The 72089-nt window shown below is 40.5% G+C and overlaps 2 protein-coding genes and 1 pseudogene across 2 annotated transcripts; 2 read left to right on the top strand and 1 right to left on the bottom strand.

The window, feature by feature from the left end:
- The first annotated feature begins 18479 nt into the window (after positions 1-18479).
- Positions 18480-19825, top strand: LOC141513926 (isocitrate dehydrogenase [NADP] cytoplasmic-like; annotated as a pseudogene).
- A 424-nt stretch (positions 19826-20249) lies between these two features.
- Positions 20250-21267, bottom strand: LOC141513927 (large ribosomal subunit protein eL39). Its single transcript, XM_074224243.1, has one exon. The coding sequence runs from the start codon at positions 21259-21261 to the stop codon at positions 21106-21108; it is 156 nt and encodes a 51-aa protein (XP_074080344.1). The 5' UTR covers positions 21262-21267; the 3' UTR covers positions 20250-21105.
- A 24510-nt stretch (positions 21268-45777) lies between these two features.
- DLX3 (distal-less homeobox 3) lies at positions 45778-50825 on the top strand. The gene is made up of 3 exons (XM_074220598.1): positions 45778-46102; positions 47006-47196; positions 48912-50825. The coding sequence occupies exons 1-3, from the start codon at positions 45778-45780 to the stop codon at positions 49254-49256; spliced, it is 861 nt and encodes a 286-aa protein (XP_074076699.1). The 3' UTR covers positions 49257-50825.
- The last annotated feature ends 21264 nt before the right edge of the window (positions 50826-72089 follow it).

Below are 72089 nucleotides of genomic sequence, written 5' to 3'. Positions count from 1 at the left end.
CACACACGGTACTGGGTAGGGGACAAAACTCAGTTATGAGGGGATTGGTCTCATGCAAAAGGTTGTCCTTGAAGGAAACCAGAGCTAGATATGAAGGAAACATTCCAGGTATGGGGAATGGAGTTGAGAGTGGGGGACAGTCAATTCAAAGGAACAGAGATAAAGAGATGGAATGTCCTAGGTGAAGAGCAGTAAACAGGTCAGTGCGGTTGGCCATGGAGTGAAAGGAAGAAAGTAGTGTGTAATAAGGCTAGAAAGTAGGATGAAGCCAAATTGGGAAGAAATTTTAATGATATACAGGAGTTTTTTAGGAGTTTATGGTTGATTCTATAGGAACTAGGGAGTCAGTGGATTTCGTTGAGTAGAGAAATGAAGGTGGAAGCACTGTCAGGCCTGGGCTGTCTTTAGGGGCTATGTGGGTAAGTTGCCTGGAGTGCCAAAAGAGAGATTCCCTACTCCTGGGACCCATAGGACCTCAAGTCTAGTGCATGGGTCTTGGGCCTATGGGGAATTCCCTGGTGCTGCCCAACCCTTCCTCTTAGGGAGAGCAGGAAATCTTGCTCTCGAAGGTGTAGCTGCCAAGGGCCCTTAGTGGCAGCCTTGGGCCACATTTATGAACCTGAGCAGAGAGAGTGGGATGGAATGAAAAAGGTCCCTGGTTAGAACAAAAGGTTCCTTAGTCAAAACTTGAATCACGTTGCTGTTCTTGTTCTCCTCCAAGGATAACAAGTTCCTTGTTCATGAGACTGCCTAGTTATGTAGCCCTTGTTCTGGGAATGATTCATTAGCTAAGAAAGGGGTGGTACAGTGGTTACGGAAATCTTTGCCTCTGTAGCATGAAGTTCAGAGACCTAGGTCTTACTTACTCTCTCCTTGGAAGAATAAAGGGTGACAATGAGGTTGTCTTTTCTCTGTCTGAGAAGGTGGGGCTGCTGAGAGTCTTAGTCAAGTCTCTGGAAGGTGGTTTATATACTAAAGGGAGGATCTATTTACACACCTGGCTGGTTTGGTTGGATTCTGTCAGGAGGGGAAAATTTCAGGACTCATCACAGAGACTGTATTGGGGGCTCATTGGCACATGCCAACATTAGAGGTTGGGAGGTAGGTTACAATGGTTTTCAGAGGCAAGTGAGGCAGCAACAGTGAAACCTGAATGAAATTGGGGAAAAGAAGAGGAGCAGAGCCTGGAGGAGTCCCATAGGGAGGGTTGAACAATCCTTGAGAGAGGGAGGAGGAGATATTTGAGCATTCACCAAAAGCAGGAGAAAACCAAGCAGTCTAGAGACCATCAGGGACTGCTCTCCTAGCTGGGGATTTGAGTGTGGGGGGGTATAGTTTTTCTAGGGTATTCCCTCTGATCTAAATGGGGATGGGTTAATCCCCCTTGATCCTTAATTCCCTAATCAAAAGTGTGTGTGTGTGTGTGTGTGTGTGTGTGTGTGACAGAGAAAACAATTGAGAGACCATTATAGTAATCCAGGCAAGAAGTAATATGGCCCTGAACGATGACATAGTCTAGGGAACAAAGAGAAGGGATTTAGAGAAATTTTTGAGATGTAACTGAAAAGATTTGGCAACTGAATGAATATTTGGAGAAAGAGTAAAAAATTAAGGATGATACTGAGATTATGAATCTGAGTGATTGAAAGGATGGTGGTGCCTTTGAAGGCAGCTTAGGTGGTACAGTGCTGGCCTAGAGTGAGGAACACTCATTTTAATGAGTTCCAATCTAGCCTTAGACACTTACTAACTGTGTGACCCTAGACAAATCACTTGACCCTATTTGCCTGTTTCCTCATCTGTAAAATGAGTTGAAGAAGGAAAGACAAATCACTACAGTATCTTTGCTGAGAAAACTCCAAATGGAGTCACAAAAAGTCTGAAACTAAAATCCTGAACCTGCCCCTGTATTCATTAGTTCTAGGATTGCTCTAGTTGTCAGCTGACTTCTCTATTACTCCTTAATGTTTTATAATTAGCTCTCTTATATATGCATTTGCATATATAACATATTTTAATGCCATATATTGTCAAATTTGAAGAAGATAACAGCTTAACAAGAAAGTGACAACTCCCAGAACTAGGATGGTATAGGGAAGCTTATTTCCACTTTTCCAAATGTGATCCATGTAAGTATATCTATTTCTCAACTTTATTATCTTTCTAACCCTGTAATTATACGTCTTCAACTAGTAGCCATCCACCTCATTGAGGATAGGGAGAAGTGTCAGAGATTCTGTATACAGCACTGAGAACCTAAAAATGCCAGATGAAGGTTTGATGTTTAAGACGAAGAAAAGGAAAAAAGATGGTGAAGAAAGGGGAAAGAAATGACATATATATTATTTCTAAGATTTGCAAAACATTTTAATAATAATTAACATTTATATAACACTTTACAATTGTAATCTAATCTTATCCTTACAACAATCCTAGGAGGTATCATTATTATCTCCATTTTACAGATGAGGAAACTAAGGTAGACAGTGATTAAGTGAGTTGCCTAGAGTTACACACACAGCTAATAAGTATTCAAGGATGCATTTAAATTCATATCTTCCTTATTTCAGATCCAACATGAGATAGAAAGATAGATAGATAGATGTGTGTATATATCTTCACAAAAAAAACCCCAAAAAGAATTTGTAAGGTGAGCATCATAGATGTCATTAGTTCCATTCTACAGATTAGAAAACAAAGGCTCAGTGACTTTATCATGATCACACAACTATTAAGTATTGGGAATACCTTTTGACTTTAAATACAATTCTCTTTCCACTCCCCAAATAGAGAAGGAAGAAAGGGAAAAGAAAGGGAAAGACAGAGAATCAAGAAGATTAGGAAGATTGGGGAAATTTGAGAAGGAAAAGTCAAAGAAAAAGGAAGAAGAGGCAAAAAAGAGGAGAATAAGAGGTTAGTTAATGATGAATGAAATTTATGAATGTAGGTTTGCAAAGTATTTAACTAACAGGTCCCTGACTTCTACCAGAAGTCCGAAATAAATGAATCCACGAGATGCATAAGATGGAAGGAAAATGTATATGGTTTTACACATAGACAGGTGTGATTCATCTTTTTCTTCTATCTGTCTTGTCTTGTTCTCTCTTCCAACTCTTATCTACACTAATTGGATGGTTCCTCAGAGAGGAGAATACAACTATTCTCAGGATTTTAGATGAGATAGGAAAGGAGAATAATATATCCTTATATTGTATCTCCTGAGTCCCCATGGAATGCTTTCCAATTGTAATTACTGTTATTTATTGATATTAAGTAAATAGTAAAATGACCAAAACATACATAATTTATTAAAGATCAAATCAGCAATAAACAAAAAATATAACTACATTAACTCTTTGCAATATTTTGGCTATGGCCAAAATCAACTCAAACCCTTAAAATATCTTGTCTGTAAACTAAGTATTACTCCATTCAGTTGCTCCACTCAGTTTAACTCCATTACTACATTGTTTCAAGATAGTAAGTAAATGTTCTTCTCTTAAATACTCTTCATAAAAGTTGAAAACCACTTCCTCAGAAAAAAAAATCTTGGCTCTTTCCTCTCTGGGTCTTCTGTAGCTTCTCTTCAGAAATGATGGGAAAATATCACTTTGACTTCCCTCAAACTGACAGTTTCTCTCCACAGCTTATCAAGAAGATCCTTGGAGATTAAAAAGTCAACACCTACTCTTTCCTTGGCTCCATAGGGAAAAGCACATAGAGTACAAATTCTTCATAGGTCCTTGTGAATCACAGATAAACATACTTTCTTCCTGACTCCACAGGGAGAATTACTTCTCAGAAAATCACTTCTCAGTTGTCACAACTGTCAGCATGAACTGTGATTCTTCCAAATTCTATCTGTTACCTTCAAGTTAAGTAATACTGTGCTCTTAAAGAGATAATTGTCTCAATATTCTCTGCAAGATAATTATTCAAAGGAAGGCTTACATTTATCTTTGTCTTTGCCCTTTTATATCAGCAAAATTGATAAAATCTGAAAGGGGCACTTCTCCCTTTTTAACAAATTCCTTTTCTCTTTCTCCCCTCCTCCCCTCCCCTGTCCTCCCCACCTTCTCTTTCTTCTTCTTCTTCTTCTTCTTCTTCTTCTTCTTCTTCTTCTTCTTCTTCTTCCTCTCCTCCTCCTCCTCCTCCTCCTTCTTCTCCTCCTTCTCCTCCTCCTCCTCCTCCTTTCTCATTCTTTGTCTTTGTCTTCATCTTCTTCATCAGAAGACTTCCAGTCAGTCATTCATTCATTTCAGTGTAGGGAGGAAGAGAGAAAAGTTTCTGTCAATTGCTCCATTGACCACATTTGTCCACAGAACAATTTCATGTCTGGCTACCAATACAACAAGCATTTCAAGCTTCTGTCTGAAGTAATGGGAAGTAGTACTTGAGGAATATTGTTAGTACTGGAGTGGGATGAAATTGGCAGCTTGTAAAAAATCTCACCGGAATGTAAGTTCAAGAGTAGGAATGCTTCTCTCTTCTCTTAAGGGAATTATTATAGCCCTGACTCAATTGGGACCTCAGAAGTTAAACCCCTCCCTACTCCTTTCTAAAGCTGAGCTCTTCTCCTCAGGTTCCTTGGAATCATGAGAATGACTGAGAATATCAGTGAGAGAGACTAGGATGAGCATTTTCTTATTCCTTTTCTTTGTATGATAACATGTATGTGGCCACCATGAGGATTGTCTGTTTAATATAAATATTGGGGATTAACCAGATTAAAGGATATTCCCAGATAGAAGGAAGCCAACTAATACTGCCACAATTTTAATATTTTGGAACAATATTCCATTTCCACTTCATTTCTTTGGTTCAATATTGAATTAGTGACATTGTCCACCTTGCCAAGAATTGTAGAAGCTTGGAGTTGTTGGTCAAGAATTTGTTCTCTTGTGGCCAATGGGCATACTTTGAAGCCTTTGGGAAGACATCTTGATGGTACACTGGGTGCATAAACAAAGCTACTTTGCCGGTGGCTTGAGTATATTTGCACCTACTGAACAAATAGTTCCTACTAGGCTATTTAATTTTCTGTGGGCTTAAAGAAATCAGGACAAAAATGAAATGTGTATTGCTATTATTACTGCAACAGTTCTGGAACATCTGGGATAGTCACCAAGTATGTGCAAACCCTGCCCCATTCTCAAACCTTTGTTCTTATATATGGAAAAAACAGAGATTTAAGTGATTTGCCACATAAGACAACAGTTGCCCAAGGATGAAATACAAACCCACTTCTCTTCTGATATTAGAAGGCTTTCCACTACATGATTCAAAAAAAAAAAAGAGGAAGATGAAAAGTCAAAGAAAGAGAACGTTAAGAATGTTGGGGGCAGAATGACTTTAGGAGGAACATGAATCTAGGCTTAGGGAGGGGACAAGATCACTGGAAGGAAGAAGAGATGCCAGACAAGAATGACTATTTTAGAAATAGGATTATTATCAAAAGGTGGTTTCAAATTTAGAAGGAAACTAATGAAGGAGAGAAATGTATAATTGTTTTTCCTTTAGCAGGGGAGAAAGCTAGAAAAGAAGCTCATGTAGAGAATAGAGACTCAGTTCTAACCTATTTTTGAATATTTGACAATGGGACTTCGGAGAAAATTCTTTCCTCCCTTTCCCAGAGGGTATCTGGGGACCTTTAAGGAATATCTGTCCTTGTGTAGGGGAGGGAACAACAGTGGCCTGACACCCACCCATCCTACTTTAGCCAGGGCTTCTGTGATTGAAGGGGAGTCTAGTGGATTTGGAGGAGAAAACTTCTAGGAGGATTAGGATAAATGATTCTTTCCCTAAATCTCTGCCATAATCTCCTATAAAATCCAGAAAGAGAAGGACAGTGAGGAAAGGGTAAAGAAAGAGAAAGCCAAAGGCAGAAAGAAGGAAAGTGTCTCAAAATATCTGAAAAAAGTGGGAGATAAAAAAAGTCTACAGGGAAAGGAAACAGTTTAAGACCTCAGATAGAGGTGGGGGTAGGGAAGTAGACTGGCAAAGGAGTTAGCTCAGTACACAGGATATTGAAGTCAAACTTCATTCCCTCCATTCTCTCCCCCACCCCCCTCTCCCGTCTGTCGGGAATGTCCGGAATGTGATGGGCTGATAAGGTCTGGGACTCCCACTCCACCTGGCACAGAGTGGGAGAAAGGGATAGGGAGAGTCTGTGCTATTTTTTTGATGTGCAGAACAATCCTGTCAGCCAAATAGGACTGGGGATAGAGTGAGAGGGAAAGGGGCAACAACCAACCTGATTAAAGTCTCAGTAGACAGAGGCCTCCCATTGGAGGAGGGGAGTCATTTCAGGGGGCTAAAGGAAGGGCATCTCCACTCTGGGTACATGGGCAAGATGCCAGTGGCTTTAGGCATACCTAGATACCTTGAGGGTGAGCTGGGCAGTGAGTCAAGAGTGAGCAGGGGCCCTGGGGGTGGGATGATGGAAGAATTTTCTAGCCATCCAGGAATATTTGGGAAAAGATACTCCATCTGTGTTGTGGGGGGTTGACTAAGAGTCTCTGGGAGATAGTACCCTTGGATTAATGATGGATCACTACCCCCTCCCCACCACCACCAAAAAGCAGCAAGTCATCACCACTTTACCAAGCCCTGCTTGCAATCTAACCTCGGGGCAGATCTGGAACCTGGTAACAAAAGAATAGTGCTTGGAACAATTCCATGAACACACTCATGACTGAGAAGCAGGTTAGTGAGATGGAAAGAATGTTGGATTTGGAGCGAGTAGGTCCAGGTTCAAATCTTGGTTCCAATAGCTGTATGTTACATAAGAAAAAGCCATCCATTTATTAATTTGATTAATCAAAAGTAAATGAGAAATGGGGACGGCTAGGGGGAGTAGTGGATAAAGCACCTGCCCTGGAGTCAGGAGTACCTGGGTTCAAATCCGGTCTCAGACGCTTAATAATTACCTAGCTGTGTGGCCTTGGGCAAACCACTTAACCCCGTTTGCCTTGCAAAAAACCTAAAAAAAGAAGTAAACGAGAAATGATTTAATTTATCTGAGCCTCGGTTTCCTTATCTGCAAAGCAAGGGTGTTTTACTTAAGGATCGATAAAGTCCCTTTCAGCTCTAAATCTCTCCTGCTATAAGTGAACTTCCTCTTATATGGGCCAGGATACCCATCATTCTGAAGCTCTCTCAGCATACCATGTAGAAAGAATACAACCCACAGAGTCAGTTGACCCAGCTAAGAATCTGACTTTGATTCTTGACTGCCTGGGTGACTAGAAGCAAGTCTCAGTTTCCTCATCTAAAAAAAAAAAATGAAGGATTGAATCAAATGGTCTCCAATGTTCATGGCTGCTCCATATCTGTGATCTAGGATCCCTTGATCTGGTTGTGGGTCATACTTTTGTGAATGCTTTGAGCATGGGCAAGCAAGATTTGAATATTTTGCTCCCTGTGAAGCTTTGGACCTTTCTCCAAATTTCTTTCGTAAATTCTCCAAATTTTCTCTTTGACTGCAAGTCAAATTAGCAACACAAAATAAATACGTATGAGTCATAGAATTTTCTGGCAATGATTCACACATCTCTAGTGTTTATTAAGTATTTCTCTCACACTAACTCTATGAGGCAGGTAGTACAAATATTATGCCTATTTTATAGATGAAAAAACTGAAGCTCAGAGAGATTAGCCAACTTTCCCAAGGTCTCACAAAGAAAAAAAAATCAAAGCAAGATTACATAATAATCTCTTTTCCATTCTTCTTTCTATGATAATACATTACATTTTTAAAAAGTAATATTCAAGAGGCTTGCCAGTCTTCCTAGTTTGTAGTCTATCCTTGGTTCTCACCTTTATGACTGACCTGAATGAAAAATTAAAAAAAAGAATTTTTAGCACATAAATTTGTAGAACTCATTCATTAAAAGGCATTTATTAAGTCCTATTGTGTGCAGAGCACTGTTTTAAGCTCCAAGAATATACAGAGAAAAATTATACAGTTCCTATTCTCAAGAAGCTCGCATTCCAATAAAGGAAACAGCATATGCAGGAAGTTTCTGCTTAAAATTATATGGGAAAGTTTACCTTGCTCTTAGGATGCAGTAACAAGGTAGATGGTAATAAATCTTCTTTAAAGGCTTTTTTCATCATTGAAAACATATTCATTTCTGATGTTGAACCATTTGACAGTTCCAAGGACATTAGTGGCAAGAACTATCTTTTCTGGGCCTTCAGAAACTATAACTGATGAGAAGGTGGGGGATGTAGCATCTGCAGATGCTAGGTCACATCTCTACAAAAATTACTCCCTTGGATGATGGACCAGATACCCTATGAACATAAACCATATTTCTCAGCCTAGGGTATTTTACATGAGACTGGATATGCAAGAGACTCCTGACTGGTGGAAAGAATGCTGACACAAGGAGAATGAAATAATGGTTCTGGAAATCAGGGACATGCTAAGGAGTCATTTCCCCCTACATGTCTGCAAATTTCCACTTCTTTCTTACTTTCCTCCCTGGAATTGTCTCAAAAAATGTCTAGAACCTATTCTGTCCCTCATATAGTCATACAACATTGCATCAATATTCTCTCCACCAATTAAGAATTTCTCTATATCCAGCATTATGCAAAAAGTCTGAAGCTTGAAAACTTAGGTTACATAGAAAAGTCAGAGCTATAACCATTATCTCTGACACTGCTTCTTCCTTAAATCAATCACTTTAGAGATCTCAAAAACGATAAATGAATGGTTTCATGACTTCCACTACCTGCACCCTAGAGAAGACAGGAATTGAGGGAGGGGATCCTGAAAGGATGGCAGGCAAGGGTTGGGAAGTTGATATCACAGCCAAATCAGTGAGGAGGCAGACCTCCTAGACAGTAAAATTCTAAGTCCTACCACAAGACTTCAGAACAATGGGATGAGGAGGAAACTTGTGGTGGGATGGGTCTACAAATATCAGGAGCAATGATATCTTGAATTTGGTTCAAGAACTTGAACTTGAGATATCTCGGAAAGAGAAAGACAAGATTCATCAATGCAGAAGGAAGTATGGTGGGCAGGGATTTCTGTTTCCATGCCCCTTTCCTCTAGGACTTTTGTGAGCTGCTGTTGCTGGACCCTAAGAAAATCAGAGAGACTGTCAAAAGTGAACAATGTGAGCCAGCAAACCAAACACATGCACAGAGTCTCTGATGGTTTCCTTTCCCTCACTGATAGAGCAGCCTACTGCTTTAAATATCCAACCCATCTGGTTTCTATTTTCCTTGCCAAATGAAAGGAAGGAGAAGCTGATTCTTCCTCTATAGTAAGCATACTGCTCAATCAATTTCTTATCCATATGAGTTGTTTTCTCTCAACCCTACTTGTGCTTATTGCTCTTTTGTTTTTAATCACCTTATTATGCTTTGTTTGAGCAAAAATTTGACAGCCATCAATTCTGACTTGTAAAAGAGAATTGGGGAGGGGCAGCTAGATGACACAGTGGATAGAGCACCGGCCCTGGAGTCAGGAGTACCTGAGCTCAAATCCGACCTCAGACACTTAATAATAATTACCTAGCTGTGTGGCCTTGGGCAAGCCACTTAACCCCATTTGCCTTGTAAAAAAATAAAAATAAAAAAAAGAGAATTGGAGAGATGGAAATTACTTTTGTCTTTTTAAGAAAGAGACATGACATCCTTCCCCTTCTATCTCTCAATTCCTTTTTGACTGGAGCTGAGAAAAGTAAGGGACCCTAGGGCCTCTATAGGAGGATACATCAATATAAAACAATCCCATTCCTATTGACTAGTTAGAGAAAACACTGAGGCAAGTTTCATAGTGAAAGTTTCATTTGCAATGAGGGCTATGCAAATTTGGATTTTTGGTGTTGCTGCCACCATCCATTTTGTCCCTATTTCACAAGGATCACATTATTATTGCTCCTCTGGTACCCTGACTCTTACTACACCTGTGGATGAGGGTCCATGCTGGGTTTGACCCTTCAGCCTGTTCTGCCCTTTGACATATTTGAGATTAGCTGGAGGAAATAAACTACAGGAACACCTGAGGTGGGAAGGGGCACAGTGGGAGGAGATACATGTAGGCTGGTGGTTTGAGGTTGGAAAGAAGATTACAGATGGAGGAAAACCTCAGACTTCTAATGGATTATGACACAGTTATGTGGCTATAACCCCAAGGTATCTAATTAAAGCCTCTGGGGAGTAAGGCTATGTGGCTGGAGAGCTTTCAAACCTTGTCTTTTCTTATCAAGTATAGGATTCCCTATGCAAACAGAGGGGAAGATGAGTTCTGCATGGGTTAGTCTAGAAATAATGACTGCTGGGGCAGCTAGGTGGCGCAGTGATAAAGCACCGGCCCTGAAGTCAGGAGTACCTGGGTTCAAATCCGGTCTCAGACATTTAATAATTACCTAGCTGTGTGGCCTAGGGCAAGCCACTTAACCCCTTTTGCCTTGCAAAAAAAAAATAATGACTACTTGCCCAAATAATTTCTACTCAACTCCTGGATGGCTTTTGATTTTACCAGGGAGTTCGTGATACCTCAAACCCAATGACACAGCTATAGGAACTCCTTCAAGTGGGAGTTCCTTTTCTACATCTTCATGCATTCCATACCCCTCCTTATCTCTCTACCCCTACTCCTCACCAGGCTGGAGAGAGATGAAAATGAATACAAAGCAAAATTATCCTTTCATGAGCTATTGGCTTACACTGCCCCTGTGGCATGAGACAGTGGAGGGTCTGGGTGACCAAGTCCTTCCCTTCCAGCTAACACTAGATTTCAGGAAGTATGCCTCCTGGAAAAGGAGTTTTAGTTTAAGAGATGGGGATAAGTGTCAACAGAGGGCTTGTGCCAGCAGCATCACCAGGTGATCAACACTAGCAGAAGTGTAGACCAGCAGAGTCAACAATAATGCCAACAAAAGAATTTAAGCAAGAAAGAAAATGATCATGCCATGGAAGCAATAGGCGCTTGAACCCTTGAGGAGAGGATCAAATTACAAAGTAACTCAGAGAAATTTCTTTTTCTCCAATAAAAAGAAGAAAATAAAATTCCAGATCAGGAACATTTATACATATTTTATATATATATATATATATATATATATATATATATATATATATATACACATATATACATATATATAATATACATATTTAAATATACATTTATATATACCATATATACACATAGATAGATAGATAGATAGATAATTGTACTTCAGTAAAATCAGTTTCATTTATAATCCTATGTATGTTGCATTTAAAAGTATTATTCCAAGAAAGGACTTAAAAACTTCACCAGACTGACAAAAAGGTCCATAATATACACAGAAAAACCTCTTATCTAGGCTTCAGCACAGGTTTGGGCCTATCCAGGAGGCTCAGACCTGACTTGTCTTCCAAGAGGTACAATTTGCATGCCCAGGGTCTTAAAGAAGACAGGAATTGAGTTCAGCCAAAGGTTTAGGTTAGACTTCAAAGAGCACTTTCTGATAGGGAGAAAGAATAGGGAAGAAATCTATATTATCTCCTTTTCTGGAGGTCTTTGGCCAAAGGAGATATTCTCACCTGTCTGGGCTAGAGTGACAAAGGTCTGTCAGATATTCTCACCTGTTTGGGGAGTAGGAATGGTGCTATGGATGGCATGACTTTTCAATCTTAGAACTTTCTGAACACTCAGTTCTATTGACTTTGTACTATCTTGACTGCCCCTCTGATTGGAGGTAAGAAGAAGCAACACAAAAACACTCTCAAGATCTCTCTGAGGAACTTTAGAAGCAATTATGAAACATGAGAGATGCTGGCCAGGACCTCCCAGTATGTCATGGCCACATCAAAGAAAGCACTGTGCTCTATGAGCAAAGAAGAATTGTGGTAACTCAAAAGAAATGGGAAATGTACAAATTTAGAGCCATCCCCACTCCAAATGTTTATATGGACTATTTTTGCTTGACCTGTGGTAGAGTCCTCCAAGCCTGTATTCTAAGTTCAACCACAGTTGGACACACTGTGCCTTGACCCAAATATAGTGGTGTTATTTTGGTCCTCTTTGAGAACAAAGGACAATAACCAAACAAGCAACAAACTTCTCTGATTGCTTCTTTATCAATGCCAGTGAAGAGAGCTGAGTAGGATGCTCTAGAATTCCTTTAGAGACTTAGGTTTTGGTACCACTTACCATTTAGTTGTATGACCATGAGCACATGATTTCTGTGCCTGTTTTACTTTCTATTAAATAGTTTGGTCTAGATTACACTAGAATCCTGAGATTCTTCTTTAAGTCTCCATTTCTCTTTCTCCAGCCCCCTTAGGTATAGATTCCCAAAACTCACTTCTATCATCTGTCTGTTTACTCCTCTTCCTTGGTGATCTACCTATCATCTCCACTTAGATGACTCCAATATTGCTCTCTCTCTCTCTCTCTCTCTCTCTCTCTCTCTCTCTCTCTCTCTCCACATATATATGTCCAATCTTCCTCTTGAATCATAGATCTGTGTTTCCAACTGTCCTCTGGACATCAGGTGGGAATTCCTCAGACATTTCAAATTTAATACATCATTATCTTTCTCCTTACATTGATCATTCCTACCAATTTCCCTATTTCTGCTGGTGACACCAAATCAGTCATCCAGACTTAAAATCTAGGACTCCTTTTTCCCCTTTCCCTTTATCTCAGGCTGTTATTTGTCCTTCCTTCTTGAAGAGGGCCACAGACATCACAAGGTCATCACCTTGACTTGAGCAGGAATTGGATTTGAGCAAGACAGATCCATGCACAGTCATTAGCCTCACTTTCTTCTCTAGAGTCATCAGAGTTCAGTGGCAAGACAAAAATCAAGATGACTGATGATGGCCCAGAATGCAGTGGATGACTTTGGTCTTTTAAAACTATGGTCTTTCCAGATCTCAATTTGTATGAAGCAATGCCCATTCAGTAATTAAGGGATAATTAAGACAAAAAATGACCTAGTTTGCCACCCCAAAAGAATCCTCTGGGAGGGAAAGACCCCCAGAGTTTCTGGCCAGAATATAAAACAATTGCTATTTACACTCACTTTTGAGTGATCAAAATCCAAACAAGAGAACACAAAATCCAAGAAAAGAGAAACTTGGACTGGGACTGATTATTATTCAATGAAAGCCAGTCCTCACTCTAAACATCCAATATGTCACCAAGTCTTATTCATTTTTCTTTACACTTCCTCTATCAGATTCAAACCTTCCTTTCCACTTCCATTGCTAGTCTGATTCAGACTACATAAGTATCATAACTCAAGTGATCTCCTTGCCCCTAATCTTTCCCTTCTACAATCCATGCTTCCTACTTACTATCAGAATAATTTTCTTAATGCATAATCTGATCATATGACTCCTCTGCTCAAGAACTTTCAATAACCCCCTATTGTCTCCCAAATGGAAATCAATTCTTGAGTTTGAAATCTTCTATCATATAGCTTGGTTCTAACCTACCATGTTCAATCTTATCTCCCATTACTCTCCTAACAAAATTTTATAATCTAGACTTGTTATTCCCCTGCACCCACCCTGATCATTCCTATTCCCATGCCTTGTCTTCTGATGCTCCTTTGTCTAAAATTCTTCCCCTCCTCCTTGTTTATTAAATTGCGAACAGTGCTTCTTTTTCTAAGAAGTCTTTTCTGACCATTCTTTTCCACTGGGATCACTCCCTCCTCTAACTTCTGATAACATTTATTATCATCTAGGGAACTGTTATTGGGCATTAAGCACATGCTGAATTAGTTATGTATTTTTAAATGTTTTATGTATTTTGTCTTCATATCACAATCATTTCTGGGAAAAAAACCATCTCCCCAGACTAAACCATCCATTAGAACAAAAAAACCCCAAGTAAACAAAAGCTTTCCAAACAGGACCCCCATCTGGCAAAGTAGACAGCATTCTGCCCTTAGCAGTCTCCTACCTCCAAGTCATAGAAAGGTATAAGCATCATCTGCTCTTCTTTGCTTACTTAATTGTTGAAAGTTTGACTTTCTTATATTGACATTTTATTTCCATTGTGTAGCCACCATGTACTATGTTCTTTGGAGTCTGAATATTTCATTTTGCATCAACTTATAAAATATTCTCATTTTTCTATAAATTCCTCATATTTGTCATTTTTAAGAATACAGTTACATCCCCCATATTCATATGCTATAGTTTTTTTTCAGTCATTGCCCCAATCTATGACACCTACCTTGATTCCAGTTCTTTGCTACCACAAAGCATGCTACTGTGGATACTGCAGATACTTTGTTATATATTGAACTTTGGTTTCTGTCTGACTTGCTTGGGTCCAGTCCAGTACTGGAATCAGTATACACCTATTGACTTTTATTAGACTGCCTACCAAACTGAAAGTCTACAGGACGGTTGTGCTGATCTCATCACTGTATACTTGTGAAACCTGGACAGTCTGACAGCACTATGCCAGGGAACTGAATCACTTCCATTTGAATTATCTTAGGAAGATTCTGAGGCCAGCTAGTTGATGCAGAAGCTAGAGCACCAGCCACGGAGTCAGGAAGATGAGTTCAAATGTGACCTCAGACACTTGATGCTTACTAGCTATGTGACCTTGGCCAAATCACTTAACCCTATTGCCTTGCAAAAACCAAAAAGAAGATTCTGAAGATCATCAGGCAAGATAAAATACTGGACACTGAGGTCCTTTCTTCAGTCAAATTGACAAATATTCAAACTCAAATGCACAGAGTGCAGTTCTAATGAATTGATCACGTTGCTCAAAAGTCTAACAAATACTTGCCTGAAAGACTATTTTTGGAGAACTATGGAAAATGCTCACATGGTTGTCAAAAGAAGTAATGCAAGGACACTCTCAAGGTCTCACTGAAGAACTTTGGAATTAAGTGGATAACATGGGAGATGCTTATAATGGGCTGCCCATAACAGAGTAGGCTCTATGCTCTGAGTGAAACAGAATTGCAGTAGCTCAAAAGAAATGTGAGATGCACAAATTAATATTTGTACTATTTGTGCCCAACCTGTGGCTGGGGATTCCAAGTTTGTATTGGTCTGATCAGCCATAGTTGGACACTCTGTAACTTAAGTCTATCATAGTAATACCATTTTGTTCCTCTTTAAGAATAAAGGATAGGGGCAGCTAGGTGGCACAGTAGATAGAGTACCAGCCCTGGAGTTAGGAGTACCTGAGTTCAAATCCAACCTAGACACCCAGTTGTGTGGCCTTGGGCAAGGCATTTAACCCCATTAGCTTTCAAAAGCTAAAAATAAAAAATAAAAAAGAATAAAGGACAACAATCAAGTGGCTCTTAATATGCTTTTGTATGTTAATATGCTAATAAATGTTTCCCTTGGTTACCTGACTGCAGTACAGGACCAGGGCTATCCCTCAGGATCAGGTCTGAACTCCCCCCCCCCCCAAAAAAAAACCTGGAGCTAACAGCAGACCTAGGTATGAGTCCCCTCAAATCCCAGTCTGGTCTTCTAAGGAGCATATCTTGTATGTTGAGGTATAAAATAAATCAGGCATTAAGTTCACACAAAGAACATCATTCAAAGGAAGGATTCAGGCTGGATCATAAGAATGAGAGGGAAATAAGAAAACTGTATGACATCTCCTTTTTCGGGAGATCTTTGATTTCAGGAGAGATTCTCACTTGTCTGGGATGGATGCATAAATTGGAATTTTACCTACTTTTATTATATAATTCCCAAATGATATCCAAATCCTAGGATCATTTTACAAGTCCACTAACATGTATCAGTACACTAGTCTTTCCATTGGTTGTTCCATAATCGATTGTTTCTGGATGGGGATAATCATATCTGTCAATTTTCAAGGAATAAGTCAAAACCTCAGAGTTGTTTGAATTTACATTTCTTTCACTCTTGGAGATTTAAAACATGTTTTCATAAAGTAATTCATAGTTTACAATGAAAACAATTTTCCAACTGAGTTGTATTATTTTTGGCCTTGAATCCTATCTTTCCAGATAGAGAATGAGCTCCAAGGAGGTGAGGATTACGTTTATGTTCTTTTCATAGCTCACAGCACAGAGCTGTCCCATAGGAGATTCTCGGGACCTACATTGTATGAATGAATAAATCATCTTCTCTTGCCTATGAAAGGCAAGAATGGACAAGTCTGCCATCTGGTGGCTATTGAAGATAAATGCACAAAATGCCTGCTAGAGGAATCCACTACCTCCTCTAATTCAGATTATAGATTACAGAGAGAAAGAACCCTTGGAGGTCATAGTCTGACCATCTCATTTTGCAGAGGAAGAAATGGTTATTTTGGTTTACCAAAAGTCACACAAATAACAATGTTATTATCACAACTTTATCATTATTAGAGGCAGGATTCAAAACTGGATCTTTTGACTATAAATCCAGCCTTCTGTCCACTGCATAAGGTGATGATCATCCTTAGGCTCTTCCCCATCAATCTCTCCTCCTTCCTGCATCAGGATTAGAGAGTCACCCAGACTAACAGGAATTTGAAGAATGGTGAGAATAGAAGCAGAAAGAATATTAAATTTGGAGTCCAGGGACTATATTTAAATATTAGCCCTATGATTTAATGTAAATGTAACCCTGGATAAGTCACTTGCAATAACTAATTTTCCTTTTATGCAAAATGAGAGGAATAGATTAGCTCTACACCTGGCAATGAAATCACAAGTCTGGTCCTCTCCCTCTCTCTTCAAATTATTGATTGTTTCTATAATTTGTTCTTTGATTCATTCATTCTTTAAGATTACATTATTTAGGTACCAATTGATTTTTAAGCTATCTTTCCACTGCCCTTTATTGACTTCTTGCATTATGGTCTGAAAAGGATGCATTTAATATTTCTGCCTTTCTGCCTTTGACTGTGAGGATTTTATGATCTAATACACAGTCAATTTTTGTGTCAGTGCCATGTACTGCTGAGAAAAAGGCATAGTCTTTTCAATCCCCATTGAATTTTCTCCAGAGATCTATCATATCTAAATTTTTCTAAAATTCTATTCACCTCCCCAGGAAAGTCTTGTTTGCAGAATGTTTAAAAGAAAAAAGAAAAATATCAAGCTACTTATAGCTATTCTCATGTTTTAAAAGATGCTTGTTTAATCATATATAAAGAATTTTTGGATTATAATTGCAGGTAACAAAAATAGGAAGAATTGGCTTTATGTCTAAAGACCACCTATGTGATTGATTAATTAAGAAAATAAAATGTTCTATTTTACATTTGAAGTAGATGAAGCAACAGATATAGATAGAGATACTGATTTGCTTACATATATACATTGGGTTAATCCACAAAATTTTATTCTTATGCCTCATCATGATGTAAAGATGATCATGTAAAGATGACCAAGCTTCAGCAAGGTCTGTCATGTTGGAAAGGCTTCAAATATGATCCTGATAACAAAGTCTGCTTTCTGAAGACCGTTTCACCTAATTATGGTGAAGCACATCATCAGAAGGTTGGACAGTTAGTTGATGAAACTGTTTTGGCCATGGAAACCATGAGACAGAGAAAAAATTTAAATGGCCTTTGTTCCAATGTAAACTCAGTAACAGTGGAGAGTGGTGGGAAGTAGGGTAAACAATGCCTGGAAGGACACTACTTTTTAGACTGTCAAGAAATTTTAATTTGACTGTTGGTAAGGTAGCTATATAATTCATTAGATAAAGAGCTGGGTCTGGAGTCAAGAAGTTGGTGGTGGTGGTGTCATCTCAGTCATGTTTCACCCTTTGTGACTCCATTTGGGATTTTCTTGGCAAAGATACTAGAATGATTTGCCATTTCCTTCTCCAGCTCATTTTACAGATGAGGAACTGAGACAAATAGGAATAAGTGACTTGTTCGGGTCACTTGGGACTCCAGGTCTAGCACTCTATCCACTGTACCACCTCAATGCCCTGAATTCAAATTCAAGCTCAGACATTTATTAACTATGTAACCCTGGGTAAGTCACTTAACCTCTCTTTGCCTTAGTCCACTGGAGGAAAAAAAATGGGAAATCACTCCAATATCTTTGCCAAGAAAATCCCTTGAATAAAGTCTTCAAGGTCACAAAGATCATGCAAGACTGAATAACAAATCCTTCCCCAATATAAACATACAAGTCTTGTGCTATTGATGATGTAATGAGTAGATATGTTGCTGGAAAAACTGAATCATATCAAGTTTGACAATATTTCCATAGACAAATCCAGAAGAAAGAATTAAATTTTAGCTAAAGAGGATAACATCACTAATGATGCAATAAGTAGATAAATTGTGGAAAGAACTGAATCATATCCAGCTTGACATTACTGCTATACCAAAAAAAAAAAACAGAAGAAAGAATTAAATTTTAGCTAAATGGAAGGATAAATCACAGGTATACCTTGGAAAGACAGAAAATGTAGTTGGTGGGATAGGTTTTATTATATACCCCAAACTCATTATTTCATGGGGTATTTGGTCTTCTTATAACATTACAGTACAGGCAGCTTCTGTGCACTCCTGGCCCGGCCGCAGATAGATTGAAAGCAACATGTCCAAAAAAATCAATGGAGGTTCTGTGGTGGAAATGCAGGGAGATGAGATGACTCGAGTTATTTGGGAGCTGATTAAGGAAAAACTCATTTTCCCATATGTGAATTTGGATCTACATAGCTACGACTTAGGGATAGAGAATTGTGATGCAACAGATGACCAGGTCACCATTGATGCTGGAGAAGCTATTAAAAAATACAATGTGGGCATTAATTGTGCTACCATCACCCCTGATGAGAAGAGAGTCAAGGAGTTCAAATTGAAGAACATGTGGAAATCTCCAAATGGGACCATCCGAAATATCCTGGGTGGGACCGTCTTCAGGGAAGCAATCATCTGCAAAAATATCCCCAGGCTTGTGAATGGCTGGGTCAAACCAATCATCATAGGCCACCATGCTTATGGGGATCAATACAGAGCAACTGACTTTGTAGTTCCTGGGCCTGGAAAAGTGGAGATAACCTATACACCAAATGAAGGGGGCAAAAAAGTGACATATTTGGTCCATAATTTTGAAGATTGTGGTGGTGTTGCTATGGGAATGTTCAATCTTGACCCGTCAATCAAGAATTTTGCACACAGTTCCTTCCAAATGGCTCTGTCTAAAGGCTGGCCTCTGTACATGAGTACCAAAAACACACTATTCTGAAGAAATATGATGGGCGTTTTAAAGATATCTTTCAGGAAATATATGACAAGCAATACAAATCCCAGTTTGAAGCCAAAAAAGATATGGTATGAGCATAGACTCATTGACGACATGGTAGCCCAAGCCATGAAATCAGAAGGAGGCTTTGTATGAGCCTGTAAGAATTATGATGGTGATGTGCAGTCTGACTCCATTGCACAAGGCTATGGGTCTCTGGGAATGATGACTAGTGTGCTAATCTGCCCAGATGGCAAGACAGTAGAATCAGAGGCTGCCCATGGTACAGTCACACGTCACTATCACACGCACCAGAAAGGTCAAGAGACATCCACTAATACAATTGCCTCTATTTTTGCCTGGACCAGAAGTTTAGCTCACCGAGCTAAACTGGATAACAATACAGAGCTCAGTACATTTGCAACAATTTTGGAAGAAGTCTGTGTTGAGACCATCGAGTCTGGTTTCATGACCAAGGACTTAGCTGCCTGTATTAAAGGTTTGCCCAATGTGATGCGATCTGACTACCTGAATACATTCGAGTTCATGGACAAACTTGAAGAAAACTTGAAGGCCAAACTTGCTCAGGCTAAACTTTAAAAACCACATCTCTGATCACCAAAGAGCCCCATGGGGTAACTGGTTTCTTTGGGTTTTCTGTAGGTTTCTCAAGGTTTAAATGAAATCAATTTTGTAATTTTTCCAGGCTACAAGTTATCTTTTCTATGAGTTTACAACCTTTTTTTTATATGGTTCCTGAAGTTAGTTCCAGTTTGCCCGCCATATATAATGTGACGGGAGACCTTTTTTATATATAGCAACCAAGGAATTACTTTCTTATTGAGTGTTGTTGTTATTATCCTCACTGTCACTTTTCCTTGTCCCCAGAAGTAGATGAACAAAATCAAGAGTAGTTACTATGAAAGGAAAAATGGCAGCCATGGTACCGTGTTGTAAAGTCACTTATAAATTAGACTGAATTTTCCTCCCTTCCCGGCCCTCTTTGTGGACCAGGTCACTGGATGGTTCTGGTGTTAGCAGATGTTGCATCATGTGAACAGTATATTTGAAAAAGTGAATTTCTTTTTTTTTTTTGTAGAAGCCCTTTATTAGCAGAATTGCATCTTCAGAAAATTATGAAGCCATTCACCTGGACCAGGTCTAGTTCCTAACAAAAAAGGTTGGGCTTTCCCAAACACACAAATAACCGACAACTTTTAAGAAAGTTGCCAACACTTAATTTACCACCTCCCAACAAGGAACGAAGACAGCTTATTGTGTGAAATAAGCAGGGGTTCAAACAGGCTACTTCTCTGACTGTGAGTTAGAGAAATGAACACAGTCAGCTGCGCATAATCTGGCTGAGACAGCTTCGGATTAGCAGCACTGGAGGCTTCCGCTGAAGGCTTGCAAATCTTAGATCCCCACAACAACCATGTGAGGTAGATGCTCTCTTCTAACTCCTTAGAACACAAAACAAAACACAGAGAGGTTATTGTGAAGGCTTGTTTGAGGCAGGGCTTGAGCTTGGTTTTTCTTGACAGGAATAACTTGTTGCGGGATGATCTCTGCCTCTTAAGCATAACCTCAAATAGACAAATGCCACACAGAGATGGAGAGAACAGTAATTTAAACTATATAACAATACACAGTTTACCGAACGAATGGATGCAAGAGATGAAGACATTCAAGGGCAAGACAAGTCGAATACTTTGCTGGGGGTTTTCTTTGACGTCTGCACTTTGGCAGACAGGTTTCCAAAATGGGAGGGGCAGCAGTAGTAGTTACTTCTTATTGGGGGCAATGAGGCGATTTAAGTGATAGATGGATGGATGGATGGATGAATGAATGAATGAATGGGTGGATGGATGGGTGCAATGGTAGGGAGGGGGAGGTGGTCTTGGTGTAGAATGTCTTTCATTTCCCTGGCCATTCTTTATAACCCGAGCTTGGTCCTTCTCCAGTGTCTCCTCTTTGAGTTGTATCTGATCTTATTGCCAGTTTTCATCCGAATCCACTGGGGAATAGGACGATTCTGCTTCTGTTTCTTGGCCAGGAACCTCTTGATTCTGAATGTTTTATGAGAGGACATGATGATGAGATGACAGCTGAGCTTCCACCATGATGGCTGGACAGGCAAAAAAGGGAGAAAGACTGAAAAAGTGAATTTCTATATGCATCAGGAATTAAAGTCTGCTGTAAGGAAAGCATGTTAAGCCTTCTTTAGCAGTTGTAAAGAGCTTTGCTGAATGTTTAGATATACTTTTTTTTTTTAATTTACAGGGCCCACATGAGTTAGGATTGTAAAGCAATGGTAACTTGTTGGTTGCCCTCCTTTCCTTATGTGGTACAATGAGTATTATGCTACCAAAAATAGCATATTTCACCCAGGTGCAATAAAACAAGTTGCTTTTTTGGACCGCTGCAGGCCTTTTTATTTCTTTTGTATAACTGTGATGTTTTAGAATTATTGTTAAACACTAATTTCACCCTGGCTTTTGTCTAAACTGTAATGTAATTTTTAATTAAAATTTAAGCCCCTAAAAAAAATTACAGTACTAATGATAAGTATTCACAAAAATACCACCATGAAAATAATTAAAACTTATTCATCGATATTGGTTCTTGAGGATGAATTAGTAGAGAAATTACATGAACAACTTGTTAATACCTTCCAAATCAAATTAATATACATTCTGATACTTGGTGACTTCAGCACAAAGGATATTCCAAAGAAATCAAGAAAATGAAAAGGCTACAAATGGAAGAAAAGTAGAAACATTTTACAAAAACTATTTCAATAATCTCTTTTATTCATCAAGGATCATGGAGTCACCAGATTTGGATCCTAAAATCACTTAAGTAATTTTGGATCCTAAAATCACTAACATTCCTTAGGTAATTATTGAGTAGAAATGGGACCAAAGAGAACAAAGATAAGAAAAACAGATTGATAGAATTAAGTATATATGGGGGTGGGGTCAGTATAGAAAAAAATCCTCACAAAAATAAATAAATTTTAAAGAAATTCATATTGAGAAAGCTTTTTTACTCAAGTTTATTAATGATATCACCACACATTTTCATGAAAACAAAAGAGTGAAACATAATTTTATTTGATTACTCCAATGACACTAGATGTCATTGGATGGATTAGTGAATGTCTGGATGAAATGTTGCAAGGACTAGTTTAAAATGTTGACACTGATGAAGTTTTGTGGTGGTGGTAGTGGTGGTGGTGGTAGTAGTGGTTTTGAGACTGATCTCCCTATCTTTCTTTAGCTGGAAATGGAGTGAAAAAACTGCGGTGGGGGGGGGAATTTCACTACTGATGAGCAGGGTTTTGACTTGCTCCATTTTTGACCTGAAACAAATCATCTCTCCTTAATCATCAGCCTGATGGTCCCCTGCCACATATTAGTGCCTCTGCCTCTTCTTATTAATGTCAGAAGTTATATAGATATTCAAATGGCTTTAGTTCATTGCATATTAATACTTAAATGAAATTTGAACAATTTCAATATCCATATTAAGAAATATTATTGAGGACCTACACTCAGATTTTCAAGTTATTAAAAATATTAATTTTATTATTTTGTTTAATCCTTAAAAGAAAATCTCTGAAAAATTCCATGATGATGGGAAGGACAGAACATAAGGCACTTTTATATTACTGGGAAATACTGTGATGCTCTAGGACCAAAGCATTGGTTCTTGTTTGTTCATTTGCTTAAGTAAATGTAGATTGAAAACAATTTTCTATTACTTTTCTTTTGTAACCTAAGATTCAAATTCATTGGTATGGCAATCTCTCCTCTTTAATGCAGATTGGTGAGTGGGAAAGAAGAAAGACCCTGTGTTCTAACTTCCAGCTTAGATAGAAACAAGATCTTCAATGCCAATGTCTTTTCAGGTCATGTAAGGGAAATGGTCCTCCATCATGTTCCTAATCCCAATTTGCTATAATCAGGTCTTTGGGGAATTTTCCCCCTTAGGTGAAATCTGGAACTCTCTCTCTCCCTCCCTACCCTCCCCCATCTCATTCTCAGTGAGAGCTGAGATCCTTCAATCTGTATTGTTTAGAATATATTCTCAAATATATACTTTCTCTGAATCCTATTTTGCTATCAATTTGTTTAAATTGTTTTCTTTGTTATTTGCTACATATCTTCATAATGGGACAGGTGTCTGGAGAAAGGGACAAATCTTAGATTTAGAGATTGGGGCATTAAGAAACAGCAATTAGAACTTTAGTTTGAACTTTAAAATTACTTCTCTCAGTAGTCTAAGGGAACAAATAAATATAATTCTAGCCCAGTACCCACTCTCTCTGAGAAAAGCAGAGTGACCAACCTCTGGTTCCAACTTCCTGCTTTCCTTTTTAATCAGGATTTAAAATCTCCTTGAAGAAGGGTGGGAGGAGGAGAATCTAAAAATATCTCCTTTGAGTCACATCAAGATAGCCATATTATAAAGAGTTGGACATTGAATATGCCCAGCAATTAGTGAATAGCTTGAACAAGTTGTGATAATTGATGGAGATGAATTACTATTGTCCTATAAAGGGTGGAGACTTCAGAAAAATCTAGGAAGATTTATATGTATTGATGTGAAGTGAAATGAGCAGAACCAGAAGAATATTGTACACTGTAACAGTAATATTGTAGGGGCAGCCAGGTGGTGCAGTGGATAGAGCACCGGTCCTGGAGTCAGGAGGACTTGAGTTCAAATCCAACTCAGACACTTAATAATTATCTAGCTGTGTGACCTTGGGCAAATCACTTGACCCCATTGCCTTAATAAGTTAAAAAAAAACCCTCAGTAATATTGTAACGAAGATCAATGATGAAAGACTTAGCTACTCTGACCAATATTTTTATCCAAGCCAATTTCAAAGGACTCATGAAGAAAAATGCTATCTATTTCCAGAGAGAGAGAGAGAGAACTAATAAACTCTAAGTGAAAACTGAAGCATACTTTTTAAACTTTATTTTTCTTGGGTTTTTTTTTTTTGCAACATGACTAGTATAGAAATACATTCTGCATGACTTCACATGCATAATGAGTATTATATTGCTTGCCTTCTCAATGAGTGGGAAAGGGGCCATAGAGAGGAAGAGAGTATAGAATCTGACATTTTTAAAATTAATGTTAAAAATAAATAAAAAAGACCCCCCCAAAAAGACAGATTAATAATATTTTAAAAATGTATCCACTTCTCTTCTCTTCTTTAAGGATATGATTTCTCTCTCATCACACCCAATTTGGATCAAGGTACAACATGGAAACAAAGTAAAGACTGACAGAGTGCTTTCCATGGCGGGGGAGGGAAGCAAGATTGGGGGGAAAATTGTAAAACTCAAATAATATCTTTAATAAAAATAAATTTAAAAAATAAATAAAAATGTGTCCAGGGCAGCTATGTAGTACAGTGGATAGGACATAAGAGTGAAGGGCTCAGATCAGACCTCAGATATTTACTAATTGTGCAAATCACTTAACCCAAACTGCTTTCCCCACCAAAAGGGTCTCTTCTGCTCTTACATCATCACCTTCATTTTCCAAATTGTTGTTCAATTTCCCACCCTGAGAGCTATTCCTTATGACAAATAAAAAAGACAATTCAGCAAAACTAACCAATATATCAACTAAGTCTATTATTATATGCAATGCTCTACACTTACATCTTTCTTTTCTGCAAAAAAGGGAGGGAGGTGTCTTCTAATATAGCTCCCCTTGGGGTCAAACTTGATCATTATAATTATGCAGCATTCAGTTTTGATTTATAATTGCTTTTGGTTCATTCACATTGTTATAGTTTTTTGTGTATTGTTTATCTGGATCTGTTTACTTTACATTGCATCAGTTCACTAAGTCTTTCCATGCTTCTCTTTCCTTCTCAATTACCATTTCTTACAATGATATAATTTTCGATTGCTTTTATGTTCCTCAACTTGCTTAACCTCTAACCAATCCATAGCCCTATTTTTGACCTAGAGTATTACAAAGGATGTTTAGGTTAAAAGAAGAAATTACCATTTTTTCTTAGCAAAAATACTAAAGTTAAAGCAAATTAACTTTTAACAAAACATTTCCTCTTGAAATATGTATATTTGGTATATGTTTGATACTTTTTTAAATTGAGTGTTCTAAATAAATCAATATAAGACCCTCTAATTCATGCTTGGATACAGAAATATTCATCTACCGTCTAGGTGATCTTTCTTTTAAATCTTTCTTTCCCTTAAAATTAGACTATAATTAGAGTGTAAATTTATTGAGAACAGAGATTGTCATTTATTTTTACACTTAGCATAGCACTTAGAACACAGTAAATGTTTAATAAATGCTTTATCATTCATTCAAACAAAATAATTGTAATTATGAAAAATAGTTACAGAAAATAAATTTACAAAATAACATTTCTGATATATTCCTTCATTTAAAAGTATTTATTCTGCAAATTAATACAAAGGAAAGTAAGGATTAGCTTCTTGACCACTTAACTGATGTACAGAGAAATTTTCATCTTTCTTTAAAACCTAATCCTAGGTATTGACAGAAAAAGTATTCACAAGTCACAGATAAATACTTGGTCTTACTCTATTTGAACAAGAAAGATAAATAGCTTGTCTAGTGATAGCTTATTGAAACGATGAAAATCTTATCAAGTACTTGAAACTCTTATTATGGTATGGCTACAGAAAAAAAGTTTATCAAACAAATGGAAAAAATTTTACTTCCATTTTCACATCTAATTTGTTTTAAAAAGAGTTTTTGGTTACAGTTGTTATAAAAATAAAATATTCAATAATTGTTTAAAAAAAGAATTGTGAGTAACAATGTCACTAATAATATTAAAGTTTTTAAGAAACTGCTCCAAAATCAAGGCTAACTTATATTCTTAATATTATTGTGGTTATTTTTAGAGTTACAAATGTGAACATTTTAAGAATTTCATCAATCATCAACTGTTTATGTATGTTACATTATATTATTATATTCTTAAAACATGTGTTATGAAATTATAAGAATAAGTAAGAAAATATTTTCTGAATATCAGGAGGAGTTGCATAATAATTTTTCACAAAAATTGGGAAGTAATTGTTACATATAATTTATATATAGTTACATATACTGCTTTCAGTCCCTTCTGTGCCTAGTACATCTTATCTGTTAGGCAGAGAGTTTGCCCAATTGGTCAGCCAAAGTCCTTTTAATGTGTCTAGTACTTTTGGAAAAGAATATTCAGCAATACTAGAAAGGAAATGATGGTAAATGTAAGGGATTCTGATTCAATTTCATATGTTTATTTTACCATCCCTCCCCCTCCTCATCTATTAAAATCTTGAATGTATTTATAACTTCAATGATAAGGATACACTGTCCAATCAAGCTTTCCACTAGGGATGTATATGTCCACAGAGGATTCATCATCTGTCTTTTTGATTTATGTCTTGCACTGGACTCCTATGACTCTGAAGGAAAGAGTGAGGTTGATGACTTTGTACAGTTCTGCTTCGCTTAAATCCAATTCATTCTCAAGTCAAGGCATCACCCTTGTGATGTCATTGGTCTTCTTCAAGAAAGAAGAACCAACAACAATGACCCTGATGATAAGCAATTTTCATCTAGATCTCTAACTATAACCAAGGTATCTCTTCATCATGGGGGCTGTCCATTCTTTACTTTGTTCAATCAACAAGCATATCACATTTAAGGACATTGCTATATTTAAGGGCACTGTACTGCAAAAGGTAAAAAGATGAATAAGAGTCTATCTTCAAGAAATCTTGTCTCCAGGCAGAGCCAAGATGGTGACAAGAGAGGATCGTCTCTTAGGCACTCTCTCATAAAACTTACAAACTAAGGACTCTAACTAAAATTTTTCGAGAGACAGAACCCACAGAGGGACCCAGTGAGGCAGTTCTCCTACTCAAGGTAACCTGGAAAAGAGCAGAAAGGCTCTGCTCCCTGGGGTTGGAGGGACAGCCCACCAGAGGGGTGGCCCTCCAGAGCGAAAGAACTTCAGCCTCCTGGAGTCAGCCCCAGGGCGCTGGGAGCCGCAGCTCACAGCAGCAGGGAAGTTTCCTGATCTACACCCCAGGGAGCACTGGGCACAACTTGGGGGAATGGGGGGGACCTCTGCCAGAGCAAGTATGTTAAGCCCAGCCCTCAGGGCACACAGAGAGCAGTGTGGCCAAGGCAGTCCAGATCCAGGAAACAGAAGCAGGCCGAGCTAGTAAGTAGGAGCCCCCAGGGCATGAGCCCATTGAACCTAGGGAGGGGAATGGAAAGAGACTTCCCAGCTCTGCCCCTGGAACAGGTCTCTGGGTTTCTGACCACATTCAGATCCTGACTGCAGTCTAGGCACCCTCATAGAACAGCAGGGCCCCCCCCCACCTCAGCCCCATGGCAGAGGGGGAAGCTTATGGTTATTCACAGACCAGGAGGGAGGACAGAGCCTCACACACTGAGATACTTGTGGGAGTGTCCCAAAAGCTCAGGGAGCACCCCCAAAATAGGCTTAGGCTGGGAAAATAAGCAATCAGAGAAACAAGAGGAATACCATTGAGAAATATTTTGCCTGTGAGTCCAAGAAGGATAAAAACACTCAGTCTGAAGATGAGGAAGCACAACTTCCTGCATCCAAAGACTCCAAGAAATATAAAAGTTGGGCTCAGGCTATGACAGAGCTCAAAAAAGATTTGAAAATCAAATGAGGGAGTTAGAAGAAAAACTGGGAAAAGAAATGAGAAAGATGCAGGAAAAACATGAAAATGAAGTCAGTAGCTTAGTCAAGGAAATCCAAAATAATGCTGAAGAAAATAGCATGCTAAAAACCAGCTTAGGTCAAATGGATAAAACAGTTCAAAAAGTTATTGAGGAGAAGAATGCTTTAAAAAGCAGGACTGGCCAGATGGAAAAAGAGATAAGAAAACTCTCGGAGGAGAACAAATCCTTCAGACAAAGAATAGAACTCAGGGAGATTGCTGAATTTACGAGAAATCAGGATTCAATACTTCAAAACCAAAAGAATGAAAAATTAGAAGAAAATGTGAAACATCTCATTGAAAAAACAACTGAGGGGTGGCTAGGTGGCACGGTGGCTAAAGCACCATCCCTGGAGTCAGGAGTACCTGAGTTCAAATCGGGTCTCAGACACTTAATAATTACCTAGCCATGTGGCCTTGGGCAAGCCACTTAACCCCATTGCCTTGCAAAAAACCTAAAAAAAAACCAAAACCTGAGGGGCAGCTAGGTGGCGCAGTGGATAGAGTACTGACCTTGGAGTCAGGAGTCCCTGGGTTCAAATCTGACTTCAGACACTGAATAATTACCTAGCTGTATGGCCTTGGGCAAGCCACTTAACCCCATTGCCTTGAAAAAATCTAAAAAAAAAAAACTGATAAGGAAAACAGATTTAGGAAAGATAATTTAAAAATTATTGGAATACCTGAAAGTCATGATCAGGAAAAGAGCCTTGACATCATTTTCAAAGAATTACTACAGGAAAATTGACCTGATATCCTAGAAGCAGAGGGAAAAATAGAAATGGAGAGAATCCACCAATCCCCCTGAGAAAGAGATCCCAAAAAACCAACCCCCAGGAATATTATAGCCAAGTTCCAGAACTCCCAAGTCAAAGAGAAAATATTACAAGCAACCAGAAGGGCACAATTCAAATACCATGGAGCTGCAATCAGGATCTCACAGGACTTAGCAGCAACTACATTAAAAGCTCATAGGGCTTGGAATATAATATACTGGAAAGCAAAAGAGCTTAGAATGCAACTGAGAATCAACTACCCAGCAAAACTGAATGTCCTTTTCCAGGGAAAAAGATGGACTTTCAATGAACCAGGGGAATTTCAAATGTTCCTGTTGGAATGGCCAGAGCTGAACAGAAGGTTTGATCTTCAAATACAGGACTCAGGTGAAACATAGAGATTGGAGGAGAAGGGGAAAATATGAGGGACTTGATGATGATGAACTGCATGTATTCCTGTATAGAAAAATGACACTGATAATACTCATATGAACCTTCTCAATTAACAGAGCAGGTAGAAGGAGATTCTATAGATGAAGCACAGGAGAAAGCTGAATTTGAAGATAAAATATGGTGTAAAAATTGAGTCAATAGGAAAAAAAGTAAATGTAATAGGAGAAAGAAACAGGAAAGGGGGAATAGGCCAAGATATTTCATATAATAAGATTTTTCTTTATTCCAATGAGCTATTACAATGATACAGAAGGGGGGAAGGCTAGGGGGAATGAGGGAATCTTCGCTCTCATCAGAGGTGGCTAGGAGAGGAAATAGCATATATACTTAATGGGGTATAGACCTCTGGAGTAAGAAGGAGAAGGGGGGACAGGGGGAAGGGATGGGGATGTGAATGAAGGAGAGGATGGACCATGGGGGAAGGGTGGTCAGATATAACACATTTTCTTTTTTACTTCTTGCAAGGGGCTGGGATTGGAAGGCCTGTCCGGGACCATAGGGCCAGGTGGATGCTGAGCCTAAGGGGTAGTATGGGGGCTCAGGGCTTCTTGGCTCCAGAGCCAGGGATCTGTCTGCTGCGCCACTCAGCGACCCTACAGTAGAGTCAGAGTGAAAGGAGAGAGAAAATATCCATGGTAGTGGAGAAATAAGAAAGGAGGGAGTTGCAATCAGCAATGACAACAGTGGAAAAATATGGAAGTAACTTTTGTGATGGACTTATCATAAAGAATGTGATCCACCCATGACAGAGTTGGTGGTGTTGAAACACAGACTGAAGCATTATTATTATTATTATTATTATTATTATTATTATTATTATTATTATTATTATTGTTATTATTATTGTTGTTATTGTTATTATTTTGGGGGGTGCAGGGTACAGGGAAAATGGGGCTAGGTGGTCTGCCTGGGGCCGCATAGCAGGGTGATTGTTGGGTGTCTGAGGCTGGATTTGGACCTGGATACTCCTGGCTCAAGGGCCAGTGCTCTATCCACCACCCAGCCTCCCCTACTATTATTATTTTTCCCCTTTTTTTTTGTTTTTACAGGGCAGTGGAGCTCGGGTGGCTTGCATGTCACACAGCTGGGTAATTGTTGGGTGTACAGGGCCAGATATGGGCTCGGGTGCTCCTGGCTCCAGGGCTGGTGCTCCATCCACTGCGCCACCTGGTGATACCTACAATTATTACTATTATTTTTTAAATTTAAATTTAAATTTTTTTCTCTCCCCTTTATCGCTCAAGTGAGTCTATATTTTTTGGGGGGAGGGTATTTTGTTTACTCTTAAACAAGAATATTTTATTAATGTATAAAAAACATTATTTGTCCAAAATGAGAATAAATATTAAATTAAAAAATAAAAAATAAATAAAAGAATTACTTGAAAAAAAAAAGAAATCTTGTCTCTCTTTAAGTGAAATGCTATGTACAGATAGATATATAATGAGGATCCCATTAAGATAAGTGCCTAAGAAAAGTTCAAAGTTGGATTAAATTTGGGAAATTGTACAGCATATTTGGTGATCCCAGTGACCCTCCCACCCCCAAAGCCTTCAGTTTAATACCAATAGGGTGCTCTAGGATTCTCATTACCTGAAAACCATGGAGTATGTGATCTCTGAAGACTAAGGACTTCAAGTAACCCAAAAAGCAATAGGAAAAGACATGGTGGGTAGATGACAATGGGGATATTGCACATTACCATCGAAGTGGCCTAAAAGATATCACCAAGGATGTAAAGTATCAGAAAAGGAGGTGAGCTGATCTATAGTCAAAGAGTCACAGCTAGGAGAAGAATCATAGAATCTCTCAAACAATAATAATGTTGGCAGTTAACATTCAAGGCTTGCAAATTGCTTTATATACATTATTTGATTCTCATGATGATTCTATTTTTTTTTAAGTAATTACAAGGCATTGGGGTAAAGTGACTTGCCCAATCTGTGTAAGTCTGAGGTCAAATCTGAACTCAGGTCCTCTTCACTCCAGAGCTGGTGCATCACCTAGTTGCCCCACACAATAATTCTAGGAAATAGATGCTCTTAGTATATCCATTTTTATAGAGAAAGAAATTGAGGCTAAAAGTTCCAGCTCAAAAACCTGGAAGGGACCTTAGAAGATTTCTAGTCCAACCTCATGCTGTTACAAATGAGGGAAATAGAGAATAGAAAGTTTAATTGACTTGTCCAGAGTCATAGAATAAGGGCTTTGCCCCAAAGTAATAAAATTTAGAGAATAGTCACTGGCAACTATACTACTGAGCTTAGTGGCAACTAATAGTAAGCAAGGATAATTAGTTAAAACAGGAAGATCCCTGAGGGACTTCCTTCTCTCCTTCAGTTGCCTGTCACACCTCAGGTGGGCTATTCCCTGGGCCAACCCTGCCCTGTTTACTCTCCTTCTTCAGGCCCCTGACTCCCTATCGGCAATATTCCTGCCATGAGAATTTCATGAGTCTCTCTTCCCCAGGTCTTTTATGACTTATGTCTTGGGATCTCTCATCTCTACCATCACCCTTCTTTCAAACTGAATTAATCTCAAAGCATCAACTTGAAGACCTAATTTGTGCCACTTGCTCCATCACATTTTGTTAATCCTTGATGCATCAAAATTGCTAGTGAAGCAGTAGATGGATAAGATAGCTTGGTACAGTGGTATCATGAAGATAAAGAAGGAAAAACCAATGGAAAGTCTCCAACTCATTGGGTGGATCTTTAAGGGTGGGTCTATAGAAAGGCAAAGAAGATTCAGAAGAAACATGAACATGGTAATCTTATTACTGCCTTGTTCACTTTAATAAATAGTATTTAAGTAAAGTTCCCAGTTCCATGTACAATCCTTCTTTATGTTATTTTCTGGATTTTGGAATGTTTGTGTTTATTAATAATAACCAAAACCCCAAATTTTTTAAAAATGTAATTTAAAAAAATTTAATGTTAATTTTTAAATTAAATTTTAATTTTAATTAAAATTTAATTTAAAGAGGGAAGTTGGGGCAGCTAGGTGACATAGTGGATAGTGAGCACAAGTCTTGGAGTTAGGAAGATCTGAGTTCAAAAGGAGTGAGAGGAGTCATATGGGATTCTAAGGCATAGTATATGGATTTTCATCTTCTGCTGGTCATCGGAGTAATCACAGAAATGAGATCACAAGGGTGGAGAAAGAAACAAGTATTTATTAAGTAACTACCAAGTGGTACTATATTAAATGATTTATAAATATCTCATAAGATCATAGGACTATAGTATATAGTACAATAGAGGTCAGTTAATCTAAATCCTTTATTTTACAAAAAGAAAACTGAGGTACACAGAGTTGAAGTCACTTGCTCAAATTTATACCTTGACGAAGAAGCAGAACTGAGATCTAAACTCAGGACCTGTATCCTCCCATTAAGCTCTCCTTCCACTAAACCATGCTGTCAAATTCTAACCTAAGTAGAGGTGGCATAGTGGCTAGAATGTTGAGCCTGGAGTCAAGAAGACACCTTCCTGAGTTCAAAACTGGTCTCAGTCAATTATTAGCAGTGTGAACCTGTGCAAGTCACTTAACTCTCTAACTGAGCTGGAGAAGGAGATAGCAAATCACTTCAATATCTTAGCCACAAAACACCAAATAAGGTCACTGGATGGCCTGTACCTACATCTTGAACTCTCCTTGCTGTCAGATTCACAAGCTATTATGAAAACAGTTATGAGAAGAAAACATTTCCTGTTTCATAGGGTTGTGGTGAAGAAAGTAGACAGATATATGTGAATAGTTATTATTCTTTAAATTCCAAAATGAGAGAGTAAAGAAAGGCTTCATGACACAGTGGAAAGAGCATGGACCTGGAGTCAGGAAGTCTAGAGTTCAAATCCAACCTCAGGTACTAACTGGGAAACTTACTTAACTACCACCTGCCTCAGTTTCCTCACCTGTAAAATGGAGGTAATAATAGCACTTATTTCCAGTGTTGTTGTAAAGATTAAATGAGTTAATATTTTTAAGCACTTAAGACAAGGTATGGCACATTTGTTGTTGTTCAGTCATCTCTTTGCGACCCATTTAGTGTTTTCTTACAGTGGTTTGCTATTTCCTTTTCCATCTCATTTTACAGCTGAGGAAACTGAGACAAACAAGGTTAAGTGAGTTGCCCAGGGTCACACAGTTACTAAGACTCTGACACTAGATTTGAACTCACCTCTTCCTGACTCTAGCCCTAGCACTCTATCCCTTGCAGCACTTACCTACCCATCTGGTATAACTATTACAGTGGTTGTTGCTATTGTTGTTATTAATGGCAAAAGAGGAATATAATAATCAATAAATATTTATTAAGTCAGGCACAAGCATTTGGGATATAAATATGAGTAAGAAAAGAAGCTCCTGCCTTCACAGATCTTATATTCAAATTGAGTAAGATAAAAAACAGCATAGAGCTGGGAAGGGGTGGGGGAGAAGGTGTCTAGAGAATTAATGATGGCTGGTCTGGACCTTCCTCCAAATAGAGGTTTTTCAAAGAGCTCACTGATAGGCTGAGGGGTTCCATAGGAGGGCAGAAGGAGAAGGTACTTGAAGCATGGATGTAGGTATGCTGGATGTGGGAAATATAAATATAAAGAATTCAGAGACCTTTGGGCACTTCAGCTTTGGCACTTCCTAGCTCAATGTGATCTCCGAATCCAATTTCTGCCACTTAGCAGCTGTGTGACTTCTTTGAACCTTGGTCCCCTAACCTATAAAATGAAGACAATAATATTTTCACTGAATACCTCAAAGGGAACTTTTGAAGAAAGTACTTTGCCAAACTTAAAATGTCATGGAAATGTAAGTTTTATTATTGGACAACCTGCCTAAGCCCTCTGACCATTCCATTTTGTAGGGTCATTGAATCATAACTTTAGTAATGGCAATTTAGTCCAACCATCTCATTTTTACAGTTAGAAAATTTGAGATCCAGGGAAATTTAGTGACTTGATCCAGATCTCACAGGTAATAATTGTCAGAGGTAGGATTTGAACTTGGATCCTCTGACTTCAATACCAACCCAGAGAACTCTACATAAAATATAAACTACATAATCATACTAGCACTACTCATTTCACAAGGTGGTTTTTGAGAAAAATACATTGTAAGCTTGAAAGCATTCTAGGGAGGTGATTTGTCACTTGAAGGATGTCAATAGGAGGTGATGGGTGGAGTAGGCATTCCATCTCTGTGTATGAGTAAAGGCATAGGGATGTAAAGGTGGAGAAAGACACGAATACTCCAGTTTGCCTGGAATACAACTGGTACACAAAAGAGGAGTAGTGTGAAATAAGACTAGAAGGGAAAGGTAGATTGGAGCCAGACTGATTGCCAAGCTAAGGAATTTGGGTTTTCACAAGGAGAAAATGGGGATTTGTTAAAAGATCTCAAAAAAGGAAAATGGCAAATGACAACAAACTGTTCACGTTGTTCTTATCCTCTATATTAATATAAAGCCATTTTCTCAAAACAGGCCTGTGAAGCAGGCTCTGTCTTATAAGATTCTCCCTGAATACTAAGAAGACCAATATGGCAACTATTACGGTTGAGTTATATTTGTCTCTTTGTGACCTCACTGGGGCTTTTCTCAACAGAGATACTGGATTGCTTTGCCATTTCCTTCTCCAGTTCATTTTATAGATTAAGAAACTGAGGCAAACAGAGTTAAATGATTTGCTCATGGTCACACAGTTAATAAGTGTCTGAGGTCAAATTTGAAACTCAGGAAGATGAGTCCTTCTGACTCCAAGCTGAGCATTCTACTACCACCTACCTCTCATGGCAGCATAGATTAAGAGTAATTTGTAAGAAAGATTGGAGAGGAAAGAGATTAAAGACTTGAGGACCTATTAAAGGTTAATGCAATAGTCATATCATAGGTTTATAAATTTAGAGGTTTAAGGGACCCTCTTGTTCAGAAATATCATACACAAATAGAATGGAGGATCCTAATCCACATTTAAGGATCTCTGCAGGCTGTGTATTGACTTCATTTTAAAATGTAATGTTAAAGAAGCTCTTTTTGTAGTGTCAAAGAATTGGAAATTAAGAGGATACCCATCAATTGGGGAATGGCTGAACAAGTTATGGAATATGAATGTTATGAGTACTATTGTTCTATAAGAAATCATGAATGACCAGACTCTAGGGAATCATGGAACAAATTTCAGGAACTGATACAGAGTGAAGGAAGCAGAACCAAGGGAACAATGTTCACATTAACAACATTGTGAGTTGATCCACCTTGATGGATGCAGCTCCTCTCAGCAGTTCAGAGAGCTAGGATAACCCTAGGAGACCTGTTATGGACAATATTATCCACATTCAGAGGAAGAAAAACAAAGCAAAACAACCAAAAATCCCTACAGAATCTGAATGAACACCACATTCACTTTTTTAAAATTTTCTCTTATGTTTTTCTTTCCTCTCTCATGGTTTTCTCCCCCCCCTTAATCCTAATTCTTCATACAGAAAATGACTAATCTGTTAACATGTTAAACACAAATGTGTATGTACAATATTCACCAGACTATTCACAGCTGAGGGGAGGGGGTTGGGAAGGGAGAGTGGAAAGAAATTTTGCAATTTTAAAAATAAGCTTATACATGTGGATTAATGTTGAAAAACTTTTGGAAAAATAAAATAAAATATCAATTGGAAAAAATAAAATGTAATTTTATGTTTTATTATATTTTTATTTATTTTGTCAAATATTTCCAATTATTTTGTAATCCAGTTCTGGATGCTGGACCAATTGGCATGCTTGACACCTCAGATTCTTTCTGTTTGACCCACCAATCCCACTTTATAGTTTGTTTTACCAAGGAAATCAAAAACAAAAACAAAGTTCCAGTATATATCAGAAATTTCATGGCCTTACTCTTTGTGGCCACAAAGAAGTAGAAAATATGAACTGATGGAGTAACAAGACCCAATCTATGCATAAGAAAGACTATTCAAATCAAGCATGATGATTAATTGAAGTAGGAAAACAGTGGAGGATCAATCAACTGGAAAATAGCTTTAATAAAAGTAAATAAATAACTTGTGTTTAAGAATGTAATACAATATCATTTGTGCAGTCAAAAAGGACAAATATTAGAATTAAGCAATTTGTTGTCCTTGTAGTTGTCTTTTTTTGTGAGTTTTCTTGGCAAAGATACTGGAGTAGTTTGCCATTTCCTTCTCCAGCTCATTTTATAGATGAAAAAAGTGAGACAAACAGGGTTAAATGATTTGCTCAGGAAGATGAGTTTTCCTGACTCCAGGCATAGTACTCTATCCATTGTTTAATCTGGGTACCCCAATTCATAAATACATGGGACAATCTGTATGAACTGACCCAACTAAAACAAAAAGAACCAAAAGAAATCCCCACAAAAACAAAAATCCAAGACTATATAAGAAGTAGACACTTTAAAAGTAAAAGAAGGTGAACTACAAAATTACTGTATAAAACTATATAGTTTTACTATATAAAACATACTGACTGGGTAGACTGAATATTATATACATTATCAGATGTGATCACTATATCAGGTACCTTTGCATAAATTTCCACTGTTGGTTTTTACAAGGGATGGTTCAGTTTCAGAAATATGGTGCACTTCCACAGAACTTCTGATGAATTCTTTTTATAAAAAGAATCAGCAGAACTTGTTTTTAAAATTATTATTAAAACACAAAATTTTTAAATTATTTAAATTTCTTTTTTAAAAAAATAGCACTTCAGTCCTGAAGTCAGGAGGACCTGAGTTCAAATGCTGATCTTGAAATTTACTGTGTGATCATGGGTAAGTCACTTAACCCAATTGTCTCCAAAAATAAAATAAACAAATGAATAGCCTACTAAAACCACCTGATTTTGCAGCTGAGGTAATAACTAAGGCTCAATGAGATAAAGCCCAAAGACTGACCCAGGGAATCAGTGGAAAAGGCAGAATGTGAGCCCTGGTCCTCTGAGTCCAGATTTAGTATTCTTTATGCCAACTGCCTCTCTGAAGTTGGAAGGGGGAGGATATTATTGTAAACAGCTTAAAGGGTGAGAAGGGTGCTGAGCCAGCCTTTCAGATAGGGTTACTTGTCAGATAGGGTTACCTTGACCCATGGAAGTAGCAACAACCCAAGTGGAAAATCCCCACATCAATCCCAGCACTTATCCTTTCCTGGGGTGACTGTATTCCTCCCTTATGGAGCAATAGTTAGGGAAGAAAGGAGATCAATGACAATAAATTGAATTTCTGGGTTAGGCTTTTCTTCCTCATGCTAAACATGATGTAGCCTAAGGAAAGACTGGAATCCAGATTAAAATGGAGATTTTTCCCTGAAGGCTTGAAGTAAAGAGTTAAGTAAAATATTGTGCTTCATGATATATGTGTCCATTGCATTAAATATTTACCATGCTATTATCTAATCTAATTAAACTGCTGCTCAATTGTGAAAAAATACACCAATAATAATTGACATTTATAAAGCATTTAAAGTCTGTAAAATATCTTCCATATATTAACTCATTTGATCCTATGAATAATCCTGTGAGGGCAGGCATTATGAGTATTATTACAATTCCCATTTTACAGATAAAACTGAACTACATGTGGTTTAAGTGATTTGCCTATGTTAATTAGTAGTTAATAGCAGAGGCAGGTTTTGGACCCACGATCTTCCTTCCTTCTTTCCATCACCCTATACTGCTTCTATGAAAATAAAACTGTCTTTTTTGTCCTATACATCCAGCTTGGTCTCTCAGGAGTTTATCAGTCTGTCTCCAAGGTCTCTTTTCCAACTCTGACAGTCTATACCCTACAGTTACTGGGTTTTGTTATTTTATCCATAATTAATTAGTAAAGTTCTATTCTTTAATTCTTATGTGACTCAGTGGAATGAAAGGAAATGGAGTTTTTCTTCTTTGTATGAGCCAGAAGAGCTAGTGTTATAGCTGCACCAGCACTACAGGGAAGAGATGATGACAACCAAGCGCTATGGTCACCCTAGGACACATGGTGAATGTAACCTGGAATATAGGGAGTAACAAGATTAGATGTATGCATAAGAAGGATTATTCAGATCAGGTATGAGGAAGATGAATTTGAGTGAAGAGACAGTGAAGGTGGGAAGACCTGTTGGTGGGGTATTGCAATAGCCCATGTAATGAGGGCCTAAGAGAGGGTGGTTCCAGTGGAAATAAAGAGAAGGGAATGGAAGCAAGAGGTGCTTTGGATATAGAATGAATCTGGTAAAGATTTGGGAATGAAAGATGAAGGAAAGAAAAATGACAAAAATAGCTCCAACTTTCCAAACATGGAAAATTGAGTGAATTGGAAAGAAGTCAGCATGAGATTTGGGTAGTCTGGTTCTGATTTTGCCATCATTTGTTCCAACAATGATTTTGCCACCCATAGAAGCAGAATCAATAATGTTCAAGCTGCTGCTATGACCTGATGCTGGACTGCTGAGGAATTTCTAAAAAAAGGAATGGTCCTCCTTGAGGTTCCTCATGTGTCAGTGATTGATTAGGTGCCGTTCTCTGTAAAGTATTTTCAGGGTATGCTGTGACCTTGGGCAAGTAATTTCACTCTTCTGGGCCTAGATTTTTGGATCTATGATCCTAGAGGATTGAAAATACATTTCTTATAAAGGGGCTATAAAAAGCATCCATTCAAATGCTCCCCTTAATCTATTTTACAGATAGAGAAAAGGAAGCCCAAAGAAAAGTGACTCCAGTCACTCAATTGATCAATTAATCACTCAACAAGCATTTAGTAAATGCCTATAATGTACCAGAAATTAGCACAGAAATTGTGCTGAGCACTGGAGTAAAAAGTAAAAATAGTCATCAGAGCTCACATACTATTGGGGGATGGTATATACAAAATAGACAAATGCAAAATAAACAAAGAGTAGATACAAAGAAACCTCAGAGGCTGTGGGGTCTGAGAAAAGCCTCAAAGAGAAGATTTCAGATGAATTGAGTCTTGGAAGCCCTTAACTTCTGAGAGATGGATGCAACAAAGCACTGAGAGCAAGCCCAAGAACAGCTCATAGAAAGACATGGAGGTGGTGGATGGAACATTGTTAGTGAAGAACTGAAAGTAGGCCAACCAAGTTGGGTGGAATATTGTTTGGAGAGGAGTAATTTGTAAAAAAGACTGGAAAATTAGGAAGGGAATGTATGTTGAAGAGTTTTATCTACCATGAAAAGTGTTTTATACTGGATCCTAGAGGGAAGAGGGAGCCACTGAAGTTTATTGAGTGACCAGGACAGATAATAATTTTGACAACTTGTGAAAGCCAATGGAATGGAGTCAGGAGAGATGTGAAGCATGAAAACTTTGGAATGAAGGGCAATTAGGTGGCACAATGGATAGAGCACCAGCTCTGGAGTCGGGAGGACATGATTTCAAATCCAGTCTCAGATTCTTTACTCTAGCTGTGTGACCCTGGACAAGATTCTTAACCCCCAAACCTCTTAATCCTTGTCTTCTCCCTCAAAAAATAAAGAAATCAACCTATGGAGATAGTCTAGAAAAAGTTCATATGAGCCTAACCTAGGGTGGTGGCAGTATAAATTGAGGGTAGGAAATATATGGAAGAAAAATGGGGATACAAATGACTAGATTATGGCAATATAGACTGGTGTCAAGAATGACACTGAAAGGAGAATAGTATTCAGGATAGTAATGGGGATTTTGGATGAAAGAAGGGTTGTTGTTTTTTTGGTGGGGAGAGATAATGAATTCTGTTTTGGCCATGTTGAATTTGAATTTTGGAATATCTAACTATCAGGTAATGAAATGGGACTGGAGCTCAAAAGAGTAACCAGAATTAAGTATAAAGCCCTATCTATATAAAGATGATAAGGTAGGAAACAAGAATTTATTAAGTGTCTAATATGTGCCATACAAATATTATCTCATTTGATTTTCTTTTTTTATTTGATTTTCACAAGAATTCTACTATTATTAATTCCATTTTAGAGTAAAAGAAACTGAGATAGCCAGAGATTGCATGACTTGCCAGGGTCACTCAGTAAATAAATGTCTAAGATTGATTTATATTATTATCTTTCTGACTCTAACTCCCTGATGGTCCTGAGGTCACCAAGAAAGAATATAAATTAAGAACTTTGAGGAGCACTAACATTTAGTGTATGTGAACTGGATGAAGATACAACAAAGGGAACTGAGAAGGAACAGTTAGACAGAGAAGAAGAGAGAACCAAGAAAGAAAAATACCAGAAAACTCAGAGAGGAAAGAGAATTCAGGAGACTGGTCAATCTTACAAAGAGACCATGCAAATGTTTTAGAGATCACAAGTAAAATGAAAGGTGTTGGATTAAATGATCACTAGTGTTCTTCCATCTGTGACATTTTTTGTTCTATGATTGGAAACATACAAACACAGCATCTCTTATACACACATAAACATCCACATATCTTGCATGGTAGAGAGGTTCCACCTTCCCTTTAAGAACCACTAGATGGTGCCAGATCCTTAGGCAACAGTGGCCCACAGAGCTTGGTTCCCAGCTCCTAGCACTTCCACCATCGAAGGCCCGAAGCAGCCAAAAAGAGTGGTGAGCATATTATTTATCTTTGTCCAAACGTTGTGGACATCTGACACTTGTGATATCACTCTCTCCTTCCTCTACCCTCATCCTGTATCACATCTCTTCCTCTCTCACAACACCTTTCCTTTTGCAAAATCTGGCTCATTTGGGTATAGATGATACTCTGCCTATTGCCTTGCATACAAGCCCATCACCATGTTTGCTGTCTTGTGTACAAATGGGTACTAGTGAATTAGGCCATTTCTGCCCATTGACATCTGAATTGGGCCCCTGTGATAACTTTACCCAGTGCTCAGGAGAGTGTGGGCAGGGTTTGGAGCCACCTTCCTGGTTCTGCCCTCAAAGTTATTGGCATTTGTTCAATTCATGCCATCTCCATGACAACTGTGCTCCCCTTCTTCTAATACTCTTTTATCATGAGCTCCTCCCCAGAACCTCACTTAATATCCCTCTCTTATGGCTTGAGTACAAATATCCATATTGCCTCCCCACTATCTCACAACTCCAGAGTCCTTTCAAAGGTGAACAGGACTTTAGCACTAGGACCTGTTCATCTTGCTGGCCCAGGGAGAGGTGCCCTACCCCAGGTTGGACAGTGTGAGTGGCGTCAGTCCCACTTCATCACCTGGAAATCCGCACTAGCCTGCCATTGATAGGATCATAGGATCCCAGATTTTAAAGCTAGAAGAGATCTTAGAGGCCTTTCAACCCTTTCATTTTACAGATTAGGATATTGAGTCACAGAGGTTAAGGAAGTCTTCAGGGTCCATCTCTACATACTCTATTCACAGTTGGCCAGCTCTGGCAGCTCTTGTGCCCCAACCTCCCATGCCTACTTATGTATCCTTTGAATCCACTGCTAATGAAAGCTTCTGCCCAGTCTTGGGACAGAGCAACCTTTTCCATATCAATTTGGATTCAAAGTTATTTATTAAACACCACCATGTGTTAGGCCATGTGCTAAAAACCAGTGATATAAAAGTGAAAAATTACAGAGTGCCCCTGCCCTTAAGGTCTCTATAGTCCTCTAAGTGGGGAAGGTGAACTATCTATCTATCTGTCTGTCTGTCTGTCTGTCTGTCTATCTAAAATTAGAATGATAAAAGGCAGAGCTTAAAACATAAAAGGAAGAGACAAAGAACTCAAAGACAACTTAAGGAGAAAGACATCACTTTCAGCAGTAGGGACCATATTCTCAAAAGATATTGACTGATCATGTTCGTCCAAGACACAATTGCCTTATCAAAGCTGGCAGGGGTCTTCAGAGAAATAAATCAATTGGTGAGTATAAATAGAACATAAGGGGTGGCTAGGTGGCACAGTGGATAGAGCACAGCCCTGGAGTCAGGAGTACCTGAGTTCAAATCCGGCCTCAGACACTTAATAATTACCTAGCTGTGTGGCCTTGGGCAAGCCACTTAAACCCAATGCCTTGCAAAAAACTAAAAAAACTAAAAAAAACCACAAAAAAAACCCCAATAAGTAGAACATAAGTGAGTATATGTTGTGGACATGGAAAGGCAAAGCCTCATTCAATTTCAGTTCACTGTTCTGAACCCACCACCTTGCCCAGGTACCCATTGCCCATCTTGTAAAAGTCCTGCTCCATGCCCAGCTTCTTGGAGGCTGTGCCAACAGAACTCAAACTCTGGCTGGTGCTAGTAGGCATGAAAGATTTTGCAGACAGACTAGTTATGGACTGTCATTGGAGATCTAGCCTTACTCATTTCAGATGATGATGAATGTGTTCAATCAAAGAAAAAAACTCTTTAAAGTTCTTGCATAGATTAAATTTCTGAACCTAATTCTGCAGCTTTGGCCTATTTTAGGGAATCCTAAGTGCTGGGGAAGATGAGTAGGAACACAGGGAATTCCCTTTCATTCCTCAAATCCTAAAACTAGGGTAGAAGAATACTTTAACTTAGCACATATGACCAGCTAGATGAGAGCAGCTTGGGATATACAGGAAAGACTAGGTTTGGATCATCAGTGGATCGAAATATCCAGGTCCCTGCTTACTAGTTACCTGACCTTGGACACATTACTGTTTTCTCTCTGGGCCTCAGTTTCTTCATCTCTTCAACTTCTGCATCCAAATATCCTTCCAATTTCCTCCTTACCACTATGGAAGGCAGAATCTGAAACTGAACATATTCCCTCTTTTCTCAAGAGCCCTTCAGGAAAGCTCTCTTAAGTTGTCTCCTTTTTCCAGTGTCGAGAAGGGGAAAGGGGCTTTCAAATGCACCCCTTTCCCCCTCACTCATACCGTTTTTCCTCATCCCAACCCCCTTCTCATCCCAGAACTTTTTGTTATTAACTCCCCTACTCATCTAACTTCCCGAGAAGGGGAAACTGCGCCGCACCCTATGCCCTCCCCCTCCCCCTTCGCCCCAGGCTCCCTCGGCGCCCAGTTGGCAGCAGAACAGAGGGCACCCCGAGCGGGTGGAAACTCGCCCCGCCACGGGCTTCGAGTGGCGGGCGATAGGCGCTGGGGGGACGCGGAGATAGACAGACAGATACCGTTTCCACCCCCACTCCTCGCGCCCCCACCTTTCCCACGCAGCAGGCCGCCCCAGGAGAAGGGATCGGTCCCTTGTCCCTCTGTCCTAAAAACCGAAGCATGTCTCCCTCTCATTTCTGAACTGTTTCTCTCGCTTAAAAAAGAGGAAAAGACAGAAGAGAAGAGAAGAGAAGAGAAGAGAAGAGAAGAGAAGAGAAGAGAAGAGAAGAGAAGAGAAGAGAAGAGAAGAGAAGAGAAGAGAAGAGAAGAGAAGAGAAGAGAAGAGAAGAGAAGAGAAGAGTTTTACAAGCACTTTAAAGCTATTTCCTTCTAGTGGTTACTTGGTAGGTCTTTCAAAAAAGACCAAGGGAATCATAGGACCCTCTCCTCATCTTTCTATAAGGCGGAAAGTGGGGTCTCAAAGCCTGTCCCACACTCCTACAATCCCACCGCCCAAGCCCGTCATGTTTCACAGAGATACAGGAATACTTTAGTCTACTAGCCTAATTTAGTATTCCAACACTGCCAGCTTTGGAGAGGAAGCTGAAAGACCCCGCGGTACCGAGTGTGCGGTTCCAAGAATAACCAGCAGGTGTCGGGGTTGGCCTGCAGGCTCCTGCGGCTTTCCAGCGTCGGATGTTGAGATGAAGACGGGTTTAGGGGTGGAGAAAGGTTAGGTTGGAGAAGAGGGGAGTAAGTAGAGAATAGCGCCGTGTCATACTCATAGGATGAAGCAGAGGATGTCAAGCCCCTGAAAGCATGGGGGAGCTAAGGGACGCTGAGATGAGAGAAGAATGGACTGGAGGAAAGAAAGAGAAAGGACTTAGCGTCTATGGTGGGGAAGGAAGGCGTTTTGGGGGCTTAACAAAATGAGTTTGGGAAAAGATCGAGAGCTTTGTACACACATCCAGACAAGGACATGTATAGATGTGCTTACATCCAGATGTACAAATCCCTGTGTATCCATGTGTTTCCAAGCAAACACAAACCCCATATTAACTTGCACCCAATAACACAGGATTCTTTCATCTGGATGCCCATCTTCCTTTTCACTCACTTGAATTTCCACAAATTCCCTACCCCCACAGATATGTGCCCACATTCAGGCACCATGCACCTAACTACAAAGAGCCCTCCCGTTCTCCCCACCACCACTATTAACAGAGAGACAGACATAGCACCAACGAGCATACCCACTAACACATCTCTACACCTCCCTAAACCATACCAAAACAGGAGACTCACTCCCAAATACTTGGTGTCTCCGAAGAGTTAATATGGTTTTTAACTATAATAGTTTAAAATTATATGGGGACCCCCTATATATAGACACATTCCAGATTCATAGTTTCTCCTGAAATGCAGGTAACAAACAAAATCAAATGTTCCAATACCTGCCCTCTCTCAAATATACAAGTTAAGCAGACCTCACTGCCCTCCCTCTTCTCCTGATGTTCTCCAGCATCATCTTTTATTCCAATTATCGTTATCTTCAGAAAACTGTATAGCTCAAACACAGTCTGTGTGATTTTGAGCAAGTCACTTAACGTAAATGAGTCTGTTTCCTTTTCTGTAAATGAGGGGCTTTGTCTAGTCGGTTTTTGCGTTCCCTTTCGGCTTTTCATCTATGATTCTGTGTACACACGCAAACAAACAAACGCACAAGACATCCCACTTCGCTTCCACGAGGCCTTTCTCCCCTTGCCCAGAAGAACTTAGAAAGGTCCATTTGTTCTCTAAAGCTTTTGCGGACTCTCTCCCCGTTTCCCGTGGATTCTCCCTCACCTTTGACTACCTATAAGTTACACGTACACATATACTTGGTTGTAGATATATCATACGAGTCCGTATATATGCATTGATAAACATCACATTATCTACCCCCAACCCTACCTCGGGTCACTCACACGTATGTAATACACGCATCCGAGCTAGGCCCACAATCAAGCCCAGGGTCGGACTGAGGCACACGTGGTCACTCGCAGGGGCTCTCAAGCTCCATTCCCCTCCCCACACTTCCCCACTCTAGCTCCTTTTTATTGAGCCCCAGTCGACATAACATTTCAGAGACATTTCAGGTTTATTTGAAGGGGGAGGGGCATGGGGGGCGTGAGACTGACTGGAGGAGGACTAAGGGGCGTGTGTGTATATATGTGTTTAGGGTAACAACAAAGAGTGGGAGAGGGAGCCGGAGAGAGACATAGAGAGAGAGAGACAGAAGTGTTTTGCCTTCCAGGCAATACTTCCAGCCAATCAGCGAGCAGCATCCACCCTCCCCGACTCCACAATTAAGCCCATAACCAGCCGGCCAGGCGGAGCTGGCAGCATTTGGCTGAGACGCGGGACGAGAGAGGCACCTAGCGCCGGCCGGAGCGGGCGATGAGCTGAGAGCCCCCTCGGCTTCCTCCTCCCCCGGAGCCCCGCGACCCCCGCCTCCCTCCTCCCCTCCCCCACTTCGCCCCCCCCCCACTCGGGCCGGCTTGCAGCTACCTCGGGGGGCGGCGCGGCGCCACTCAGCCAGCAGAGATGAGCGGCTCTTTCGATCGAAAGCTCAGCAGCATCCTCACGGACATCTCCAGCTCACTCAGCTGCCATGCCGGCTCCAAGGACTCCCCGACCCTCCCGGAGTCTTCCGTCACCGACCTGGGCTACTACAGCGCCCCGCAGCACGACTATTACACGGGCCAGCCCTATGGCCAGGCGGTGAATCCCTACGCCTACCACCACCAGTTCAATCTCAACGGGCTTGCAGGCACTGGCGCCTACTCGCCCAAGTCGGAATATACCTATGGGGCCTCCTATCGGCAATATGGGGCTTACCGGGAGCAGCCGCTGCCAGCCCAGGATCCAGGTAAACTGGGGATGCCATCCAGAGGCGGAAGAAATAAACTGCCCACTGCCCCAAGGGGTGGTGGAGGGGAGGGGGGTAAGGGCCATAGGCATAGAGTTAAACAAATGAGAAGTGGTGAGTGTCAGAAGCCCTTGGAATGGGCAGGTTGAAGCAGCTCCGGAGATCAATTGGATACTTGCTCAGTAGCCAAGGAAAGAAAAAAGTTAGGTCTGAAAGATTGGACGGCCAGGGTCATGGAGAGAGTTGGGAGATAGATTTAAGGAAGAAAAGAAACCAACTATGTAGAGGAGAGAAAATAGGGAAAAGGAGGAAGGGAAAAGAAAGGGGAAAGAGCGATGAAAGAGACAGAAAAAAGAAGAGAAAGAGAAAAAGAAAACGAAGGGAGAAGGCAATTAAAAGGGAAAAGGAGAAAGAGATGGCGTTAGAAAAGATGTAAGGAAAGTGGGAAGAGTTGGGCTAGAGACGCAGTCAAACAAGAGACCAGAACACAGAGCGGAAGGAGACAGTGAGATAGAAAAAGCTTCCAGAATTTCCAAAAAGACAACAGAGAAGGGTGAGAGAGAAGGAAGAAACTGTAAAACGAGTTATGGGCGAGCCCGAGAGACACCCAGCCACGGAGAGATTGCTCAGCTGGAGAGACACCCTGGCGGGATGGGGAGCTCCGAGCTGTGGGCGGCCCCAAGACCCAGCCCAAGTCTGGAAACTCAGCCTGGCCTGGCCCCGGCCCTCATCGGGGCCCCGGCTCCCTCCCTTGGGTGCTCCTTTTGCCCAACCCCGGTACCCGGGGGCTCAGGAACTGGGGAAATCCCAGAGGAGAGAGGGGAGGGCAGCACAGTTGGGGAAGTTAGAAGAGGGCACTGAGGATCTCTAGAGGCTGATCCATGCTCCTCCCTCCCCCTGCAGTGTCGGTGAAGGAGGAGCCGGAGCCGGAGGTCCGAATGGTGAATGGGAAGCCCAAGAAGGTCAGGAAACCTCGAACCATCTACTCTAGTTACCAACTGGCGGCTTTACAGCGGCGCTTCCAGAAGGCCCAGTACCTGGCACTGCCCGAGAGGGCTGAGTTGGCGGCCCAGCTGGGCCTCACCCAGACCCAAGTAAGGCTTCACTCTTCCCAGATCCCCATATCGCTAGCAGTCACCCCTGCTACCCCCATTTGAAACTTTCCATCTTTCTGACTTCTCACCTTTCGACACCAAGAATTGGGGTTGGGGTACACACTCTCTCTTTTTAAGATCTAGACTTAAAAGATGCTGGTTTCCCCAGCTGGCAGGAGAGAAATTGTATGGAGATCTGTGGACAGTCCCTCACAATTTTAACTACCAAGGGCTTTGTGTCTGTTCTTTAGTTTTGTGCTTTCATTTTTTTTTATCAGAATGAACTTTCATATTTGAGCATTTGCATGTGGGTACATGAATATATATGTGCTTTGACATGGAACAAAAACAGTGAGGGGGTCTAGCTCTGCCCCCAAACAGACATTTCTAACCTCCCCTATTTCATCCAGGAATTCCTGATTATATGGACTCTAATCTAATTCCTTGGTATTCCCTAGATTAGACTATGTGTCCACATATCTATTGTGTTTTTAAGATTATAACCATGCTGATATACATAAATATATCTATGGTAATGTATGTATTAATTATATAGAGTAGCCACGTAGGCATATGTATGTTTATAAAATGTGTGTGTATACAAATGTGTTTGAATATATATATATAAATTTTTATCTGTATTTCTGTAGAGTTCCTAACACATTCTTAGTGAATAATAGAATTTTAACAGATTTAGAACTAGAAAATACTTATTAATTGTGTGCTTCAATCTCTCCCCGCCCCCCGTTTTACACATGGAGAAACTAAGACCCAAAGAAGATGCATGATTTCCCCTAGGTTTTATAAATGACAGCATCAGGATTTGAACTCAGGCCCTTTGACTCACTGCTTTTTACCAGTACACCACACTGTTGCTGCACAAAAAGGGGAAACCCCTAGCTCCAGGCCCCAGAAAATACCTACTGCCCGCTGACTGAGCTATGTTTCTTTTGCCACTTCAGACCCAAGGCAGAAAAGAGAGGCTGGTGGAAAAAGGCAAGAAACCTGACCTGGTTTCAGAGTCTGGGGTTCAGAGTCTGGGCTCCAAAGTCCCTTGTGCAATTGTGATGCCCCTCAAATAAGCCCCAGGGAGACCTGGGCACTGTTCAGAGCCCTTCCCACCCTATCCTGGCAGCAGCACTGTGCCCCTGAGGGGAGGGTTGCGGGACGCCTGGCTCCCTTCTAGTGTTGACAGGTGGGACGCTGCGTGGGGCCCAGCCGCTGGGAATCTGGGTCACCCAGTGAGAGAGCTGAATCATTGTTTGTCAGTGTCACGGGGTGGGGAACAGTGTCAGGGAGGGGGGATGCCCTAAGGGGAATTTGGGGAGTCATTGTTCACCTGCTCCCTAAGGCTTGGAAGGTCAGATAAGGGTCCCCAAGTCACACACCACTCCCCCCCACCATTGAATAATTCCTGAATTGCTGTGTGTATCCACATGTTTGTGTTTGTGAATGTACGGTTGAATTTCTCTCAGTACGTGTCAGTGTATGTCACTGTTTGTCTCTGTGTGTATATAGCTGAGGGGGGAAAGGGATGGTGATGGTAATTTGTGCCTGTAAATGTATGTAGGTATGTATTTATCTGTGTATCTCTGAGTACATAGGGGTATCTGATATGAGAGAGAATGCCACTGTCCTCCCAGAGCCCCCCCAATTCCCCTTGCCTATGTCGCATCCTCGGCTCCGCACTAACTGATCCTCCCTCTCTGTTCCAGGTGAAAATCTGGTTCCAGAACCGTAGGTCCAAGTTTAAGAAGCTCTACAAAAATGGGGAGGTCCCCTTGGAGCATAGCCCTAACAACAGCGATTCCATGGCTTGCAACTCTCCCCCCTCTCCAGCTCTCTGGGACACCTCTTCTCACAGCACCTCAGCCCCAACTCGGAGCCAGCTCCCCCCGCCGCTCCCCTATAGCGCCTCCCCCAGCTATCTGGACGACCCCACCAATTCCTGGTATCATTCTCAGAACCTGAGCGGACCTCATTTACAGCAGCCCCCTCCGCCTGCCACCCTACATCACACTTCTCCTGGCCCCCCACCTAATAGTGGGGCCGTGTACTGAGGGTGACCCCTGTTCTGGGATCCTGGGGGAACCCAGACTCCCCACCCACTACCAACGAAGGACAACCCAGGACTGAGCCAGAGGAGCATCCGTCATGGCCGATACTCAGGAATCAGCAAGGAGTAGAAGGGGTAGGGAGAAGCCCCGCCCCCCCAATCTCCCTAGGCTACCCCCTTTCTTCAGGGATCTGGGTTCTTCCTGAACAACTTTATAGGAACCCAAGATTCCCCACACTCTGTTCCCTGTTGTCCTTGTCATGCTGTACCTGGCCACCCAGATGTTGGGGCGAGTTGTACACTCAGCTGGGACAGTATCTTCCCTGGACGAATCTGGACAGGCTTTGGGAGGTTCCTGTCTGTAGGATTTGATACGTGCCTCATTTCTCTGGACTGGAGACTTTGGGGATGGAAAGCGGGAAGGGCAAGGTAGAAAGAGTGCTTGGAGGGATTGGCAAAGCCATTGCAAGATTCTGGCTCATAGTCAGACCTTGCTCCTCCCTACCAGCCCTTGGAAAGACCATTTAATGAACTCCCTTGGTAAGAAGGCTAGAAGGAATGGGTGGAGGTTCTTTCTGTCCCCTCTGCCCTCCTCCACCTCCCTCAAACCCCATGTTACAATTGGGGGTTAAACCAAAGAAAAAACCCAGAGTGGGGAAAAGACTGGTTATTTGTGGCCTTAAAGAAGGGAACCCGCTAGGCGGTTCTTTTTTTCCTCTAGGACCCCACACCCCTTTTCTGCTAGGGGTTCTTAAATAGACTTCCCCAGGGCTGTGTTTCTTGTTCAGTGTACAGAACTTTGCACAACTTTGGTCTAAAAGCTGTTGAAAAATAGAAAACGAAGGGCATTGTTAAGAAATAGGACCAAACTCCCCTCTTGGGCATCTTCGCCTTCTCCTCCCACATTTCTATTTCATCTCTCCCTCCTCCAGTAAGTTGGTGATTTTTAGCCCCCAAACCTCAAGTCATGAAGAAAATCAGCCACCAAGAAAAAATAGCCACCATCCCCTTTTGGGGAATGGAGGAAACAACTCTCTCCCAGCTGGACTGGGTTAGGAAATGCCCAGTGAGATGGAAGAGAAGGGGGATGGGAAGGGAGAATGGCTCAACTCCTTCCTCTTGGGTTAGGGGTATTCCCATCTTCCCCAGGGACCCAAAAGGTCATCTTTCCTCCTATTCTTACTGTGGTAGAACACCAAAGAAAGGGGGGAACCCAAATATTGTAGGATATATATATATATATGTGTGTGTGTATATATATAAAAATATATACACATATATATATAATACTTTTTTAAGAGAGAGAGGTCACCTCCTCCCTGCCGTGGTTTCCTATTTATGTGACTATTCCCTCCTGTACAGATCTTGCTGTGTGTAGAAATGAGGGAACAGTGTTGTTGGCTCCTGGTGGATTTTGGCTTGGTTGGGGCAGGGATGAGTGGGAAGACTGGGAGACATGTGGGTCTCTGGGCATCTCACTCCAGGAGACAGCATGAACCTGGCCAGCTCCCCCAATATTCCCCCCACCATACTACTCTCCTCTTCCTTTGTGCTTTCTTACTGGACCCATCTTTATATCTGATGTTAATAAAAAAAAATTGACTCTGAAGGCTCATGGCTTAGCCACTAGCCCACTGGGAGGTTGGGAAGAGGGATTTGGGGACAAAGGAGGTATCAGACCCTGAATTGCAGAGCTGGTGGTCACTGGCTTGAGAGGAAATGGGTTTTCTAGGGAAGGTGGCATGAACATTAATAATGGGTAGATCTTCTGTGAATCACACACACACACACACACACACACACACACATGCACACGTGTGCATGTGCGACAAATCCAATGAATTGTCACTTGGTGCTCTTGAAAGGACCCTAGTGCGAAAATTTGGCGTTGACATCTTTTCTTTTCTTCGAGGCTGCATGCCCCAGTCCATTGGAAGGATGGGGGGAGCATCAGAAATGATCTCATTCTGAGATTATAAATTTGTTAGGCTATAGAATTTAGAGCTGGCAGGAACTTCAAGATCATCTAGGCCAGAAATTCTTAACTTTTTGTGTGTCATAGATGCCTTTTGTAGTCAAGTAAAATATTTGGGCCCCTGGTTAGAGGAATCTTTTTTTAAATCATATTTGAAAGAATTGCTCATTTTCAACTGAAAGTTAGTAAAACCAAGGCTGTAATTTTTCCCTATCCAAATTCACCCCCCCCCCCAAATCTATCCAGGATCTGTGAGTCCCAAGTTAAGAATATCTGCTCTAATCTTAGTCCATTTTACAAATAAGAAATTGAGAGTAAAATTAAGGCTACACAAGTAGCAGGTTCATGGAAGTGTAAGCAGAGCCTATGCTTGCCAGCCTCCTCTTGTCTCTGACTCCCCTTCCCATGCCAGGCTTGCTGCCCTGGGCAGGCAGGGCCCCAGGGACTCCACTCAGCGTGGCGTCCCCTGCCAGGCAGCTTGCCTCTGCTGTTGGCTGCAGGGTCACCTGAGGGCTGCTCTTTGATCTTTGGCTCCTGACAGACAAGCTTACACAGGCATTCCCCACCCCACCATCCCTCTCCCTCCCCCATAGCCCCTCACCCCTTGCATCTTAAAAGACTGGTATTTGGTCTAGTTGAACATCCAGTTTGGGGGAGGGAGGGTGCTAAGGACAGGGGTACCTTCAGTTCCCCTCACCTCCCTTGCTGGCAGGGACCTCGGGCAAATGGGACTTGGGCTGGGGATAGCAATGATGATGACCGGAGATAAACAAACGACCTAATGTCTGAAGGTGGGTGGGTTCCATGTTTACCTTCCCCGGGAGAGAAGCAAACCCTGACTCAGAACCTTCTCACTGCTGAACGACCAGGGCCAGGCCCACTGCCCTCCCTGCTTCCCACCTCTCAGTCTTCTGGGCTGGCTGGGTGCCCCATTCCCTCCACCCTCTTCATCCCCCAAGCTTTGGGGCCTTTCAAAGGAAGCTGCACAGCTGGCTGGGGAAGGCACTGAGTTCACCGGGCAGCTGGACGCTGAGGCCCAAGAGTCATGGGCATGTACACATGCATCCAACAACATCGCATCACACAGGCTTCTGGGCCAAGATCCACAGTAATCTATCTCTCTCTGATGCAAACATGCAAAGCTTCCCAGAGCATCCTACAACCCTTCATGGGTACAGGAACTCAAACCAAGTAAGACCTCTCTAACACACACACACACACACACACACACACACACCCAAGAGAAACACTGGAAGCAGAGGGCCAACAGATTTAAACATTCAGCATCACATACATATCATTGGAAACACTGGAGAGAAACAGCAGCAAAGTGCCAGTACATTTAGATGCAGAGACACACACATGTCATCATATATGCAACATAGAAACAAATGGACAAACACTTCAGATAAGTGGCTGCACCCCACCAGAAACCTGGAAACAACAGCCTCACATGTAGAGGCAGATGTACATACAAACCCCAAAGAACACCACTATATCCTATACACAGAGATACACTGAGAGAATTTTATGCTTGGAAGGGAACTTTGAGGTCGTCTCATCCAATGGACACAAACACAGAGGCAAAGCCTTATTCCCCAGGGATACATACGACTCCTACAGAGATAAGCAATCTACATGGAGATCGCCCCACTAACACATGTGGATGGATTCAGAAAGCCTAAGCTAGGCCTCAGGACCCTCCAGGAAGTGGTAGGAGCTCGCCAGGCTGGGTTGGCAAGGGTTAAGGTGGCAGCTGCCAGGCGGGGCTTGAGTGGAGCAGTTTGGTTTGAGGGCTGCGTGCAGGCGGGTGGGAGCAGCAGTGAGGCGGCAGGCGGGCAGACTTGCTGGAGACACTGCATTTTATTAGGGCTGGGCTGCCAGCAAAGGGAGGGAAGGGAAAAAAAAGGCAGAAGGAAAGAAAGGAAGAGAAAGAAAGGAGGAGAGGGCGGGTAGGCAGCCTGAAGGATGAAAGGATGTTGTAAACTCCCTAATACCTCCCTGCTCATCTCAGGGCCCGCAGTCAGGCTGGATGAACAGCCCTGGTGACCTCCCGCTGGGGTCAGCCCCACCCCATGACCTTCCTTTCCTCCTCCTCCTCCTCCTCCTCCTCCTCCTTCTCCTCCTCCTCCTCCCTTCCCCCAAGCCTGCCCGACCAGCTTCTCTTACCCCCCACCAACCTTTCCACAAGCATCCCTGTGGGGGTGGGGCAAGGGCACCAGAAAAGAATAGGGGTGGTGAAAAGGGGGCTGGACAGAAGCTAGGATGGGGATGGGGGGCACTCCCCTGCCATAGGGATTGGCAGGAGTCCAGAGCTGAGGAGGGTGGGGCAACCATTGGCAGATGCCCCTGGGATGGTGAGGAGGCCAGTGGGATGAATGCCCAGTTCCCCAGGCCTGGCCCTCCTGGCCACACCTGTTGCCTCCTACCACATTCAGGTGACTAGTCCAGCTGCCACAAGGAGCCCCTTTTGAGATGATGCTCAGGAGGGAGGGGGTAGCACTCCTGATAGCACCTAGGATATTACAAAAGAGACATCACTGACCATCAAGTCCTAATTTTTACTAGAAGAAACTTCTCCCCCACCCCCACCCCCAGCATAGCCAATAAGTAGTCAGCCAGATCAGTGTCCTGTGGCATTGGCACATCTTTCCCCACCACACCACACCTCCTCCAAGTTGAGCTACCCTACTTCAGTCTCTCTCCTGGTGGGATATCTGGGGATCCAAGTCCTGCTATTCCTTCTTCCCCAATGGTACACAGCCCTTCCCAGTAGATTGCCAGGGAGTCACCTTTCTTTTCCTCAGTGTTCTAATGCCTAGTACATAGTAGGAGTTTAATAAATATTTATTGAAAGAATGAATTAACCCAAATTTCCCACATTCTTTGAAATGAGCCTTAGATTAGGAAGTCAAGAGGACCAGATCCAAATTCCTTCCCTATTTCTGGTTGTGTGTGTGTGTGTGACCTTGGGAAAATCACTTGCCCTTTTTGGGGCCTCAGTTTCCTCATCTGTAAAATGAAGGGATTGGATTTGAAGACCTTTTAAGTTCTCTTCTAGGTCTAAATCTATAATTCCATAAACCTTTACATCCACACTATGGTCTGACCCTGGGTCCAATGGGAGCAGTAACCTGGGAAGAGATTTTCCTATGGGTAGGTTCAAGTAAACTCTCTTTTAATGCCCCACTCTTCTTATCATCTCCCTCCCCCATATTGCTTTACTACCAACCTCAATTCAGAGTTTGGGTTCAAATACAGGGCTCCACAGGACTCTGGTGATAAAAGATGAATTGATCTAACTAAAGTAACATACTCCAACCAATTTGGGTACAGTGTGAAGTATTCTGGGAGGGGGGATGGACTAACAGTCCCTAAATCTGTCAACTGAGAAAGGATGATTCTTAGCCTTCTTAGCTTCAGCCTGGCCCCTTCAATTGCACTAGGACAGACTTTAATTCTCTTCTTCCCCAGCAGGAATAAAATAGTCTCTAAAATCTCAGATTGATCATTTTTAACCCTTCAGCTGGAAATAGAGAAGCCTTCTAATTTCCATGCCTCAAAGTTAAATAGTTACTAACTCGTCCACTAGGACAGCGTCCAACTCTCATTTGTGGCAAGTTTGTACCTAATGTTGACTAGGAATGCCACATCATTAAATACTCCCCCCAGGAGAGAGAGACCCTAACTCCCTTACATTCTACCCTCATTTCCCCACAGGGGACTATGGAGGGCTAGGTGAGACCCAGGGAAAGCAACACTTTAGGCCACCATCAGGACCCTGGACACCAATGCCAGGCAAAGTCCACTATTAGATGGGTACTCAATTTCTGTGTTCAAAAATGATTTTGAAGCCTTCCTACGCTTATTTAATTCTCAAGCATCTTATACCACCCATCATCTTTCCATTATCATATATTATATATGTAGATATATACATATGAATACATGTATATGTATGTGCAAGAGTGTGTGTATATATGTTCCATCATGATAATGCCTCTAGAGCTGGGGCTCTGGAGTGAAACTACTGGAAGATCTTGCTTCTAGGGAACTTGGCAACTGTGACTCGGACCCTCAATTCATTCCTTATCCCAAGCTCTGAGCTTGAGCCCTGGCTGGTTATGTCAGTCTGAGTTGCATCAACCTGCCCCTGGGGGAGCTCTGCATCAATGAGGGGGGAGGGGAGCCCCTACCAGCACTCTGGCCTCTGTTTTCCCATCTCTAATTACACTGCACTAATCATCTTAATAGGCTGTTTACCAACTACCAGAAAAGCCTAGGATCCAGAGACTGCAAGAGCTAAGAGTGTTAGATCAGTTTTATCAGCCTCCGGGAGACTAGGGGGCAAAAGAGATAATGGGAATTTACTGTGACCTAGGAGAAGTGACATGAAGTAAAGGTAGGACTCAGATCTGAGAGAGTAGCCAGGCAGGCAAAAGTAGGTACTGGATGAGAAAAGCACACTTGCCTTGAACTGTAACATCATGCTCCAGGTATGAGTGATTCAGGCTGCCTAGACCCAAGTCATCTCTGCTCATGGTCTTCTGAACTTCCTTCCTCCAATCCCCCTTCCCCCTAGGAATCCATCATTAGTAGAGATAGAGTTCGAGGTGGGAGGATGGGTCCTTTCCAAAGTCCTAATAACTGATTCTAAGGCTTAACTCAAGGATTTAGGGTGAAGAGGGGACTGGTTGGGAACCTGGGATGCCAGGTTCCCTGAGGAACTCTGAAGCCATGATAATTATGCCTAGTATTTAGATAGCACATGAAAGAGAACACATTTATATAGCGCATGTATTATTGAGAGACAGGATGGTATAATGAAAAGAGGGCTGACCTCGAAGTTAGGAAAACCTGGGTTCATGTCCTACTTCTGACACATACTCCTTACATGACCCTGGTGAGTCATTTAAAACCTTTTTCCATTTCCAAGTCAATTTTTTAAAACTGCAAATTACAAATCTGCATTGGGAGAGAAAAGTTTCCACTTAGGGAGTTCCCTTGAATGAGAAAGTCAAAGGTTTAGAAGGGAGGGAAAGTATCATTGACCCATTTTTTTTTCAGATGAGAAAACTGAAGCATAAGAAAGTAAAGTGACCTTTCCAAGGTCATACACTCATAGATTTAAAACTGGAAGGTGTGGTCCAATCCCCTTAATTTATGATGAGGAAACAAGCCTAAAAAAGGTTAGGTAACTTATCCAGAGTTCTACAGGTAGTAAGTAGCAGAACTGAGATTTGAAACCTGACTCTCAAGGCTCTAAAATCCAATGTTTTTTTTCTCATTTCAACAACACAGTGGGAGTTGTTAGAAGGAAGAATTCCTCAATCTCCAGGTCACTTTGAAACAGACTTCTCTCTTGGCATTAGGTTTTCTCCTCCTTCCTCAAGTCAAGCATTTTAAGGAGAGGAGCTTGAATGATATCCTCAAATGTATATGAAAATTGTTTAGGGATTTGAGGAGTGTTCAGAGTGGGAGTAGGAGTAGTCATAGTAGCAGGGACTATGTTATTGAAGGAAGGGATTCCCAACAGTTGTCTCTGAAGGAAAGGAAGAAAGGAATGAAAAAAAGAGAGGCATGGAAGAATCTAATTTTAGAGCCAGAAAGAACTTTGGGAATGAATCATCTTGTGCAATCCCCGATTTTCAGATGAGGAAATGGAGTCTAAGAGAGAAGTCATTTGCTCAAGGTTACTTGGAACTGGAGAAACATGATTTAAATCCAGGACTTCTGATTGCAAACTCAGTACTTTTTAATATTGCTCCTTGCCAGAGACCAAAATCCATGTATTTTCTAAAACCACAGGTTCCCCAAAAGAGGACTTAGGGATTGAGTCTTCAGTTTCTTCTCTCTATACTCTTGTAGACAGAGTTCTGTAGTAAGTGTGGGAAGGAAGGAAGGAAGAAAGGAAGGAAGGAAGGAAGAGGAAAGAAAGAGGAAGGAAGGAAGTTGGGAGGGAAGAAGGAAGCGGGGGGAGGAACAAAGAAGGAAAAAGTTAGAATGAATAGGGTTAATATGGACCTCTGGGCTGAACCAAGTTTAGGGGTGGGGACAAAGTTGAATGAAACTAAATTCAGGCTTTCTGGAAGAAGAAATGAGAAAAAAAGCAAGAAGCAGATTGGAGAAAACTGAGACAGAAGAGAGTGAGGCATCTGAGTGAGCAGAGATGCTAGGAAGGAGTCTTAGATGAGAAAGGAAGAGAGAGACCCAGAAGAAAGGTCAGACTGGCAGAAGGTCACAAGTGGGAGAATCTCAGAAGAAGAGGGGCTTTGACAGTCCAGATCCTTGGGGTTTTCCCCCCTGGGGCAACTTCATCCCAGATTTGCAAAATGTGCTGACTAAGCAGGGAATTGAGACTCCACCTTGAGGGATTAACTGGGACTGGGTGGGGGGGGGGGACTGTTGGGGTAGGGAGGAGGGAAGGCCATACTCCCACTCACTGTAAGTTCACATTGCACCTGGCAAACAGCTCCTGCCCTGCCCAACATGCCAAGGGCACCCAGCCACAGTAGGCAATGTGTGTGGCACCCCTTCCACACCCCACCTTCCAGTCCTCCCAAGGACCAGAGTTAGTGCTTCCCTGAACAAGTAAGACAATGACCCAGGAGGATTAGAGTGACTTGCCTCAGGAGACAGAGCAAAGAGGGGGATGGATGGTGTAAACTAAGATTTAGGGAGGGATCTTGATGGGGTCACTGGGAAAAATGGGTTAGGAATCAGAGATGGAGAGGAAGGAGTTCATAGAACCAACTCTCAAAACTCAGGCAAAGGCTTTGACTCACATGGAAGTTAATGATAGCAATAACAAAAATAATAAAACTACTTACATTTAAATAACATTTAAGGTTTGGAAAACATTTTCTGTGCTTTATCTCATTTGACCTCCACCACAATCCTTCTAGACAGCTATTTCCATTTTATAGATGAGGGTCTGAAAAGTTGAATAACTTGCTCATGGGCACAAAGATAGCAAGAGTCCAAGGAAGGATTTCAAACCAGGAGTTCTTGATCTCTCAATTCAGCTCTCCATTCTCTATGCTCTGGAAGGAAAGGAGAGGACTTGGAACAGGGTTGCTAGACAAAGATGGGGACAGAAAAATATTGAGTAAGGAAGGCATACTTTCCCTCTCCTGACTAATCAGGTCTCAAATGTGGCAATTCCAAGTTCTTATACACGTCATCTCTGCAGAGGGCTTTTTAGATTTCATTTGACTTGTTCTCTCATCTCTCAGAAAGTTTTCAACTAACCTTAACTACCCCAACATGGACTTATGCACCTTTTTAGGAGATGCATAACAATCTCATGGAGGGTAAAGGGAGGGGGGGTGAGGAGACAGGGAGAGACACACACACACACACAGATTGGAGAGAAGGTGAGAAAGAGAAGAGAGAGAAGGGAAGGGGGAAATGAGATGGAACAATAGAGGAAAACAGCAAAGAAAGAGATAAGGAGAGAAATGCAAAAGAAAACAGAACTGGGAATTAGAACATGTCTTGGTGACCAAAACAAGTCATTGTCCTTTTTAGTCCTGGATTTTCTTTCTTTGTGTAATAAAAGGTTTAGGTTAATAATTTCTAAATTCACCTTTCAGGTCTAATATTGTTTTATAATTCTAGGAGACATGAAGAGGAAGACAAAAGTGTGTAGAGAAAGAAAATAACTGGATTGAGAGCTTCAAAGGAATAGGACTGTGCACTTTATAATTCACGTACAACATGGAATACTAATGTGTGCTAAATAATGATGAAGGGAATGATTTCAGAAAACCTTGGGAAGTCTTAACATAAACTGATGCAGAATAAGGTGAGCAAAGTCAGGAGAACAATTTACATAGTATTGACAATGTTGTAAAAATAATCAACTTTAAAAGACAATGATATAAAAACAAAATAAATTAATACAATATTCATTTTTTAAAAAAATCAATCCCAACAGGTGAAAATAGCTTGACTACGGAATCAGAATATCAGAATTTAAAATACGTATCTGCTACTTAATTAGCTGTGTGACCTAGAAAAAAATTTCATCTCTGGGTCTCAGTTTCCCCATCAGTAAAATGACAGAATTCTTATATCAGATCTTTTTCTATTATTCACACTGTTTTCCCTAAGAGACTCTAAGCTCCTTTAAATCAGGGAGTGTTTTCTTTTTGTCTATATGTATTCCTAGCGTCTGTCACTGAGCAGGTTCTTTAAAATATGCCTATTAATGGATTAACTGCTTAATTCTATTTTAAATCCTATGACCCTAAGTCATTTGCAAGGAGTCTTCTGCCATCTGAAACATCCCTAAACCCAATCCAGTATAAGAACATTAGAGTAGTCAGATAGTTAGAAGATAAGAACTTTTGGAATGGTAGCTTAGTGACTAGGGGTGTGTCAATGATGAGAGAGAAGGGTGTTACTGATAGGATCATCTTCTTATCCTCAAGAAGTGTGTTGTCTGTCTCTGACATCCATCATGCTAGAAGCATTCTCCTTCTCCCAGGGTAACTGCTTCCAAGCCCCCATCCTTCCCTACTTAAATTTCTTCTGGAAAATTCAAGGAAGAAAGAAGACAAATGATATTGGGGTGGAGGGTGTGACTAGAGATGGTTAAAGGAACACCCAATATGTGGGTGACATTGTTGGTAAGGACAGCTCCACCATCTAAGATATCACTAAACAAGACCTAGTGTGAGTGAGTCAGAACTTTCTGGGTGGGTTTCTTGAATGGGGTAAGAAAATGGATTCAATGACCTATATGATCCCCTCTTGACTCTCAAAATCCATGACAAGTCAAAAACAGAGGTCTATCTATCTATCCAGAATCCCAATCACTCAGAATTTATTCCATATGTTCTCTAGGATTCCATGATGGTCGGGATGCCTACCTTCACAGAACTATTCCCATGTGAATATACATGTGCAGCAATTAGACCCATACATATACAGCTACATTAATACATAAACATGTGTACATAAACACTCATACTTGCAAATATACACAATCTCTTGTGTAAATACAAGCCCAGTGGACCCCTCAATGGGTCTCAGTCTAGAAATGTAAGGATATTAGAGAAACCCCAGAACAGGGGATCCCTCACATTTTTTTAATGCAAGGGCCCTTTGGTAATCTGGTAAAGGCTATGAACCTCTTTTCAGAATATTCTTTTTTTGTAAAGTATGCTTTTTTTAATTATATGTAAAGACAATATTAAGCACAGAATAATGTTTTATATGTGCAAAATAAAATTCATAAGATTACAAAGGTAACCAATTATATAATAATGCAATTATTTGCATTTATTTAAAATTCTGGTTGTACAGTGGATAGAATTCAGAGTCTGGAGTCAGGAAGCTTGAGTCCAAATCTGCCCTTGAACATTTACCAGCAAGTCACTTCACCTGGTTTACCCAATGAACTGGAGAAGGAAATGGCAAACCACTGCCTTTGTCAAGAAAACTTCAAATGGGGTCACAAAGAAAAATGTCTCAACAACAACAACATAAATTCAAGGACCCTGGGTTAAGAATCCCTTTGAGAAGAGAACAGAAGCCAAGATAAGAATCTGGACACAGAAAGGCATTATGGTATAGTGGTCTTGGACACAGGGAGACCTCTGACACATGTGGAATGTATGAACATGAGCAAGTCACTTAACAACCTAGAACTTTGGATAAATTTCAGATTATCAATTGAAGAGGAGATGCTGAACTGCCTGAGGAATCTTCCCATTCATTGGTTCCTAACCCTACTGGGCATAGTCTAAAAAGTCTGGCTCCTGTTTTATCCAAAGTTCCAGACACTCATATAAAGGACAAACTGACAATGAAATAAAAAATGCAAACCATAGCTTTGTCTGTGTTGAACATATAAAAATATATATTTGTGTGATGAAAGAAAGACATACCCCAGTCAGAGTTGGCAGGACCCGGGAGGAAACAGGCTGCCCTCAATCCTGGAGGAGAAGAATTAGGGTATTTATTCATGGTGTTGGGAATGGGGGCACAATGGTATCCCTTTCATTTCTTCAATAGGTGATTTCAGAGGCACAGAGGCATAGAGTTAATCTCCCTAGGGGGAATGAGCTTCTTGGGACAGTATCCCTAGAGGGGGACAAAGAGAAGAGAAGGGCAAAAAGAAGAATTCAGGGCAAGCTAGATTGTCAATGACCACCTGACTTGATCCTCTTACACCAGGGGAATGTGACAGGAGAGAACTGGGGAGAGGTATTTTCGCAACTTCCCCCCTAGTCTGAGTTTCTCTGGGATCTGTTGAGGCAAAGAATTCCCTAGCACCAGACCTGGGAGGAGGGGTTTGTGACAGGTCTTAGCTTGCAGAGACCAGCGGGGAAGCAACTCAGGTCAGAGTGGTCTGATAGACGTGAGACATGGGATGGGGGGGGCGGGGAGGAAGAGGGGTCAGGAAAGGAATGGAAGGATTGAAGGTATGACAGCTCCCCCCTCCATCCTTCTCACTCTGCTTCCACTTAGGACTCCTGCTAAAGCCAATGCTATAGGGGGAAACAGGGTGTGGCAATAACATTAATGACTTTTATGTAAACCATGGTCAATGATCCTGGAGGAGAACAGAGAAATCATAGGTACCAACCAAGGAAGCAGCAGGGAATAGGGGGAAGAGCTCTGCTTCCAAAATGGAAGGGTACTAAGTTCAATCAATCTCCCTGGTCTTCAGTTTCCTCCTCTGTATAAAAAGAGACTTGGACTAATGTTTTTTTTTTTCACTTTTGATTATCAACTTGAAGGAAATGAGAAAATCTGGTAGTTTTGGGAAGATGGGCTGTCAAAAGGCAGTACTTTGAATTAACTGATACATAGATCCATTTTGTATGTAACTGTTCCATCTGTTTTATCTTCTAGGGGGAACAAAGGGACACTTTTTGAGGGAAAGGAAGGTTGTCTTTTCCTTATTCTATTCCATTACTACTATAGAGTCTTTGCATACAGTAAGTGTTTAATAAATGTCAAAATGACTAGAATCAAGGTGGGGTAGGAGTGGGGGTGGTAGGGTAAGTGAGTATAGAATTCCCTACTCTCCCAAAAAGTTCTTTAGGTCTCACTTCCATTTCAGCCAAATCCTCCCAATCCTGTCAACTCTAATTTGTTTCTGGTCTGGTAGAAGAAAAACCATTTAACTTTCCCTATAGAAAGATAGGGATAAAAGATCTGCCTAGTCAAAGAGCTAACCATCTTTCTGTTCTAGAGCAGTCAAACATTTGAAATTCCTGGAACAACATCTGGAATCCTGAGTACTAAGAGGCAGGTAGGATTTTGAACATTGCTTCTCCCCACAACCACATCCTACAGCAACTTCATGAGACCAGATCATGGGGTCAGAACAGGCTGGGGGCAGGGGAAGACAAGGCAGAGAAAATTAGACCAAAGCTGCTTCTCACAGCCTCTCTTCTCCCTTTTTAAGAAAAGCCAAGTTTCCCCCATTAGTCCCCAGACCTCATTTCCCTTAGAAAATGTAGCTCCCAGGGAGGCCTATGGAAATGTACAAAAATACCATTTTGGGGGAATTGCACAGGAGCTGGAAAGGATACCAGTCTCTTACTGCCTGGTTTGAGATTTGAAATTGGTGTCTTAATTGGGCCTATTAAGCTGAGACCCTGTGGATAGAGTCTAGAGCTGGGAGAGGAACAGGCCCAGGCAGAGGCAGACTAGGGCTCTTGCTCAGGGAGACAACTAACTTGGGTCTTATGGAACAAAGGAACCAAACTCTTAATAAAATTAGTGGCTTTCTGAGGCTACTCAGCTGCCCTCCCCTGCTGTTCACCAGGAAAATATTCTCATAGCAATTCCAGAGCCAGTGAAGGGAGGGCGAGTTGATATGTGTTTGTAAGGATCTGTATGAGTGTGGTTCTGTGTGTTTATATGTTGTGTGTTTTTTCTGTGTTTATCTTCATTTGTGTCTCTATGTGAAGCTATGAGAGGGGTGGGAGGAGAGAGAGGGAGGGAGGGAGAGAGAGAGAGAGAAAGAGAGAGAGAGAGAGAGAGAGAGAGAGAGAGAGAGAGAGAGAGAGAGAGAGAGAGAGAGATTTGAGGTTTGGGGCTGCTTTTCTTTTTTTAAGAAACCAAACTTGGCAGACAGGGAAAGGGGGAAGGGGAGACATTGAGAAGCTCTTGGTTTCCGGCTCCAGTCTTTTTCCATCTTAAGAATAGGAACGATAGTAGCCACATTTGGGGGCTTGCTGCTGGAATTTCTCTCCTGTTTACCCTTTCCCCCAGGTCAGCCACCCCCCACCCAAACTCAGGCTCAGACCTGTAGCTCTAAACAAGGAAGCTGGGGAGGGAATTAGGAAGGTGGGGGGAGCTACTCAACAAGGCTAACCAAGCTGTGCCAGGTCAGTTGGAATTTGAGAATCTTACCCTCCCTCCTGCCATCCCTCACTGGAAGAGAGGGAAGGATTGTTCTCTAAGGACCTTAAGCTATATTGCCTTGAAGCCTGGAACAAGGGAGGAGGGTCCTGCTCTATTTTTTTTAACCTGGCTCTTCCCCATTCACACATTCTGTCCCGTGGGCTGGCCTGGGGAGGTCCAGCTGCTTAGTGAGGTCTGGCACAATTCCTTCACCCTCATCCTACCTAAAGGCTAACCTCTGAGATGGGAGAGCCCCAGGCCCCATTTGGCTCCTCCTTTTTGGGGTAAGGAAGAAACAGATGGAAGAGCAAAGTCCAGGAATTTAGATTTGGAGTTAGTTGCTATGAGTTAACATCTTGACTATCCTCCCTCTCTTTGTGCCTCATTTCCCTTAACTTGAGAAAGAATAACAAAAACATGTGAGTGTGAAATTAAAAGACTTAAAATTTAGACTGCACCATTCTCTAGTTACCTGTGTGTGATCTTGAACAAATCACTCATATCCTCTTATTCTTGGTTTCTGTAGCTGAAAAATGCAGGGGTTTGGGATCCCTCATTTCTTTTCTTAGACTCCTTTAACAATCTCTTAAGATCTTTGCATCCCTTCCTAGAATATTTTTAAATGAATAAAGTAAATTATGTAGAATACATCTATATTGAAATATAGATATAAATATAAATATGTTTTTTTAAACCCATCAACTCCAGGTTAAGAATTCTTGGATTAAATCATCTTTGGGGTGCCTTCTAGCTCTAAATTATATTCATCGACAGGATCTTGAGAGATGGGGGTAGGAAGAAGAGGAGAAATGTGGAAGAGAGGGTATCTGAGCAGGGTATCTTTGTTAGCTCTTAGAAAACAGAGTCAGGATCTTCAATCTTCTGGAACTCCAGAAAACTTGATGCCCAGCAAAGCCCAGAAAAAGAAAAGATAAAGAAAGGAGAGGGTAAAGAAAGATGGAGGAGTGAGAAAAGAAAGAAACAAGAGCCAAGAATAGGACAATAGAACTTTTTTTTTTGTCTCTAATGTTCTCTTTCTTCCGTGTGGATCTGATTCTTCTCTCACAACACCATCAATACAAATCTATGTTTAGCATGGTTATAAATGTAGAGTTTATTTTAGATTGCTATCTGGAGGGGGGGGTAGGGAAGGGGAGAGAGAGAAAAATGTAAAACTCAAAATCTTGCAAAAAAAATGTTTGGTAAAAACTACCATTGCATGTAGTTGAAAAAGCAAAATATATTTTTTTCAAGAATAGTTCAAAAGGGGGAGCAGCTAGGTGACACAGTGGATAGAGCACTGGCCTTGGAGTCAGGAGTACTTGGGTTCAAATCCAGCCTCAGACACTTAATAATTACCTAGCTGGGTGACTTTACCTTGCAAAAACCACCACCACCACCAACAACAAAGATTAGTTTAAAAAGGAAAGAGAGTAGAAGAAAGGGTGGGGGGTGAATGAAACTGTCTTTTTTTTTTTGAAAATGGATACTTTTAATAGTGGTGGGTAAAAAGGCAGGGTCTTGGCTTGAAAAGATCAGGGAATCCAAATTAAAAAAAAAAATTTAATTCAAAGGTGATTTATCACCTATTAGGTATAGAGACAAGTAACGTGGCATATTAAAGAGAGGGCTGAGCTTGAAATCAAGCAAACTAAGGACCTACTTCAGGATACATTCTGACTGTGTGACCCCAAATCACTTAATCTCCTAGTGCCTCCAGGCAGCTCAAAGATTTTAACTTGTAGAACAGGTGCAGATCTGTATAGGTACAGAGTTTCCTCACTAAGAGTTCACTAGACCAATGAAAGTACAGATCCACAAAAAAACAAAATGAACAGGGAATAAAACATACAAAGATCTTTAAATCAATGGCTTCCTTCATGGCACATATGATCAAAGAGATGTATACCACCAGAAATGATGTAGTCTGCAAGTCAGAATAGGAGAGGTCCAAAAATATTTGAGTAGGAAGAAATCACTTGTTATAGAAGGAAACTAGGAAAGGATTGAGGGTATCATTAAAAGCTTCAAGGAGGAGAAAGAATCTCAGTTCTTAAGAAAAGGAAAGGAAGAAAGGGTAGATTCTTTTTTAAAAAAATATTTTATTAGCTTTCCAATTGTATCAATAGTAGTTTCTACCTATCATTTTTTAAGGTTTTGAATTTTATCATTTCCTTCCCCTCCTTTTTCTCCCCCCACACAGAAAGCAGTCTGATAAATCTTTACATTGTTTCTATGCTATACATTGATTGAAATTGAATGTGTTGAGAGAGAAATCATATCCTTGAGTAGAAAATAAAATATTAGAGATAGCAAAATTATGTTGTACATAAGACACTTTAGAAAAATGAAGAGAAGGGGTGGCTAGGTGGTGTAGTGGATAAAGCACCGGCCTTGGAGTCAGGAGTACCTGGGTTCAAATCCAGTCTCAGACACTTAATAATTACCTAGCCGGGTGGCCTTGGGCAAGCCACTTAAACCCATTGCCTTGAAAAAAAAATCTAAAAAAAAATAAAGAGAATAGATTTTGGTTTTTGTTTAAACACCACAGTTCTTTCTCTGGATACAGGTGGTATTCTCCATCACAGGTATTCTAAAATTGTCCCTTCTCATTGCCCTAATGGAATGAGCAAGTCCTTTAAGGTTGATCATTAACCCCATATTGCTGTTATGGTATACAATGTTCTGGTTCTGCTCAACTCGCTCAACATCAGTTCATGCAGTCAGTTCTTTCCAGGCTTCTCTGACTTCCCTTCCCTCTTGGTTTCTAATGTAACAATAGTGTTCCATAATGTACATATACCACAATTTGTTAAGCCATTCCCCAATTGATGGACATTCACTCAGTTTCCAGTTCTTTGCCACCACAAACAGGGCTGCTATGAATATTTTTGTACAAGTGATGTTTTTACCCTTTTACATGATCTCTTCAGGATATATACCCAGTAGTGGTATTGCTAGATCAAAGGGTATGCACATTTTTATTCCCTTTGGGCATAATTCCAGATTGCTCTCCAGAAAGGTTGGAGGAGTCCCCGGCTCCGCCAACAATGCATTAGTGTCCCAGGTTTCCCACATCCCTTCCAACATTGAACATTGTCCTTTCTGGTCATATTGTCCAATCTGATAGGTGTAAGATGGTACCACAGAAGTACTTTAATTTGCATTTCTCTAATCAGTAATGATTTAGAGCAATTTTTAATATGACTATAGATAGCTTTGATTTTCTCATCTGAAAATTGCCTTTGCATATCCTTTGACCATTTGTCAATTGGGGAATGGCTTGGTTTTTTTTTTTATAAATTTGATTCAGTTTTCTGTATATTTTAGAAATGAATCCTTTGTCAGAAATACTAGTTGTAAAAATTGTTTCTCAATTTACTGTATTTCCTTTGACCTTGGTTACAGTGGTTTTGTTTGTACAAAAGCTTTTTAATTTGATGTAATCAAAATTATCTAATTTGTTTTTAATGATGTTCTCCATCTCTCCCTTGGTCATAAACTGCTTCCGTTTTCATTGATCTGACAAATAAACTATTCCTTGATCTCCTAGTTTGCTTATAATATTGTGAAAGGGTAGATTCTTAAAAGGCAACAGAATAAGCCAAGATACAGAAGCAGGAATGGACAGGGTGAGAAAGGGGGATAGGGGCAGCTAGGTGGCACAGTGGATAGAGCACTGGTCCTGGAGTCAGGAGGACCTGAGTTCAAATTCGGCCTCAGACACTTAATAATTACCCAGCTGTGTGACCATTGGCAAGTCACTTAACCCCATTGCCTTGCAAAAATAATTTTTAAAAAAGAGTTCAATTTGGCAGAAACACACAACATATCAAGAAAACAGTATGAAATGAGGCTCAAAAGGTAGCTTGGTGCAGCTTTGAGAGATCAGCTCCAAATGATCTTGGTCCTTTCACTTCAAATTCAGTCTTCTCCCAATTAAACTAAGTTTTATACTTTGTGTGGGGACAAAGGGGGTACAGGGGATGGGAGGACCAACTACACTAAATGTGAGAAGGGAATTCAATGCTAGGATTAAGAGTTGGCATTTGAATACCCTATACCAAAATAAGGTCAAAATGGGTACAGGATTTAGACATAGACTATAGACCAATTAAGAGAACAAGAAATATTCTGCTAGATCCATGGAGAGGGGAGAAATTTATGCCCAAACAAGAAATAGAGATTAATACAAACTGTAAAATGGACAATTTTGACTATATTGAATTAAAATGTTTTTGCACTAATAAAATCAATGCAATCAAGATTAGAAGGAAGGAAGAAAACTGGGAAATAATTTTCATAGCTAAGGGTTCTGATAAAGGACCCATTTCTAAAATATAAAGAGAAGTGAATCAAATTTATAAGATTACAAGTCTTTCCTCAATTGATAAACGGTCAAAGGATATGAACAGACATTTTTTAGATGAAGAAAGTAAAACTATAGTCATGAAAAAATGCTCTAAATCATTATTGATTAGAGAAATGCAAATTAAAATAACTATGAGGTACCATTTCACACCTATCATATTGGCTAAAATAATAAAAAAAAGGAAAATGACTGGTGTTGGTGAGCATGTGGGAAATTGGGGACATTAATGCATTGTTGGTGGAGTTGTGAATTAATCGAGCCATTTTGGAGTGCAATCTGGAACTATGTCCAAAGAGCAATAAAACTGATCATACCCTTTGATTCAGAAACAACAATATTAGGTCTGTATCCCAAAAAATTTATAAAAAACAGAAAAAGTTTTAATATTCAAAAATATGGAAATTAAGAGGATGCCCATCAATTGAAGAATGGCTAAAGAGGCTATAGTATATGAATGTTATGGAGTTCTAGTTTATAAAAAATCATGAGTAATCAAACTTTAGAGAAGCATAGAAAGACTTGCACAAACTGATGCTAAGTGAGAACATTGTGCACATTAAGAACAACATTGTGAGATAACATAAAATACTTGCTAGTCTACCTGCCAAAGCAGACTCAGAAACTCTATGAAAACAACTATAAAATACTTTTCACATAAATAAAATCAGATCTAAATAACTGGGAAAATATCAACTGTCCATGGTTAGGCTAGGCTAATATAATAAAAATGACAATTCTACCTAAATTAAATTATTTATTTTGTGCCACACCAATCAAATGTCCAAAAAGTACTTTAGTGAGCTAGAAAAAATAGTAACTAAATTCATATGGAGGAACAAAAAGTCAATATTATCAAGGGATTTAATGGAAAAAAATGCAAAAGAAGGCAACTTAGCTATATCAGATCTAAAATTATATTATAAAGCACCAGTTATCAAAACTATCTGGTACTGGCCAAGGAAAAAGAGTGATGGATCGGTGGAATAGATTAAGTGCAAAAGTGACAGCAGGAAATGATTATAGTAATCTACTGTCTGATAAACTCAAAGTCTCTGGCTCCTAGGATAAGAACTCACTCCAATAAAAACTGCTGGGAAAACTAGAAGATAGTATGACAGAAACTAGGCTTGGACCATCTCACACCCTATACCAAGATAAGGTCAAGATGGGTGTAGGATTTAGACATAAAAGACAATATTATAAGCAAATTAGGAGAATGGAAAGGGAAGTAGTTTATGACCAAAGAAGAGATAGAGAATATTATTATAAACCTATTGGATATTTTTTATTACATTAAATTAAAAGCCTTTTGCACAAACAAAACCATGATAACCAAGATCAAAAGGAGTGCAGTAAACTGGGAACAGTTTTTACAACTAGTGTTTCTGACAAAGTACACATTTCTAAAACATAAAGAGAACTGAGTCATTTTCCAATTTACATATATTCAGAGGATATGCAAAGGCAATTCTCAGACAAGGAAATCAAAGCTATCTATAGTCATATGAAAAATTGCTCTAAATCATTATTGATTATAGAAATGCATATTAAAGCCTCTCTGAGATACCACTTCATGCCTCTCAGATTGGCCACTATGACCAGAAAGGATAATGATCAATGTTGGAGAAGATGTGGGAAATCTGGAATACCAAATGCATTGTCAGTGGAGCTGTGAACTGATCCAACTTTTCTGGAAAGCAATTTGGAATTATGCCCAAAGGGCAATAAAAATGTGTATGTCCTTTGATCCAGCAATACAACTGTGTCTGTATACTGAAGAGATCATGAAAAAGGGTAAAAATCCCACATGTACAAAAATATTAATAGCAGCTCTTTTTGTAGTAGCAAAGAACTGGAAACTGAGGGATACCATTCTATTGGGGAATGTCTAAACAAATTGTGGTATATGTATGTGATGGAACACCATTGTTTGATAAGAAATCAGGAGGGAAGGGATTTCAGAAAAGACTGGAAAGACTTGCATGAACTGATGCTGAGTGAGATGAGCAGAACCAGAAGAACATTATACATACTAACAGCAACATGGGGATGATGATCAACCTTGTTGGACTTGCTCACCCCATCAGTGCAATAATCAGGGACAATTTTAGGGAATCTGTGATGGAGAATGCCATCTATGTATCCAGAGAAGGAGCTGTGAAGTTTGAAGGAAGAACAAAGATTATCTTCAATATTTAAAAGTTATAATATCTATTATGTAATTTGGCTATTTCTAATGTTTTCTTTCTTTTGGATCTGTTTTTAATCTAAACACATTCAACTTGGATCTATGCATATCATGGAAGCAAATGTAAAGAATGTATTGGAGTGTCTTCTGTTGGGTGGTAGAAGAGAGTGAGAAAAAAATTTGTGACATTCAAAACCTTGCCAAAAACTAATTGGAGGAAACTTCCATTGTATGTAATTGGAAAATAATAAAATATTTATATTTTTTAAAAATAAATAATAACAAAAAAGGACAACATAATGATGCTGATGATCAATTATGATAGACTCAACTCCTCTCACCAGTTCAGGGATCAAGGACAACTCTGAGAGATCTACTATGGACAATGACATCCATATTCAGAGGAAAAAAACTATGGAGTCTCAATGCAGAGCAAAGCATACTATTCATTTTTTAAAAACTTCTTTTATGATTTTCCTTTCTTTCTCTTGATTTTTTTTCTTTCCCCTTAGTTCTAATTCCTCTTTCACAATATTACTAATCTGTAAATATGTTAGACATGAATGTACATGTACAACTTTTACCAGACTGATGGCCACTGTGGGGATGGGGGTGGAAGGGAGAGTGGTAGAAAAATGTGGAACTCATATGTTTATAAATGAACGAATGTTGGAAAACTACCATTGCATGTATTTGGAAAAATAAAATAAAATTTCAACAAAAATTTAAAATATTTTAAAAAGATAATAGGGAACCAGAGAAGGTATTTGATCGAGGAATATATTGATCTGATTTATATTTAGGAAGATTCTTTTGGCAGCTTCCCAAGGGTTGAGTAGTAGGAAAAAGGAGAGAAGGATGCCAGTTAAGATCCAATTTAGAGAGGTAACTACAGCTTGAAGTAGAGCAAAGAAAGTAAAAATTAGGGGATATGTATTGTTTATTTTGTGGAGCTTCATCTCTCCCTCCCCTTTTTTAAACTCTTTATTATGAGGGATGGCTCACCGGACAAGGGAAGGGATAAGATATGTTAAGAAATAAGGGTGATAAAACTAAGTCAATATATATTTTAAAGAAAAACATAGGAGAGATTTGAAAGATATAAAGGTAGAGTTTACAAGATGTTGGTAGTTAATGAGGAAGAGAAAAGGGTCAAGGAAGACTAGGTTTTGAGCCTAGGTGACTGGGAAGATAGATAGTAATACCATTTTCAGAAATAAGAGAGCAGGGGCTTTTTTTTATTGAAAGTCTGGACTGTTGAATTTGAGGTGCTAATGGGAGAGTGAGGGTGTCCTTATTATTTGAAAATGTGGGTCTGGAGATTTTTGGAGTTATCTGCATAGAGATAACCGAATCCATGAAGTAGATAAGCTAGCCAAGGGAGATGGCAGGGGGTCTCTCACACATGGAGTAAGTAAGAGTATCCAGGGAGGGGGACAGAGGAAGAGGTTGTCAAAAGAGCTAGCAGCAGAAGCATGAAAGTAGTATTAACTGGGGGGGGGGGGGTAGTGGGAGAGGAGGACCCAGAAAAGCAAACATGTAGTAAATGACACTTGAGCTGATTTCTGAAGGAAGGTAGACATTCCGGGGTGACAAAAATAAGGCAGGAATGCATTCTGAATATGAGACCAAACCATGTAAGGACATGAGGAGGGGGAATTAATGTCCCACAGTAATAGTTGGGACAAATTAAGATTCCAGTTTGACTAGAATGGAGTTTGTGTGAAGTGGGGAGGGGATAAGGATGTAAAAGAGGGGGGTGTAACACTAAATAAGCCAGGAGCTGGACTTGTGGAAGGCTTTAAATAGCAAGCTGAGGTGTGTGTATTTTATTCTAATATCTCTTCCAGATCTGTCCCCACTCCACCTCTACTTCCAAACCCTAGCCTCTCCTGTTTTGTATTTATTCTCGTCTCCCTTGTTAGAAGGTAAG

This window comes from Macrotis lagotis, chromosome 2 (genome assembly GCF_037893015.1).
Source record: "Macrotis lagotis isolate mMagLag1 chromosome 2, bilby.v1.9.chrom.fasta, whole genome shotgun sequence".
Classification (NCBI taxonomy): domain Eukaryota; kingdom Metazoa; phylum Chordata; class Mammalia; order Peramelemorphia; family Peramelidae; genus Macrotis; species Macrotis lagotis.
This window is presented reverse-complemented; position numbering and strand designations above follow the sequence as displayed.

Bases quoted from the DNA above. Each gene is read 5' to 3' on its own strand.
- DLX3 (XM_074220598.1), top strand. From the start codon at position 45,778: ATGAGCGGCTCTTTCGATCGAAAGCTCAGCAGCATCCTCACGGACATC. The intron at 46,103-47,005 runs GTAAACTGGGGA...CTCCCCCTGCAG, and splicing joins GCTGCCAGCCCAGGATCCAG to TGTCGGTGAAGGAGGAGCCG. The intron at 47,197-48,911 runs GTAAGGCTTCAC...TCTCTGTTCCAG, and splicing joins TGGGCCTCACCCAGACCCAA to GTGAAAATCTGGTTCCAGAA.
- LOC141513927 (XM_074224243.1), bottom strand. From the start codon at position 21,261: ATGTCCTCTCATAAAACATTCAGAATCAAGAGGTTCCTGGCCAAGAAA.